The following is a 72089-nucleotide window of genomic DNA, read 5'->3' on the forward strand; positions in this document are numbered from 1 at the left end:
TGACTGTCGTATTCAATCCCGAGGCTATATCTGTGTTTCTTCAAAAGTGTGAAGGTCCACAGATTACAGAATGCCTCCAGATGTGCATCGAAAACTACTACTGGTTTTGCAGGGAACGTACAAAGCGTACACTGTTTGAAACATTACTCCCATGGAGGAAACTGTGCATAGTGACTGTTGTATTAAATCCCAATGCAATAACTGTGTCTCATCAACACTCTGATAGTCCACAGACTACAGAATGACACCAGATGTGCATCGGAAACTACTACTGGTCGTACAGGGAACGATCAAAGCGTAGACTGTTTGAGACATTAGTCCCATGGAGGAAAGTGCGCATGATGACTGTTGTATTCAATCCCGATGCAATTTATGTGTTTCATCAACACTCTGATAGTCCACAGATTACAGAATCCCCCCAGATATGCATCGGAAACTACTACTGGTCTTCCAGGGAACGATCAAAGTGTATACTCTTTGAGACATTACTCCCATGGAGGAAAGTGCGCATGGTGACTGTTGTATTCAATCCCGATGCAATTTCTGTGTTTGAACAACACTCTGATGGTTTACAGATTACAGAATGCCTCCAGATGTGCATCGGAAACTACTACTGGTCTTCCAATAAACGACCAAAGCGTAGACTGTTTGAGACACTACTAACATGGAGGAAAGTGCGCATGGTGACTGTTGTATTTAATCCCGATGCAATTTCTGTGTTTCATCAACACTTTAAAGGTCCACAGACTATAGAGTGATTCCAGATGAGCATCTGAAACTACTACTGGTCTTTCAGGGAACGATCAAAGCGTAAAGTGTTTGAGACATTACTCCCATGGAGGAAAGTGCGCATGGTGACTGTTGTATTCAATCCCGATGCAAATTCTGTGTTTCATCAACACTCTGATAGTCCACACATTTCAGAATGTCCCCAGATATGCATCGGAAACTACTACTGGTCTTCCTGGGAATGATCAAAGCGTATACAGTTTGAGACATTACTCCCATGGAGGAAAGTGCGCATGGTGACTGTTGTATTCAATCCTGATGCAATTTCTGTGTTTGAACAATACTCTGATAGTTTACACATTACAGAATGCCTCCAGAAGTGCATCGGAATGTTCTACTGGTCTTCCAGGGAACGATCAAAGCGTAGACTGTTTGAAACATTACTCCCATGCAGGAAAATGCGCATCATGACTGTTGTATTCAATCCCGAGGCAATTTCTGCGTTTCATCTAAACTTAGAAGGTCCACAGATTACAGAATGCCTCCAGATGTGCATCGAAAACTACTACTGGCCTTGCAGGGAACGATCAGAGCGTAGACTGTTTGAGACATTAGTCCCATGGAGGAAAGTGAGCATGGTGACTGTTGTATTCAATCCCGATGCAATTTCTGTGTTTCATCAACACTCTGATAGTCCACACGTTACAGAATGACACCCGATGTGCATCGGAAACTACTACTGGTCATCCAGGACACGATCAAAGCGTAAACTGTTTGAGACATTACTCCCATGGAGGAAAGTGCGAATGGTGACTGTTGTATTCAATCCCGATGCAATTTCTGTGTTTCATAAACACTCTGATAGACCACACATTACAGAATGCCCCCAGATGTTCATCGGAAAAAACTACTGGTCTTCCAGGGGACGATCAAAGCGTAAACTGTTTGAGACATTATTCCCATGGAGGAAAGTGCACATGGTGACTGTTGTATTCAATCCCGATGCAATTTCTGTGTTTCATCAACACTCTGATAGTCCACACATTACAGAATGACACCAAATGTGCATCGGAAACTACTACTGGTCTTCCAGGAAACGATCAAACCGTAGACAGTTTGAGACAATCCTCTCATGGAGGAAATTGCGCATGGTGACTGTTGTATTCAATCCCGAGGCAATTTCTGTGTTTCATCAACACTTTGATGGTCCACAGATTACAGAATGCCTTCAGATGTGCATCGGAAACTACTACTGTTCTTGCAGGGAACGATCAAAGCGTAGACTGTATGAGACATTACTCCCATGGAGGAAAGTGCGCATGGTGTCTGTTGTATTCAATTACGATGCAATTTCTGTGTTTCAACAACACTCTGATATTTTACAGATTACAGAGTGCCTCCAGATGTGCATCGGAAACTACTACTGGTCTTGCAGGGAGCGATCAAAGCGTAGACTGTTTGAAACATTACTCCCATGGAGAAAAGTGCGCATGGTGACTGTTGTATTCAATCCCGATGCAATTTCTGTGTTTCATCCACACTTCGATAGTCTACAGATTACAGAATGCCTCCAGATGTGCATCGGAAACTACTACTGGTCTTCCAGGGAACGATCAAATCGTAGACGGGTTGAGACATTACCACCATTTAGGAAAATTGCACATCATGATTGTTGTATTCAATCCCGATGCAATTTCTGTGTTTCAACAACACTCAGATAGTCCACACATTACAGAATGAACCCAGATGTTCATCGGTAACAACTACTGGTCTTCCAGGGAACGATCAAAGCGTAAACTGTTTGAGACATTACTCCCATGGAGGAAAGTGCGCATGGTTACTTTTGTATTCAATCCCGATGCAATTTCTGTGTTTCATCAACACTCTGATAGTCCACACATTACAGAATGACACCAGATATGTATTGGAAACTACTACTGGTCTTCTAGGGAACGATCAGGGCGTAGACTGTTTGAGACATTACTCCCATGGAGGAAAGTGGGCATGGTTACTTTTGTATTCACTCGGGATGCAATTTTAGAGTTTCATCAACACCTTGAAGGTCCACAGATTACAGAATGCCTCCAGATGTGCATCGGAAACTACTACTGATCTTCCAGAAAACGATCAAAACGTAGAATGTTTGAGACACTATTCCATGGAGGAAAGTGTGCATGGTGACTGTTGTATTCAATCCCGATGCAATTTCTGTGTTTGAACAATACTCTGATAGTTTACACATTACAGAATGCCCCCAGATATGCATCGGAAACTACTACTGGTCTTCCAGTGATCCATCAAAGTGTAAACTGTTTGAGACATTACTCCCACGGAGGAAAGTGCGCATGGTGACTGTTGTATTCAATCCCGATGTAATTTCAGTGTTTGAACAACACTCTGATAGTTTACAGATTACAGATTGCCTCCAGATGTGCATCGGAAAGAACTACTGGTCTTCCAGGGAACGATCAAAGCGTAGACTGTTTGAGACATTACACCCATGCAGGAAAATGCGCATGATGACTGTCGTATTCAATCCCGAGGCTATATCTGTGTTTCTTCAAAAGTGTGAAGGTCCACAGATTACAGAATGCCTCCAGATGTGCATCGAAAACTACTACTGGTTTTGCAGGGAACGTACAAAGCGTACACTGTTTGAAACATTACTCCCATGGAGGAAACTGTGCATGGTGACTGTTGTATTCAATCCCAATGCAATAACTGTGTTTCATCAACACTCTGATAGTCCACAGACTACAGAATGACACCAGATGTGCATCGGAAACTACTACTGGTCGTACAGGGAACGATTAAAGCGTAGACTGTTTGAGACATTAGTCCCATGGAGGAAAGTGCGCATGATGACTGTTGTATTCAATCCCGATGCAATTTATGTGTTTCATCAACACTCTGATAGTCCACAGATTACAGAATGCCCCCAGATATGCATCGGATACTACTACTGGTCTTCCAGGGAACGATCAAAGTGTATACTCTTAGAGACATTACTCCCATGGAGGAAAGTGCGCATGGTGACTGTTGTATTCAATCCCGATGCAATTTCTGTGTTTGAACAACACTCTGATAGTTTACAGATTACAGAATGCCTCCAGATGTGCATCGGAAACTACTACTGGTCTTCCAGTAAACGACCAAAGCGTAGACTGTTTGAGACACTACTAACATGGAGGAAAGTGCGCATGGTGACTGTTGTATTCAATCCCGATGCAATATCTGTGTTTCATCAACACTTTAAAGGTCCACAGACTACAGAGTGCTTCCAGATGTGCATCTGAAACTACTACTGGTCTTTCAGGGAACGATCAAAGCGTAAAGTGTTTGAGACATTACTCCCATGGAGGAAAGTGCGCATGGTGACTGTTGTATTCAATCCCGATGCAAATTCTGTGTTTCATCAACACTCTGATAGTCCACACATTTCAGAATGTCCCCAGAAATGCATCGGAAACTACTACTGGTCTTCCTGGGAATGATCAAAGCGTATACAGTTTGAGACATTACTCCCATGGAGGAAAGTGCGCATGGTGACTGTGGTATTCAATCCCGATGCAATTTCTGTGTTTGAACAATACTCTGATAGTTTACACATTACAGAATGCCTCCAGATGTGCATCGGAATGTTCTACTGGTCTTCCAGGGAACGATCAAAGCGTAGACTGTTTGAAACATTACTCCCATGCAGGAAAATGCGCATCATGACTGTTGCATTCAATCCCGAGGCAATTTCTGCGTTTCATCTAAACTTAGAAGGTCCACAGATTACAGAATGCCTCCAGATGTGCATCGAAAACTACTGCTGGCCTTGCAGGGAACGATCAGAGCGTAGACTGTTTGAGACATTAGTCCCATGGAGGAAAGTGAGCATGGTGACTGTTGTATTCAATCCCGATGCAATTTCTGTGTTTCATCAACACTTTGAAGGTCCACAGATTACAGAGAGCCTCAAGATCTGCATCGGAAACTACTACTGGTCTTCCAGGAAACGATCAAGTCGTAGACAGTTTGAGACATTACTCCCATGGAGGAAAGTGGGCATGGTGACTATTTTATTGACTCCCGATGCAATATCTGTGTTTCATCAACACTTTGAAGGTCCACAGATTACACAATGCCTCCAGATGTGCATCGGAAACTAATACTGGTCTTCCAGGAAATGATCAAAACTTAGACTCTTTGAGACACTACTCCCATGGAGGAAAGTGCGCATAATGACTGTTGTATTCAATCCCGATGCAATTTCTGTGTTTAATCAACACTTTAAAGTGCGCATGGTGACTGTTGTATTCAATCCCGGTGGAATTTCTGTGTTTCAGCAACACTCTGATAGTCCACAGATTACAGAATGCCTCCAGATGTGCATCGGAAATTACTACTGGTCTTCCAGGGAACGATAAAAGCGTAGAATGTTTGAGACATTAGTCCCATGCAGGAAAGTGCGCATGGTGACTGTTGTATTCACTCCCGATGCAATTTCTGTGTTTCATCAACGCTTTGAAGGTCCACAGATTACAGAATGACACCAGGTGTGCATCAGAAACTACTACTTGTCTTCCAGGGAACGATGAAAGCGTAAAGTGTTTGAGACATTACTCCCATGGAGGAAAGTGCGCATGGTGACTGTTGTATTCAATCCCGATGCAATTTTTGTGTTTCATCAACACTCTGATAGTCCACTCATTACAGACCGCTCCCAGATGGGCATCGGAAACTACTACTGGTCTTCCAGGGTACGATCAAAGCGTAAACTGTTTGAGACATTACTCCCATGGAGGAAAGTGCGCATGGAGACTGTAGTATTCAATCCCGCGTTAATTTCTGTGTTTCATCAACACATTGAAGGTCCACAGATTACAGAATGCCCCCAGATGTGCATCGGAAACTACTACTGGTCTTCCAGGGAACGATCAAGCGTAAACTGTTTGAGACATTACTCCCATGGAGGAAAGTGCGCATGGTGACTGTTGTATTCAATCATGATTCAATTTCTGTGTTTCATCAACACTCTGATAGTCCACAGATTACAGAATGCCTCCAAATGTGCATCGGAAATTACTACTGGTCTTCCAGGGAACGATAAAAGCGTAGACTGTTTGAGACATTAGTCCCATGGAAGAAAGTGCGCATGGTGACTGATGTATTCACTCCCGATGCAATTTCTGTGATCCATCAACACTTTGAAGGTCCACAGATTACAGAGAGCCTCAAGATGTGCATCGGAAACTACTACTGGTCTTCCAGGAAAGGATCAAGTCGTAGACAGTTTGAGACATTACTCCCATGGAGGAAAGTGCGCATGGTGACTGTTGTATTCAATCCCGATGCAATTTCTGTGTTTCATCAACACTTTGAAGGTCCACAGATTACAGAGAGCCTCAAGATGTGCATCGGAAACTACTACTGGTCTTCCAGGAAAGGATCAAGTCGTAGACAGTTTGAGACATTACTCCCATGGAGGAAAGTGGGCATGGTGACTGTTTTATTGACTCCCGATGCAATTTCTGTATTTCATCAACACTTTGAAGGTCCACAGATTACACAATGCCTCCAGATGTGCATCGGAAACTAATACTGGTCTTCCAGGAAATGATCAAAGCTTAGACTCTTTGAGACACTACTCCCATGGAGGAAAGTGCGCATAATGACTGTTGTATTCAATCCCGATGCAATTTCTGTGTTTAATCAACACATTAAAGGTCCAAAGACTACAGAGTGCCTCCAGATGTGCATCGGAAACTAATACTGGTCTTCCAGGGAACGATCAAGTCATAGACACTTTGAGACATTACTCCCATGGAGGAAACTGCGCATGGTGACTGTTGTATTCAATCCCGGTGGAATTTCTGTGTTTCAACAACACTCTGATAGTCCACACATTACAGAATGCCTCCAGATGTGCATCGGAAATTACTACTGGTCTTCCAGGGAACGATAAAAGCCTAGAATGTTTGAGACATTAGTCCCATGCAGGAAAGTGCTAATGGTGACTGTTTTATTCACTCCCGATGCAATTTCTGTGTTTCATCAACGCTTTGAAGGTCCACAGATTACAGAATGACACCAGGTGTGCATCAGAAACTACTACTTGTCTTCCAGGGAACGATGAAAGCGTAAAGTGTTTGAGACATTACTCCCATGGAGGAAAGTGCGCATGGTGACTGTTGTATTCAATCCCGCGGCAATTTCTGTGTTTCATCAACACATTGAAGGTCCACAGATTACAGAATGCCCCCAGATGTGCATCGGAAACTACTACTGGTCTTCCATTGAACCATCAAAGCGTAGACTGTTTGAGACATTACTCCCATGGAGGTAAGTGCGCATGGTGACTGTTGAATTCAATACCGATGCAATTTCTGTGTTTCAACAACACTCTGATAGTCCACAGATTACAGAATGCCTCCAGATGTGCATCGGAAACTACTACTGGTCTTCCAGGAAACGATCAAGTCATAGACAGTTTGAGACATTACCCCCATGGAGGAAAGTGCGCATGGTGACTGATGTATTCAATCCCGATGCAATTTCTGTGTTTTAACAACACTCTGATAGTCCACAGATTACAGAATGCCTCCAGATGTGCATCGGAAACTACTACTGGTCTTCCAGGAAACGATCAAGTCATAGACACTTTGAGACATTACTCCCATGGAGGAAAGTGCGCATGGTGACTGTTGTATTCAATTCCGGTGCAATTTCTGTGTTTCAACAGCACTCTGATAGCCCACAGATTACAGAATGCCTCCAGATGTGCATCGGAAATTACTACTGGTCTTCCAGGGAACGATAAAAGCGTAGACTGTTTGAGACATTAGTCCCATGCAGGAAAGTGCCCATGGTGACTGTTGTATTCACTCCCGATGCAATTTCTGTGTTTCATCAACACTTTAAAGGTCCACAGATTACAGAATGCCTCAAGATGTGCATCGGAAACTACTACTGGTCTTCCAGGAAACGATCAAGTCATAGACAGTTTGAGACATTACTCCCATTGAGGAAGATGCTCATGGTGACTGTTGTATTCACTCCCGATGCAATTTATGTGTTTCATCAACACTTTGAAGGTCCACAGATTACACAATGCCTCCAGATGTGCATCGGAAACTACTACTGGTCTTCCAGGAAACGATCAAGTCATAGACAGTTTGAGACATTACTCCCATGGAGGAAAGTGCTCATGGTGACTGTTGTAATCACTCCCGATGCAATTTCTGTGTTTCATCACCACTTTGAAGGTCCACAGATTACACAATGCCTCCAGATGTGCATCGAAAACTACTACTGGTCTTGCAGGAAATGATCAAAGCTTAGACTGTTTGAGACACTACTCCCATGGAGGAAAGTGCGCATGGTGACTGTTGTATTCAATCCCGATGCAATTTCTGTGTTTAATCAACTCTTTAAAGTTCCACAGACTACAGAGTGCCTCCAGATGTGCATCGGAAACTACTACTGGTCTTCCAGGGACCGATGAAAGCGTAGACTGTCTGAGACATTACTCCCATGGAGGAAAGTGCGCATGGTGAATGTTGTATTCAATCGCGATGCAATTTCTGTGTTTCAACAACACTCTGATAGTCCACAGATTACAGAATGCCTTCAGATTTGCATCGGAAACTACTACTGGTCTTCCAGGAAACGATCAAGTCATAGTCAGTTTTTGACATTACCCCCATTGAGGAAAGTGCGCATGGTGACTGATGTATTCAATCCCGATGCAATTTCTGTGTTTTAACAACACTCTGATAGTCCACAGATTACAGAATGCCTCCAGATGTGCATCGGAAATTACTACTGGTCTTCCAGGAAACGATAAAATCGTAGACTGTTTGAGACATCAGTCCCATGGAGAAAAGTGCGCATGGTGACTGTTGTATTCAATCCCGATGCAATTTCTGTGTTTCATCAACACTTTGAAGGTCCACTGATTACAGAATGCCTCAAGATGTGCATCGGAAACTAATACTGGTCTTCCAGGAAACGATCAAGTCATAGCCAGTTTTGAGACATTACTCCCATGGAGGAAATCGCGCATGGTGACTGTTGTATTCAATCCCGGTGCAATTTCTGTGTTTTAACAACACACTGATAGTAGACAGATTACAGTATGCCTCAAGATGTGCATTGGAAACTACTACTGGTCTTCCAGGAAACGATCAAGTCATAGACGGTTTGAGACATTACTCCCATGGAGGAAAGTGCGCATGGTGACTGTTGTATTCAATCCCGGTGCAATTTCTATGTTTCAACAACACTCTGATAGCCCACAGATTACAGAATGCCTCCAGATGTGCATCGGAAATTACTACTGGTCTTCCAGGGAACGATAAAAGCGTAGACTGTTTGAGACATTAGTCCCATGCAGGAAAGTGCGCATGGTGACGTGTGTATTCACTCCCGATGCAATTTCTGTGTTTCATCAACACTTTAAAGGTCCACAGATTACGGAATGCCTCAAGATGTGCATCGGAAACTACTACTGGTCTTCCAGGAAACGATCAAGTCATGGACAGTTTGAGACATTACTCCCATGGAGGAAAGTGCTCATGGTGACTGTTGTATTCACTCCCGATGCAATTTCTGTGTTTCATCAACACTTTGAAGGTCCACAGATTACACAATGCCTCTAGATGTGCATCGAAAACTACTACTGGTCTTGCAGGAAATGATCAAAGCATAGACTGTTTGAGACATTACTCCCATGGAGGAAAGTGCGCATGGTGACTGTTGTATTCAATCCCGGTGCAATTTCTATGTTTCAACAACACTCTGATAGCCCACAGATTACAGAATGCCTCCAGATGTGCATCGGAAATTACTACTGGTCTTCCAGGGAACGATAAAAGCGTAGACTGTTTGAGACATTAGTCCCATGCAGGAAAGTGCGCATGGTGACGTGTGTATTCACTCCCGATGCAATTTCTGTGTTTCATCAACACTTTAAAGGTCCACAGATTACAGAATGCCTCAAGATGTGCATCGGAAACTACTACTGGTCTTCCAGGAAACGATCAAGTCATGGACAGTTTGAGACATTACTCCCATGGAGGAAAGTGCTCATGGTGACTGTTGTATTCACTCCCGATGCAATTTCTGTGTTTCATCAACACTTTGAAGGTCCACAGATTACACAATGCCTCTAGATGTGCATCGAAAACTACTACTGGTCTTGCAGGAAATGATCAAAGCATAGACTGTTTGAGACACTACTCCCATGAAGGAAAGTGAGCATGGTGACTGTTGTATTCAATCCCGATGCAATTTCTGTGTCTAATTAACTCTTTAAAGTTCCACAGACTACAGAGTGCCTTCAGATGTGCATCGGAAACTACTACTGGTGTTACAGGGAACAATCACTGCGTAGACTGTTTGAGACATTACTCCCATGGAGAAAAGTGCGCATGGTGACTGTTGTATTCACTCCCGATGCAATTTCTGTGTTTTATCAACACTTTAAAGGTCCACAGATTACAGAATGCCTCAAATTGTGCATCGGAAACTACTACTGGTCTTCCAGGAAACGATCAAGTCATAGACAGTTTGAGACATTACTCCCATGGAGGAAAGTGCTCATGGTGACTGTTGTATTCACTCCCGAAGCAATTTCTGTGTTTCATCAACACCTTGAAGGTCCACAGATTACACAATGCCTCCAGATGTGCATCGAAATCTACTACTGGTCTTGCAGGAAATGATCAAAGCTTAGACTGTTTGAGACACTACTCCCATGGAGGAAAGTGCGCATGGTGACTGTTGTATTCAATCCCGATGCAATTTCTGTGTTTAATCAACTCTTTAAAGTTCCACAGACTACAGAGTGCCGCCAGATGTGCATCGGAAACTACTACTGGTGTTACAGGGAACAATCTCAACGTAGACTGTTTGAGACATTACTTCCATGGAGAAAAGTGCGCATGGTGACTGTTGTATTCAATCCCGATGCAATTTCTGTGTTTCATCAACACTCTCATAGTCCACACATGGCAGAATGCCACCAGGTGTGCATCGTAAACCACTACTGGTCTTCCAGGGAAGGATCAAAGCGTAAACTGTTTGAGACTTTACTCCTATGGAGGAAAGTGCGCATGGTGACTGTTGTATTCAATCCCGATGCAATTTTTGTGTTTCATCAACACATTGAAGGTCCACAGATTACAGAATGGCCCCAGATGTGCATCGGAAACTACTACTGGTCTTCCAGGGAACGGTGAAAGCGTAAACTGTTTAAAACATTACTCCCATGGAGGAAAGTGCGCATGGTGACTGTTGAATTCTATCATGATTGAATTTCTGTGTATCATCAACACTCTGACAGTCCACAGATTACAGAATGCTTCCAAATGTGCATAGGAAATTACTACTGGTCTTCCAGGGAACGATAAAAGCATAGACTGTTTGTGACATTAGTCCCATGGAGGAAAGTGCGCATGGTGACTGTTGTATTCAATCCCGATGCAATTTCTGTGTTTCATCAACACTTTGAAGGTACACAGATTACAGAATGCCTCAAGATGTGCATCGGAAACTACTACTGGTCTTCCAGGAAACGATAAAAGCGTAGACTGTTTGAGACATTAGTCCCATGGAGGAAAGTGCGCATGGTGACTGTTGAATTCAATCCCGATGCAATTTCTGTGTTTAATCAACACTTTAAAGGTTCACAGACTACAGAGTGCCTCCAGATGTGCATCGGAAACTACTACTGGTCTTACAGGGAACGATCAAAGCGTAGACTGTTTGAGACATTACTCCCATGGAGAAAAGTGCGCATGGTGACTTTTGTATTAAATTCCTATGCAATTTCTGTGTTTCATCAACACTCTCATAGTCCACACATTGCAGAATGCCACCAGGTGTGCATCGGAAACTACTACTGGTCTTCCAGGGAACGATCAAAGCGTAAACTGTTTGAGACATTACTCCCATGGAGGAAAGTGCGCATGGTGACTTTTGTATTCAATCCCGATGCAATTTTTGTGTTTCATCAACACTCTGATAGTCCACTCAATACAGACCGCTCCCAGATGGGCATCGGAAACTACTACTGGTATTCCAAGGTACGATCAAAGCGTAAACTGTTTGAGACATTACTCCCATGGAGGAAAGTGCTCATGGAGACTGTAGTATTCAATCCCGCGTCAATTTCTGTGTATCATCAACACATTGAAGTTCCACAGATTACAGAATTACCCTGATGTGCATCGGAAACTACTACTGGTCTTCCAGGGAACGATCAAGCGTAAACTGTTCGAGACATTACGCCCATGGAGGAAAGTGCGCATGGTGACTGTTGTATTCAATCATGATTCAATTTCTGTGTTTCATCAACACTCTGATAGTCCACAGATTACAGAATGCCTCCAAATGTGCATCGGAAATTACTACTGGTCTTCCAGGGAACGATAAAAGCATAGACTGTTTGTGACATTACTCCATGGAGGAAAGTGCGCATGGTGACTGTTGTATTCAATCCCGATGCAATTTCTGTGTTTCATCAACACTTTGAAGGTCCACAGATTACAGAGTGCCTCAAGATGTGCATCGGAAACTACTACTGGTCTTCCAGGAAACGATAAAAGCGTAGACTGTTTGGGACATTAGTCCCATGGAAGAAAGTGCGCATGGTGACTGTTGTATTCACTCCCGATGCAATTTCTGTGTTTCAACAACACTCTGATAGTCCACAGATTACAGAATACCTCCAGATGTGCATCGGAAAGTACTACTGGTCTTCCAGGAAACGATCAAGTCATAGACAGTTTGAGACATTACTCCCATGGAGGAAAGTGCGCATGGTGACTGTTGTATTCAATCCCGGTGCAATTTCTGTGTTTCAACAACACTCTGATAGCCCACAGATTACAGAATGCCTCCAGATGTGCATCGGAAATTACTACTGGTCTTCCAGGGAACGATAAAAGCGTAGACTGTTTGAGACATTAGTCCCATGCAGGAAAGTGCGCATGGTGACGTATTCACTCCCGATGCAATTTCTGTGTTTCATCAACACTTTAAAGGTCCACAGATTACAGAATGCCTCAGGATGTGCATTGGAAACTACTACTGGTCTTCCAGGAAACGATCAAGTCATAGACAGTTTGAGACATTACTCCCATTGAGGAAGGTGCTCATGGTGACTGTTGTATTCACTCCCGATGCAATTTCTGTGTTTCATCAACACTTTGAAGGTCCACAGATTACACAATGCCTCCAGATGTGCATCGGAAACTACTACTGGTCTTCCAGGAAACGATCAAATCATAGACAGTATGAGACATTACTCCCATGGAGGAAAGTGCTCATGGTGACTGTTGTATTCATTCCCGATGCAATTTCTGTGTTTCATCACCACTTGGAAAGTCCACAGATTACACAATGCCTCCAGATGTGCATCGAAAACTACTACTGGTCTTGCAGGAAATGATCAAAGCTTAGACTGTTTGAGACACTACTCCCATGGAGGAAAGTGCGCATGGTGACTGTTGTATTCAATCCCGATGCAATTTCTGTGTTTAATCAACTCTTTAAAGTTCCACAGACTACAGAGTGCCTCCAGATGTGCATCGGAAACTACTACTGGTCTTCCAGGGAACGATGAAAGCGTAGACTGTCTGAGACATTACTCCCATGGAGGAAAGTGCGCATGGTGAATGTTGTATTCAATCGCGATGCAATTTCTGTGTTTCAACAACACTCTGATAGTCCACAGATTACAGAATGCCTTCAGATGTGCATCGGAAACTACTACTGGTCTTCCAGTAATCGATCAAGTCATAGACAGTTTGAGACATTACCCTCATGGAGGAAAGTGCGCATGGTGACTGATGTATTCAATCCCGATGCAATTTCTGTGTTTTAACAACACCCTGATAGTCCACAGATTACAGAATGCCTCCAGATGTGCATCGGAAATTACTACTGGTCTTCCAGGGAACGATAAAATCGTAGACTGTTTGAGACATTAGTCCCATGGAGGAAAGTGCGCATGGTGCCTGTTGTATTCAATCCCGATGCAATTTCTGTGTTTCATCAACACTTTGAAGGTCCACTGATTACAGAATGCCTCAAGATGTGCATCGGAAACTAATACTGGTCTTCCAGGAAACGATCAAGTCATAGACAGTTTTGAGACATTACTCCCATGGAGGAAAGCGCGCATGGTGACTGTTGTATTCAATCCTGGTGCAATTTCTGTGTTTTAACAACACACTGATAGTATAAAGATTACAGTATGCCTCAAGATGTGCATTGGAAACTACTACTGGTCTTCCAGGAAACGATCAAGTCATAGACAGTTTGAGACATTACTCCCATGGAGGAAAGTGCGCATGGTGACTGTTGAATTCAATCCTGGTGCAATTTCTGTGTTTCAACAACACTCTGATAGCCCACAGATTACAGAATGCCTCCAGATGTGCATCGGAAATTACTACTGGTCTTCCAGGGAACGATAAAAGCGTAGACTGTTTGAGACATTAGTCCCATGCAGGAAAGTGCGCATGGTGACGTGTGTATTCACTCCCGATGCAATTTCTGTGTTTCATCAACACTTTAAAGGTCCACAGATTACAGAATGCCTCAAGATGTGCATCGGAAACTACTACTGGTCTTCCAGGAAACGATCAAGTCATAGACAGTTTGAGACAGTACTCCCATGGAGGAAAGTGCTCAAGGTGACTGTTGTATTCAATCCCGAAGCAATTTCTGTGTTTCATCAACACTCTCATAGTCCACACATGGCAGAATGCCACCAGGTGTGCATCTGAAACCACTACTGGTCTTCCAGGGAACGATCAAAGCGTAAACTGTTTGAGACTTTACTCAGATGGAGGAAAGTGCGCATGGTGACTGTTGTATTCAATCCCGATGCAATTTTTGTGTTTCTTCAACACATTGAAGGTCCACAGATTACAGAATGGCCCCAGATGTGCATCGGAAACTGCTACTGGTCTTCCAGGGAACGATCAAAGCGTAAACTGTTTGAGACTTTACTCCCATGGAGGAAAGTGCGCATGGTGGCTGTTGAATTCTATCATGATTGAATTTCTGTGTATCATCAACACTCTGACAGTCCACAGATTACAGAATGCTTCCAAATGTGCATCGGAAATTACTACTGGTCTTCCAGGGAACGATAAAAGCATAGACTGTTTGTGACATTAGTCCCATGGAGGAAAGTGCGCATGGAGACTGTTGTATTCAATCCCGATGCAATTTCTGTGTTTCATCAACACTTTGAAGGTACACAGATTACAGAATGCCTCAAGATGTGCATCGGAAACTACTACTGGTCTTCCAGGAAACGATAAAAGCGTAGACTGTTTGAGACATTAGTCCCATGGAGGAAAGTGCGCATGGTGACTGTTGAATTCAATCCCGATGCAATTTCTGTGTTTAATCAACACATTAAAGGTCCACAGACTACAGAGTGCCTCCAGATGTGCATCGGAAACTACTACTGGTCTTACAGGGAACGATCAAAGCGTAGACTGTTTGAGACATTACTCCCATGGAGAAAAGTGCGCATGGTGACTTTTGTATTAAATTCCTATGCAATTTCTGTGTTTCATCAACACTCCCATAGTCCACACATTGCAGAATGTCACCAGGTGTGCATCGGAAACTACTACTGGACTTCCAGGGAACGATCAAAGCGTAAACTGTTTGAGACATTACTCCCATGGAGGAAAGTGCGCATGGTGACTTGTATTCAATCCCGATGCAATTTTTGTGTTTCATCAACACTCTGATAGTCCACTCATTACAGACTTCTCCCAGATCGGCATCGGAAACTACTACTGGTATTCCAAGGTACGATCAAAGCGTAAACTGTTTGAGACATTACTCCCATGGAGGAAAGTGCGCATGGAGACTGTAGTATTCAATCCCGCGTCAATGTCTGTGTATCATCAACACATTGAAGTTCCACAGATTACAGAATTACCCAGATGTGCATCGGAAACTACTACTGGTCTTCCAGGGAACGATCAAGCGTAAACTGTTTGAGACATTACTCACATGGAGGAAAGTGCGCATGGTGACTGTTGTATTCAATCATGATTCAATTTCTGTGTTTCATCAACACTCGGATAGTCCACAGATTACAGAATGCCTCCAAATGTGCATCGGAAATTACTACTGGTCTTCCAGGGAACGATAAAAGCATAGACTGTTTGTGACATTACCCCATGGAGGAAAGTGCGCATGGTGACTGTTGTATTCAATCCCGATGCAATTTCTGTGTTTCATCAACACTTTGAAGGTCCACAGATTACAGAATGCCTCAAGATGTGCATCGGAAACTACTACTGGTCTTCCAGGAAACGATAAAACCGTAGACTGTTTGAGACATTAGTCCCATGGAAGAAAGTGCGCATGGTGACTGTTGTATTCACTCCCGATGCAATTTCTGTGTTTCATCAACACTTTGAAGGTCCACAGATTACAGAGAGCCTCAAGATGTGCATCGGAAACTACTACTGGTCTTCCAGGAAACGATCAAGTCATAGACAGTTTGAGACATTACTCCCATGGAGGAAAGTGGGCATGGTGACTGTTGTATTCACTCCCGATGCAATTTCTGTGTTTCATCAACACTTTGAAAGTCCACAGATTACACAATGCCTCCAGATGTGCATCGGAGACTACTACTGGTCTTCCAGGAAATGATAAAATCTTAGACTCTTTGAGACACTACTCCCATGGAGGAAAGTGCGCATAATGACTGTTGTATTCAATCCCGATGCAATATCTGTGTTTAATCAACACTTTAAAGGTCCACAGACTACAGAGTGCCTCCAGATGTGCATCGGAAACTAATACTGGTCTTACAGGGAACGATCAAAGCGTAGACTGTTTGAGACATTACTCCCATGGAGAAAAGTGCGCATGGTGACTGTTGAATTCAATCCCGATGCAATTTCTGTGTTTAATCAACACATTAAAGGTCCACAGACTACAGAGTGCCTCCAGATGTGCATCGGAAACTACTACTGGTCTTACAGGGAACGATCAAAGCGTAGACTCTTTGAGACACTACTCCCATGGAGGAAAGTGCGCATAATGACTGTTGTATTCAATCCCGATGCAATTTCTGTGTTTTGTCAACACTTTGAAGGTCCACAGATTACAGAATGCCTCAAGATGTGCATCGGAAACTGCTACTGGTCTTACAGGAAACGATCAAGTCGTAGACAGTTTGAGACATTACCCCCATGGAGGAAAGTGCGCATGGTGACTGTTGTATTCAATCCCGGTGCAATTTCTGTGTTTCAACAGCACTCTGATAGTCCACAGATTACAGAATGCCTCCAGATGAGCATCGGAAACTACTACTGGTGTTGCAGGGAACGATCAAAGGGTAGACTGTTTCAGACATTACTCCCATGTAGGAAAGTGCGCATGGTGACTGTTGTATTCAATCCTGATGCAATTTCTGTGTTTCATCAACACTCTGATAGTCTACAGATTACAGAATGCCTCCAGATGTGTATCGGAAAGTACTACTGGTCTTCCAGGGAACGATCAAAGCGTAGACTGTTTGAGACATTATTCCCTTGGAGGAAAGTGCGCACGGTGACTGTTGTATTCAATCCCGATGCAATTTCTGTGTTTCATCAACACTTTGCAGGTACACAGATTACAGAATGCCTCCAGATGAGCATCGGAAACTACTACTGGTCTTGCAGGGAACGATCAAAGGGTAGACTGTTCGAGACATTACTCCCATGTAGGAAAGTACGCATGGTGACTGTTGTATTCAATCGCGATGCAATTTCTGTGTTTCATCAACACTTTGAAGGTCCACAGGTTACTGAATGCCTCCAGATGAGCATCGGAAACTACTACTGGTCTTCCAGGAATCGATCAAAGCGTAGACTGTTTGAGACATTATTCCCATGGAGGAAAGTGCGCATGGTGACTGTTGTATTCAATCCCGATGCAATTTCTGTGTTTCATCAACACTTTGCAGGTCCACAGATTACAGAATGCCTCCAGATGAGCATCGGAAACTACTACTGGTGTTGCAGGGAACGATCAAAGGGTAGACTGTTTCAGACATTACTCCCATGTAGGAAAGTGCGCATGGTGACTGTTGTATTCAATCCTGATGCAATTTCTGTGTTTCATCAACACTCTGATAGTCCACAGATTACAGAATGACACCAGATGTGCATCAGAAACTACTACTTGTCTTCCAGGGAACGATCAAAGCGTAAACTGTTTGAGACATTACTCCCATGGAGGAAAGTGCGCATGGTGACTGTTGTATTCAATCCCGCTGCAATTTCTGTGTTTCATCAACACATTGAAGGTCCACAGATAACAGAATGCCCCAGATGTGCATCGGAAACTACTACTGGTCTTCCAGGGAACGATCAAAGCGTAAACTGTTTGAGACATTACTCCCATGGAGGAAAGTGCGCATGGTGACTGTTGTATTCAATCATGATTCAATTTCTGTGTTTCATCAACACTCTGATAGTCCACACATTACAGAATGCCCCCAGATGTGCATAGGAAACTACTACTGGTCTTCCAGGGAACGATCAAAGCGTAAACTGTTTGAGACATTACTCCCATGGAGGAAAGTGCGCATGGTGATTGTTGTTTTCAATCCGGATGCAATTTCTGTGTTTCAACAACACTCTGATAGTCCACAGATTACACAATGAATCCAGATGCGCATCGGAAACTACTACTGGTTTTCCAGGAAACGATCAAAGCTTAGACTGTTTGAGACACTACTCCCATGGAGGAAAGTGCGCATGGTGACTGTTGTATTCAATCCCGATGCAGTTTCCGTGTTTCATCAACACTTTAAAGGTCCACAGATTACAGAGTGCCTCCAGATGTGCATCGGAAACTATTACTGGTCTTACAGGGAACGATCAAAGCGTAGACTGTTTGAGACACTACTTCCATGAAGGAAAGTGCGCATGGTGACTGTTGTATCCAATCCTAATGCAATTTCTGTGTTTCATCAACACTCTGATAGTCCACACATTACAGAATGTCATCAGATGTGCATCGGAAACTACTACTGGTCTTCCAGGGAACGTCAAAACGTAAACCGTTTGAGACATTACTCGCATGGAGTAAAGTGCGCATGGTGACTGTTGTATTCAATCGCGATGCAATTTCTGTGTTTCATCAACACTCTGATAGTCCACAGATTACAGAATGCCTCCAGATAAGCATCGGAAACTACTACTGGTCTTCCAGGAAACGATCAAGTCATTGACAGTTTTAGACATTACCCCCATGGAGGAAAGTGCGCATGGTGACTGATGTATTCAATCCCGATGCAATTTCTGTGTTTCAACAACACTCTGATAGTCCACAGATTACAGAATGCCTCCAGATGTGCATCGGAAATTACTACTGGTCTTCCAGAGAACGATAAAATCGGAGACTGTTTGAGTCATTAGTCCCATTAAGGAAAGTGCGCATGGTGACTGTCATATTCAATCCCGATGCAATTTCTGTGTTTCATCAACACTTTGAAGGTCCACAGATTACAGAATGCCTCAAGATGTGCATCGGAAACTACTACTGGTCTTCCAGGAAACGATCAAGTCATAGACAGTTTTGAGACATTACTCCCATGGAGGAAAGTGCGCATGGTGACTCTTCTATTCAATCCTGGTGCAATTTCTTGTTTTAACAACACTCTGATAGTCCACAGATAACAGTATGGCTCAAGATGTGCATCGGAAACTACTACTGGTCTACCAGGAAACGATCAAGTCATAGACAGTTTGAGACATTACTCCCATGAAGGAAAGTGCGCATGGTGACTGTTGTATTCAATCCCTATGCAATTTCTGTGTTTCATCAACACTTTGAAGGTCCACAGATTACACAATTCTTCCAGATGTGCATCGGAAACTACTACTGGTCTTCCAGGAAAGAATCAAAGCTTAGACTGTTTGAGACACTACTACCATGGAGGAAAGTGCGCATTGTGACTGTTGTATTCAATCCCGATGCAATTTCTGTGTTTCATCAACACTTTGAAGGTCCACAGATTACACAATGCCTCAAGATGTGCATCGGAAACTACTACTGGTCTTCCAGGAAACGATCAAGTCATAGACAGTTTTGAGACATTACTCCCATGGAGGAAAGTGCGCATGGTGACTCTTCTATTCAATCCCGGTGCAATTTCTGTGTTTTAACAACACTCTGATAGTCCACAGATAACAATATGGCTCAAGATGTGCATCGGAAACTACTACTGGTCTTCCAGGAAACGATCAAGTCATAGACAGTTTGAGACATTACTCCCAAGGAGGAAAGTGCGCATGGTGACTGTTGTATTCAATCCCGGTGCAATTTCTGTGTTTCAACAACACTCTGATAGTCCACAGATTACAGAATGCCTCCAGATGTGCATCGGAAATTACTACTGGTCTTCCAGGGAACGATAAAATCGAAGACTGTTTGAGATATTGGTCCCATGGAGGAAAGTGCGCATGGTGACTGTTGTATTCACTCCCGATGCAATTTCTGTGTTTCATCAACACTTCGAAGGTCCACAGATTACAGAGTGCTTCCAGATGTGCAGCGGAAACTACTACTGGTCTTCCAGGAAACGAGCAAGTCATAGACTGTTTGAGACATTACTCCCATGGAGGGAAGTGCGCATAGTGCCTGTTGTATTCAATCCCGATGCAATTTCTGTGTTTAATCAAAACTTTAAAGGTCCACAGACTACAGAAGGCCTCCAGATGTGCATCGGAAACTACTACTGGTCTTACAGGGAACGATCAAAGCGTAGACTGTTTGAGACATTACTCCCATGGAGGAAAGTGCGCATGGTGACTGTTGTATTCAATCCCGATGCAATTTTTGTGTTTCATCAACACATTGAAGGTCCACAGATTACAGAATGGCCCCAGATGTGCATCGGAAACTACTACTGGTCTTCCAGGGAACGATCAAAGCGTAAACTGTTTGAGACATTACTCCCATGGAGGAAAGTGCGCATGGTGACTGTTGTATTCAATCATGATTCAATTTCTGTGTTTCATCAACACTCTGATACTCCACAGATTACAGAATGCCTCCAAATGTGCATCGGAAATTACTACTGGTCTTCCATGGAACGATAAAAGAATATACTGTTTGAGACATTAGTCCCATGGAGGAAAGTGCGCATTTTGACTGTTGTATTGAATCCCGATGCAATTTCTGTGTTTCATCAACACTCTGATAGTCCAGTCATTACAGAATGCCCCCAGATGTGCATCGGAAACTACTACTGGTCTTCCAGGAAACGATCAAGTCATAGACAGTTTGAGACATTACTCCCAAGGAGGAAAGTGCGTATGGTGATTGTTGTATTCAATCCCGTTGCAATTTCTGTGTTTCAACAACACTCTGATTGTCCACAGATTACAGAATGCCTCCAGATGTGAATCGGAAATTACTACTGGTCTTCCAGGGAACGATAAAATCGAAGACTGTTTGAGATATTGGTCCCATGGAGGAAAGTGCGCATGGTGACTGTTGTATTCACTCCCGATGCAATTTCTGTGTTTCATCAACACTTCGAAGGTCCACAGATTACACAATGCGTCAAGATGTGCATCGGAAACTACTACTGGTCTTCCAGGAAACGATCAAGTCATAGACAGTTTGAGACATTACCCCCATGGAGGAAAGTGCGCATGGTGACTGTTGTATTCAATCCCGCGGCAATGCCTGTGTTTCATCAACACTTTGAAGGTCCACAGATTACAGAGTGCTTCCAGATGTGCATCGGAAACTCCTATTGGTCTTCGAGTGAACAATCAAAGCGTAAACTGTTTGAGACATTACTCCCATGGAGGAAAGTGCGCATGGTGACTTTTGTATTCAATCCCGATGCAATTTCTGAGTTTCATCAACACTCTGATAGTCCACAGATTACAGAATGCGTCCAGATGTGCATCGGAAACTACTACTGGTCTTCCAGGAAACGATCAAGTCATAGACAGTTTTAGACATTACCCCCATGGAGGAAAGTGCGCATGGTGACTGATGTATTCAATCCCGATGCAATTTCTGTGTTTCAACAACACTCTGATAGTCCACAGATTACAGAATGCCTCCAGATGTGCATCGGAAATTACTACTGGTCTTCCAGAGAACGATAAAAGCGGAGACTGTTTGAGTCATTAGTCCCATTAAGGAAAGTGCGCATGGTGACTGTCGTATTCAATCCCGATGCAATTTCTGTGTTTCATCAACACTTTGAAGGTCCACAGATTACAGAATGCCTCAAGATGTGCATCGGAAACTACTACTGGTCTTCCAGGAAACGATCAAGTCATAGACAGTTTTGAGACATTACTCCCATGGTGGAAAGTGCGCATGGTGACTCTTCTTTTCAATCCCGGTGCAATTTCTTGTTTTAACAACACTCTGATAGTCCACATATAACAGTATGGCTCAAGATGTGCATCGGAAACTACTACTGGTCTTCCAGGAAACGATCAAGTCATGGACAGTTTGAGACATTTTTCCCAAGGGGGAAAGTGCGCATGGTGACTGTTGTATTCAATCCCGGTGCAATTTCTGTGTTTCAACAACACTCTGATAGTCCACAGATTACAGAAAACCTCCAGATGTGCATCGGAAATTACTACTGGTCTTCCAGGGAACGATAAAATCGAAGACTGTTTGAGATATTAGTCCCATGGAGGAAAGTGCGCATGGTGACTGTTGTATTCACTCCCGATGCAATTTCTGTGTTTCATCAACACTTCGAAGGTCCACAGATTACACAATGCGTCAAGATGTGCATCGGAAACTACTACTGGTCTTCCAGGAAACGATCAAGTCATAGACAGTTTGAGACATTACCCCCATGGAGGAAAGTGCGCATGGTGACTGTTGTATTCAATCCCGCGGCAATTCCTGTGTTTCATCAACACTTTGAAGGTTCACAGATTACAGAGTGCTTCCAGATGTGCATCGGAACCTCCTATTGGTCTTGCAGGGAACGATCAAAGCGTAGACTGTTTGAGACATTATTCCCATTGAGGAAAGTGCGCATGGTGACTGTTGTATTCAATCCCGATTCAATTTCTGTGTTTCAACAACACTCTGATAGTCCACAGATTACAGAATGCCTCCAGATGTGCATCGGAAATTACTACTGGTCTTCCAGGGAACGATAAAATCGAAGACTGTTTGAGATATTGGTCCCATGGAGGAAAGTGCGCATAGTGACTGTTGTATTCACTCCCGATGCAATTTCTGTGTTTCATCAACACTCTGATAGCCCACAGATTACAGAATGCCTCCAGATGTGAATCGGAAACTACTACTGGGCTTCCAGGGAGCGATCAAAGCGTAGACTGTTTGAGACATTACTCGCATGGAGGAAAGTGAGCACTGTGACTGTTGTATTCAATCCCGATGCAATTTCTGTGTTTCATCAACACTCTGATAGTCCACAGATTACAGAATGCCTCCAAATGTGCATCGGATATTACTACTGGTCTTCCAGGGAACGATGAAAGCATAGACTGTTTGAGACATTAGTCCCATGGAGAATTTGCGCATGGTGACTGTTGTATTCAATCCCGATGCAATTTCTGTGTTTCATCAACACTTTGAAGGTCCACAGATTACAGAATGCCTCAAGATTTGCATCGGAAACTACTACTGGTCTTCCAGGAAACGATCAAGTCATAGACAGTTTTGAGACATTACTCCCATGGAGGAAAGTGCGCATGGTGACTCTTCTATTCAATCCCGGTGCAATTTCTGTGTTTTAACAACACTCTGATAGTCCACAGATAACAATATGGCTCAAGATGTGCATCGGAAACTACTACTGGTCTTCCAGGAAACGATCAAGTCATAGACAGTTTGAGACATTACTCCCAAGGAGGAAAGTTCGCATGGTGACTGTTGTATTCAATCCCGGTGCAATTTCTGTGTTTCAACAACACTCTGATAGTCCACAGATTACAGAATGCCTCCAGATGTGCATCGGAAATTACTACTGGTCTTCCAGGGAACGATAAAATCGAAGATTGTTTGAGATATTGGTCCCATGGAGGAAAGTGCGCATGGTGACTGTTGTATTCACTCCCGATGCAATTACTGTGTTTCATCAACACTTCGAAGGTCCACAGATTACAGAGTGCTTCCAGATGTGCAGCGGAAACTACTACTGGTCTTCCAGGAAACGAGCAAGTCATAGACAGTTTGAGACATTACTCCCATGGAGGAAAGTGCGCATGGTGACTGTTGTATTCAATCATGATTCAATTTCTGTGTTTCATCAACACTCTGATACTCCACAGATTACAGAATGCCTCCAAATGTGCATCGGAAATTACTACTGGTCTTCCATGGAACGATAAAAGAATATACTGTTTGAGACATTAGTCCCATGGAGGAAAGTGCGCATTTTGACTGTTGTATTGAATCCCGATGCAATTTCTATGTTTCATCAACACTCTGATAGTCCACAGATTGCAGAATGCCCCCAGATGTGCATCGGAATCTACTACTTGTCTTCCAGGGAACGATCAAAGCGTAAACTGATTGAGACATTACTCCCATGGAGGAAAGTGCGCATGGTGACTGTTGTATTCACTCCCGATGCAATTTCTGTGTTACATCAACACTTTGAAGGTCCACAGATTACAGAATGCCCCCAGATGAGCATCGGAAACTACTACTGGTCTTCCAGGGAACGATCAAAGCGTAAACTGTTTGAGACATTACTCCCATTGAGGAAAGTGCGCATGGTGACTGTTGTATTCAATCCCGATGCAATTTCTGTGTTTCATCAGCACTCTGATAGTCCAGTCATTACAGAATGCCCCCAGATGTGCATCGGAAACTACTACTGGTCTTCCAGGGTACGATCAAAGCGTAAACTGTTTGAGACATTACTCCCATGGAGGAAAGTGCGCATGGCGACTGTTGTATTCACTCCCGATGCAATTTCTGTGTTTCATCAACACTTCGAAGGTCCACAGATTACACAATGCATCCAGATGTGCATCGGAAACTACTACTGGTCTTCCAGGAAAGAATCAAAGCTTAGACTGTTTGAGACACAACTCCCATGGAGGAAAGTGCGCATGGTGACTCTTCTATTCAATCCCGGTGCAATGTCTGTGTTTTAACAACACTCTGATAGTCCACTGATAACAGTATGGCTCAAGATGTGCATCGGAAACTACTACTGGTCTTCCAGGAAACGATCAAGTCATAGACAGTTTGAGACATTACTCCCAAGGAGGAAAGTGCGTATGGTGATTGTTGTATTCAATCCCGGTGCAATTTCTGTGTTTCAACAACACTCTGATTGTCCACAGATTACAGAATGCCTCCAGATGTGCATCGGAAATTACTACTGGTCTTCCAGGGAACGATAAAATCGAAGACTGTTTGAGATATTGGTCCCATGGAGGAAAGTGCGCATGGTGACTGTTGTATTCACTCCCGATGCAATTTCTGTGTTTCATCAACACTTCGAAGGTCCACAGATTACACAATGCGTCAAGATGTGCATCGGAAACTACTACTGGTCTTCCAGGAAACGATCAAGTCATAGACAGTTTGAGACATTGCCCCCATGGAGGAATGTGCGCATGGTGACTGTTGTATTCAATCCCGCGGCAATTCCTGTGTTTCATCAACACTTTGAAGGTCCACAGATTACAGAGTGCTTCCAGATGTGCATCGGAAACTCCTATTGGTCTTGCAGGGAACGATCAAAGCGTAGACTGTTTGAGACATTATTCCCATTGAGGAAAGTGCGCATGGTGACTGTTGTATTCAATCCCAATGCAATTTCTGTGTTTCATCAACACTCTGATAGTCCACACATTACAGAATGCCCCCAGATGTGCATCAGAAACTACTGCTGGTCTTCGAGTGAACGATCAAAGCGTAAACTGTTTGAGACATTACTCCCATGGAGGAAAGTGCGCATGGTGACTTTTGTATTCAATCCCGATGCAATTTCTGAGTTTCATCAACACTCTGATAGTCCACAGATTACAGAATGCCTCCAGATGTGCATCGGAAACTGCTACTGGGCTTCCAGGGAGCGATCAAAGCGTATACTGTTTGAGACATTACTCGCATGGAGGAAAGTGAGCATTGTGACTGTTGTATTCAATCCCGATGCAATTTCTGTGTTTCATCAACACTCTGATAGTCCACACATTGCAGAAATCCAACAGATGTGCATCACACACTACTACTGGTCTTCCAGGGAACGATCAAATCGTAAACTGTTTGAGACATTACTCCCATGGAGGAAAGTGTGCATGGTGACTGTTGTATTCGATCCCGATGCAATTTCTGTGTTTCATCAACACTCTGATAGTCCACTCATAACAGAATGCCCCCAGATGTGCATCGGAAACTACTACTGGTCTTCCAGGGTACTATCAAAGCGTAAACTCTAATGGAGGAAAGTGCGCATAGAGACTGTAGTATTTAATCCCGCGGCAATTTCTGTGTTGCATCAACTCATTGAAGGTCCACAGAATACAGAATGCCCCCAAATGTGCATTGGAAACTACTACTCGTCTTCCAGGGAACGATCAAAGCGTAAACTGTTTGAGACATTACTCCCATGGAGGAAAGTGCGCTTGGTGACTGTTGTATTCAATCCCGATGCAATTTCTGTGTTTCATCAACACTTTGAAGGTCCACAGATTACAGAATGCCTCAAGATGTGCATCGGAAACTACTACTGGTCTTCCAGGGAACGATCAATGCGTAGACTGTTAGAGACATTACTCCCATGGAGGAAAGTGCGCATGGTTACTCTTCTATTCAATCCCGGTGCTATTTCTGTGTTTTAACAACACTCTGATAGTCCACAGATAACAGTATGGATCAAGATGTGCATCGGAAACTACTACTGGTCTTCCAGGAAACGATCAAGTCATAGACAGTTTGAGACATTACTCCCAAGGAGGAAATTGCGCATGGTGACTGTTGTATTCAATCCCGGTGCAATTTCTGTGTTTCAACAACACTCTGATAGTCCACAGATTACAGAATGCCTCCAGATGTGCATCGGAAATTACTACTGGTCTTCCAGGGAGCGATAAAATCGTAGACTGTTTGAGACATTAGTCCCATGGAGGAAAGTGCGCATAGTGACTGTTGTATTCACTCCCGATGCAATTTCTGTGTTTCATCAACACTCTGATAGTCGACAGATTACAGAATGCCTCCAGATGTGCATCAGAAACTACTACTGGGCTTCCAGGGAGCGATCAAAGCGTAGACTGTATGAGACATTACTTGCATGGAGGAAAGTGAGCATTGGAACTGTTGTATTCAATCCCGATGCAATTTCTGTGTTTCATCAACACTCTGATTGTCCACACATTGCAGAATGCCCCCAGATGTGGATCACAAACTACTACTGGTCTTCCAGGGAACGATCAAATCGTAAACAGTTTGAGCCATTACTCCCATGGAGGAAAGTGCGCATGGAGACTGTAGTATTCAATCCCGCGGCAATTTCTGAGTTTCATCAACACTCTGATAGTCCACACATTGCAGAATGCCCCCAGGTTTGAGACACTACTCCCATGGAGGAAAGAGCGCATGGTGACTGTTGTATTCAATCATGATTCAATTTCTGTGTTTTATCAACACTCTGATAGTCCACAAATTACAGAATGGATCCAAATGTGCATCGGAAATTACTACTGGTCTTCCAGGGAACGATGAAAGCATAGACTGTTTGAGACATTAGTCCCATGGAGGAAAGTGCGCATGCTGACTGTTGTATTCACTCCCGATGCAAATTCTGTGTTTCATCAACACTTTGAAGGTCCACAGATTACACAATGCATCCAGATGTGCATCTCAAACTACTACTGGTCTTCCATTAAATGATCAAAGCTTAGGCTGTTTGAGACACTACTCCCATGGAGGGAAGTGCGCATAGTGCCTGTTGTATTCAATCCCGATGCAATTTTTGTGTTTAATCAAAACTTTAAAGGTCCACAGACTACAGAAGGCCTCCAGATGTGCATCGGAAACTACTACTGGTCTTACAGGGAACGATCAAAGCGTAGACTGTTTGAGACATTACTCCCATGAAGGAAATTGCGCATGGTGACTGTTGTATTCAATCCCGATGCAATTTCTGTGTTTCATCAACACTCTGATAGTCCACACATTGCAGACTGCCCCCAGGTGTGCATCGGAAACTACTACTGGTTTTCCAGGGAACGATCAAAGCGTAAACTGTTTGAGACATTAATCCCATGGAGGAAAGTGCGCATGGTGACTGTTGTATTCAATCCCGAAGCAATTTCTGTGTTTCATCAACACTCTGATAGTCCACTCATTACAGAATGCCCACAGATGTGCATCGGAAACTACTACTGGTCTTCCAGGGAACGATCAAGGCGTAAACTGTTTGAGACATTACTCCCATGGAGGAAAGTGCGCATGGTGACTGTTATATTCAATCCCGATGCTATTTCTGTGTTTCATCAACACTCTGATAGTCCACATATTACAGAATGCCCCCAGATGTGCATCGGAAACTACTACTGGTCTTCCAGGGTACGATCAAAGCGTAAACTGTTTGAGACATTACTCCCATGGAGGAAAGTGCGCATGGCGACTGTTGTATTCACTCCAGATGCAATTTCTGTGTTTCATCAACACTTTGAAGGTCCACAGATTACACAATGCCTCCAGATGTGCATCGGAAACTACTACTGGTCTTCCAGGAAACGATCAAATCTTAGACTGTTTGAGACACTACTCCCATGGAGGAAAATGCGCATGGTGACTGTTGTATTCAATCCCGATGCAATTTCTGTGTTTAATCAACACTTCAAAGGTCCACAGATTACAGAGTGCCTCCAAATGTGCATCGGAAACTACTACTGGTCTTCCAGGAAACGATCAAAGCGTAGACTGTTTGAGACATTATTCCCATGGAGGAAAGTTCGCATGGTGACTGTTGTATTCAATCCCGAGGCAATATCTGTGTTTCATCAACACTTTGAAGGTCCAAAGATTACAGATTGCCTCCAGATGTGCTTCGGAAACTACTACTGGTCTTGCAGGGAACGATAAAAGCATAGACTGTTTGAGACATTAGTCCCATGGAGGAAAGTGCGCATGGTGACTGTTGTATTCAATCCCGATGCAATATCTGTGTTTTATCAACACTTTGAAGGTCCACAGATTACAGAATGCCTCCAGATGTGCATCGGAAATTGCTACTGGTCTTCCAGGGAACGATCAAAGCTTAGACTGTTGGAGACATTACTCCCATGGAGGAAAGTGCGCATGATGACTGTTGTATTCAATCCCGAGGCAATTTCTGTGTTTCATCAACACTTTGAAGGTCCACAGATTACAGAATGCCTCCTGATGTGCATCGGAAACTACTACTGGTCTTGCAGGGAAGGATCGAAGCGTAGACTGTTTGAGAAATTACTCCTATGGAGGAAAATGCGCATGATGACTGTTGTATTCAATCCCGCGGAAATTTCTGTGTTTCATCAACAGTTTGAGGGTCCACAGATTACACAATGCCTCCAGATGTGCATCGGAAACTACTACTGGTCTTCCAGGAAACGATCAAAGCTTAGACTGTTTGAGACACTACTACCATGGAGGAAAGTGCGCATGGTGACTGTTGTATTCTATCCCGTTGCAATTTCTGTGTTTCATCAACACTCTGATAGTCCACACATTGCAGAATGTTGTATTCAATCCCGGTGCAATTTCTGTGTTTCAACAACACTCTGATAAGTCCACACATTGCAGAATGCCCCCAGATGTGCATCGGAAACTACTACTGGTCTTCCAGGGAACGATGAAAGCATAGACTGTTTGAGACATTAGTCCCATGGAGGAAAGTGCGCATGCTGACTGTTGTATTCACTCCCGATGCAAATTCTGTGTTTCATCAACACTTTGAAGGTCCACAGATTACACAATGCATCCAGATGTGCATCGCAAACTACTACTGGTCTTCCAGGAAATGATCAAAGCTTAGACTGTTTGAGACACTACTCCCATGGAGGGAAGTGCGCATAGTGCCTGTTGTATTCAATCCCGATGCAATTTCTGTGTTTAATCAAAACTTTAAAGGTCCACAGACTACAGAGGGCCTCCAGATGTGCATCGGAAACTACTACTGGTCTTACAGGGAACGATCAAATCGTAGACTGTTTGAGACATTACTCCCATGGAGGAAAGTGCGCATGGTGACTGTTGTATTCAATCCCGATGCAATTTCTGTGTTTCATCAACACTCTAATAGTCCACACATTGCAGAATGCCCCCAGGTGTGCATCGGAAACTACTACTGGTCTTCCAGGGAACGATCAAAGCGTAAACTGTTTGAGACATTACTCCCATGGAGGAAAGTGCACATGGTGACTGTTGTATTCAATCCCGATGCAATTTCTGTGTTTCATCAACACTCTGATAGTCCACACATTGCAGAATGCCCCCAGGTGTGCATCGGAAACTACTACTGGTCTTCCAGGGAACGATCAAAGCGTAAACTGTTTGAGACATTACTCCCACGGAGGAAAGTGCGCATGGTGACTGTTGTATTCAATCCCGAAGCAATTTCTGTGTTTCATCAACACTCTGATAGTCCACTCATTACAGAATGCCCACAGATGTGCATCGGAAACTACTACTGGTCTTCCAGGGAACGATCAAAGCGTAAAGTGTTTGAGACATTACTCCCATGGAGGAAATTGCGCATGGTGACTGTTGTATTCAATCCCGATGCAATTTCTGTGTTTCATCAACACTCTGATAGTCCACTCATTGCAGAATGTTGTATTCAATCCCGGTGCAATTTCTGTGTTTCAACAACACTCTGATAAGTCCACACATTGCAGAATGCCCCCAGATGTGCATCGGAAACTACTACTGGTCTTCCAGGGAACGATGAAAGCATAGACTGTTTGAGACATTAGTCCCATGGAGGAAAGTGCGCATGCTGACTGTTGTATTCACTCCCGATGCAAATTCTGTGTTTCATCTACACTTTGAAGGTCCACAGATTACACAATGCATCCAGATGTGCATCGCAAACTACTACTGGTCTTCCAGGAAATGATCAAAGCTTAGACTGTTTGAGACACTACTCCCATGGAGGGAAATGCGCATAGTGCCTGTTATATTCAATCCCGATGCAATTTCTGTGTTTAATCAACACTTCAAAGGTCCACAGATTACAGAGTGCCTCCAGATGTGCATCGGAAACTACTACTGGTCTTCCAGGAAACGATCAAAGCTTAGACTGTTTGAGACACTACTCCCATGGAGGGAAGTGCGCATAGTGCCTGTTATATTCAATCCCGATACAATTTCTGTGTTTAATCAAAACTTTAAAGGTCCACAGACTACAGAGGGCCTCCAGATGTGCATCGGAAACTACTACTGGTCTTACAGGGAACGATCAAATCGTAGACTGTTTGAGACATTACTCCCATGGAGGAAAGTGCGCATGGTGACTGTTGTATTCAATCCCGATGCAATTTCTGTGTTTCATCAACACTCTGATAGTCCACACATTGCAGAATGCCCCCAGGTGTGCATCGGAAACTACTACTGGTCTTCCAGGGAACGATCAAAGCGTAAACTGTTTGAGACATTACTCCCATGGAGGAAAGTGCGCATGGTGACTGTTGTATTCAATCCCGATGCAATTTCTGTGTTTCATCAACACTCTGATAGTCCACACATTGCAGAATGCCCCCAGGTGTGCATCGGAAACTACTACTGGTCTTCCAGGGAACGATCAAAGCGTAAACTGTTTGAGACATTACTCCCATGGAGGAAAGTGCGCATGGTGACTGTTGTATTCAATCCCGAAGCAATTTCTGTGTTTCATCAACACTCTGATAGTCCACTCATTACAGAATGCCCACAGATGTGCATCGGAAACTACTACTGGCCTTCCAGGGTACGATCAAAGCGTAAACTGTTTGAGACATTACTCCCATAGAGGAAAGTGCGCATGGCGACTGTTGTATTCACTCCCGAGGCAATTTCTGTGTTTCATCAACACTTTGAAGGTCCACAGATTACACAATGCCTCCAGATGTGCATCGGAAGCTACTACTGGTCTTCCAGGAAACGATCAAAACTTAGACTGTTTGAGACACTACTCCCATGGAGGAAAATGCGCATGGTGACTGTTGTATTCAATCCCGATGCAATTTCTGTGTTTAATCAACACTTCAAAGGTCCACAGATTACAGAGTGCCTCCAGATGTGCATCGGAAACTACTACTGGTCTTCCAGGAAACGATCAAAGCGTAGACTGTTTGAGACATTATTCCCATTGGAGGAAAGTTCGCATGGTGACTGTTGTATTCAATCCCGAGGCAATATCTGTGTTTCATGAACACTTTGAAGGTCCAAAGATTACAGATTGCCTCCAGATGTGCTTCGGAAACTACTACTGGTCTTGCAGGGAACGATAAAAGCATAGACTGTTTGAGACATTAGTCCCATGGAAGAAAGTGCGCATGGTGACTGTTGTATTCAATCCCGATGCAATATCTGTGTTTCATCAACACTTTGAAGGTCCACAGATTACAGAATGCCTCAAGATGTGCATCGGAAACTACTACTGGTCTTCCATTAAACGATCAAGTCATAGTCAGTTTGAGACATTACCCCCATGGAGGAAAGTGCGCATGATGACTGTTGTATTCAATCCCGGTGCAATTTCTGTGTTTCAACAACACTCTGATAAGTCCACAGATTACAGAATGCCCCCAGATGTGCATCGGAAATTGCTACTGGTCTTCCAGGGAACGATCAAAGGTTAGACTGTTTGAGACATTACTCCCATGGAGGAAAGTGCGCATGGTGACTGTTGTATTCAATCCCGATGCAATTTCTGTGTTTCATCAACACTCTGATAGTCCACACATTACAGAATGCCCCCAGATGTGCATCGGAAACTACTACTGGTCTTCCAGGGTACGATCAAAGCGTAAACTGTTTGAGACATTACTCCCATAGAGGAAAGTGCGCATGGCGACTGTTGTATTCACTCCCGAGGCAATTTCTGTGTTTCATCAACACTTTGAAGGTCCACAGATTACACAATGCCTCCAGATGTGCATCGGAAACTACTACTGGTCTTCCAGGGAACGATGAAAGCATAGACTGTTTGAGACATTAGTCCCATGGAGGAAAGTGCGCATGCTGACTGTTGTATTCACTTCCGATGCAAATTCTGTGTTTCATCAACACTTTGAAGGTCCACAGATTACACAAGCATCCAGATGTGCATCGCAAACTACTACTGGTCTTCCAGGAAATGATCAAAGCTTACACTGTTTGAGACACTACTCCCATGGAAGGAAGTGCGCATAGTGCCTGTTGTATTCAATCCCGATGCAATTTCTGTGTTTAATCAAAACTTTAAAGGTCCACAGACTACAGAGTGCCTCCAGATGTGCATAGGAAACTACTACTGGTCTTACAGGGAACGATCAAAGCGTAGACTGTGTGAGACATTACTCCCATGGAGGAAAGTGCGCATGGTGACTGTTGTATTCAATCCTGCGGCAATTCCTGTGTTTCATCAACACATTGAAGGTCCACAGATTACAGAGTGTCTCCAGATGTGCATCGGAAACTCGTATTGGTCTTGCAGGGAACGATCAAAACGTAGACTGTTAGAGACATTACACCCATGGAGGAAAGTGCGCATGATGACTGTTGTATTCAATCCCGAGGCAATTTCTGTGTTTCATCAACACTTTGAAGGTCCACAGATTACAGAATGCCTCCTGATGTGCATCGGAAACTACTACTGGTCTTGCAGGGAAGGATCGAAGCGTAGACTGTTTGAGAAATTACTCCTATGGAGGAATATGCGCATGATGACTGTTGTATTCAATCCCGCGGAAATTTCTGTGTTTCATCAACACTTTGAAGGTCCACAGATTACACAATGCCTCCAGATGTGCATCGGAAACTATTACTGGTCTTCCAGGAAACGATCAAAGCTTAGACTGTTTGAGACACTACTACCATGGAGGAAAGTGCGCATGATGACTGTTGTATTAAATCCCGATGCAATTTCTGTGTTTCATCAACACTCTGACAGTCCACACATTGCAGAATGCCCCCAGATGTGCATCGGAAACTACTACTGTTCTTCCAGGGAACGATCAAAGCGTCAACTGTTTGAGACATTACTCCCATGGAGGAACGTGCGCATGGTGACTATTGTATTCAATCCCGATGCAATTTTTGTGTTTCATCAACACTCTGATTGTCCACTCATTACAGAATGCCTCCAGATGTGCTTCGGAATCTACTACTGGTCTTGCAGGGAACGATCAAAGCGTAGACTGTTTGAGCGATTACTCCCGTGGAGGAAAGTGGGCATGGTGACTGTTGTATTCAATCCCGCGGCAATTCCTGTGTTTCATCAACACTTTGAAGGTCCACAGGTTACAGAGTGCCTCCAGATGTGCATCGGAAACTCCTATTGGTCTAGCATTGAACGATCAAAGCGTAGACTGTTAGAGACATAACTCCCATGGAGGAAGGTGCGCATGATGACTGTTGTATTCAATCCCGATTCAATTTCTGCGTTTCATCAACACTTTGAAGGTCCACAGATTACAGAATGCCTCCTGATTTGCATCGGAAACTACAACTGGTCTAGCAGGGAAGGATCAAAGCGTAGTCTGTTTGAGAAATTACACCCATGGTGGAAAGTGCGCATGGTGACTGTTGTATTCAATCCCGAAACAATTTCTGTGTTTCATCGACGCTCTGATAGTCCACAGATTACAGAATGCCCACAGATGTGCATCGGAAGCTACTACTGGTCTTCCAGGGAACGATCAAAGCGTAAACTGTTTGAGACATTACTCACATTGAGGAAAGTGCGCATGGTGACTGTTGTATTCAATTCCGATGCAATTTCTGTGTTTCATCAACACTCTGATAGTCCACACATTGCAGAATGCCCCCAGATGTGCATCGGAAACTACTACTGGTCTTCCAGGGAACGATGAAAGCATAGACTGTTTGAGACATTAGTCCCATGGAGGAAAGTGCGCATGCTGACTGTTGTATTCACTCCCGATGCAATTTCTGTGTTTAATCAAAACTTTAAAGGTCCACAGACTACAGAGGGCCTCCAGATGTGCATCGGAAACTACTACTGGTCTTACAGGGAACGATCAAAGCGTAGACTGTTTGAGACATTACTCCCATGGAGGAAAGTGCGCATGGTGACTGTTGTATTCAATCCCGACGCAATTTCTGTGTTTCATCAACACTCTGATTGTCCACACATTGCAGAATGCCCCTAGGTGTGCATCGGAAACTACTACTGGTCTTCCAGGGAACGATCAAAGCGTAAACTGATTGAGACATTACTCCCATGGAGGAAAGTGCGCATGGTGACTGTTGTATTCAATCCCGATGTAATTTCTGTGTTTCATCAACACTCTGATAGTCCACACATTGCAGAATGCCCCCAGGTGTGCATCGGAAACTACTACTGGTCTTCCAGGGAATGATCAAAGCGTAAACTGTTTGAGACATTACTCCCATGGAGGAAAGTGCGCATGGTGACTGTTGTATTCAATCCCGAAGCAATTTCCGTGTTTCATCAACACTCTGTAGTCCACTCATTACAGAATGCCCACAGATGTGCATCGGAAACTACTACTGGTCTTCCAGGGAACGATCAAAGCGTAAACTGTTTGAGACATTACTCCCATAGAGGAAAGTGCGCATGGTGACTGTTGTATTCAATCCCGATGCAATTTCTGTGTTTCATCAACACTCTGATAGTCCACACATTACAGAATGCCCCCAGATGTGCATCGGAAACTACTACTGGTCTTCCAGGGTACGATCAAAGCGTAAACTGTTTGAGACATTACTCCCATGGAGGAAAGTGCGCATGGCGACTGTTGTATTCACTCCCGATGCAATTTCTGTGTTTCATCAACACTTTGAAGGTCCACAGATTACACAATGCCTCCAGATGTGCATCGGAAACTACTACTGGTCTTCCAGGAAACGATCAAAACTTAGACTGTTTCAGACACTACTCCCATGGAGGAAAATGAGCATGGTGACTTTTGTATTCAATCCCGATGCAGTTTCTGTGTTTAATCAACACTTCAAAGGTCCACTGATTACAGAGTGCCTCCAGATGTGCATCGGAAACTACTACTGGTCTTCCATTAAACGATCAAGTCATAGACAGTTTGAGACATTACCCCCATGGAGGAAAGTGCGCATGGTGACTGTTGTATTCAATCCCGGTGCAATTTCTGTGTTTCAACAACACTCTGATAAGTCCACAGATTACAGAATGCCTCCAGATGTGCATCGGAAATTGCTACTGGTCTTCCAGGGAACGATCACAGCTTAGACTGTTTGAGACATTACTCCCATGGAGGAAAGTGCGCATGGTGACTGTTGTATTCAATCCCGCGGCAATTCCTGTGTTTCATCAACACTTTAACGGTCCACAGATTACAGAGTGTCTCCAGATGTGCATCGGAAACTCCTATTGGTCTTGCAGGGAACGATCAAAGCGTAGACTGTTAGAGACATTACTCCCATGGAGGAAAGTGCGCATGATGACTGTTGTATTCAATCCCGAGGCAATTTCTGTGTTTCAACAACACTTTGAAGGTCCACAGATTACAGAATGCCTCCTGATGTGCATCGGAAACTACTACTGGTCTTGCAGGGAAGGATCGAAGCGTAGACTGTTTGAGAAATTACTCCTATGGGGGAAAATGCGCATGATGACTGTTGTATTCAATCCCGCGGAAATTTCTGTGTTTCATCAACACTTTGAAGGTCCACAGATTACACAATGCCTCCAGATGTGCATCGGAAACTATTACTGGTCTTCCAGGAAACGATCAAAGCTTAGAACGTTTGAGACACTACTACCATGGAGGAAAGTGCGCATGGTGACTGTTGTATTCTATCCCGATGCAATTTCTGTGTTTCATCAACACTCTGATAGTCCACACATTGCAGAATGCCCCCAGATGTGCATCGGAAACTACTACTGGTCTTCCAGGGAACGATCAAAGCGTAAACTGTTTGAGACATTACTCCCATGGAGGAAAGTGCGCATGGTGACTATTGTATTCAATCCCGATGCAATTTCTGTGTTTCATCAACACTCTGATAGTCCACTCTTTACAGAATGCCTCCAGATGTGCTTCGGAAACTACCACTTGCCTTGCAGGGAACGATCAAAGCGTAGACTGTTTGAGCGATTACTCCCGTGGAGGAAAGTGGGCATGGTGACTGCTGTATTCAATCCCGCGGCAATTCCTGTGTTTCATCAACACTTTGAAGGTCCACAGATTTCAGAGTGCCTCCAGATGTGCATCGGAAACTCCTATTGGTCTAGCATTGAACGATCAAAGCGTAGACTGTTAGAGACATAACTCCCATGGAGGAAGGTGCGCATGATGACTGTTGTATTCAATCCCGATTCAATTTCTGCGTTTCATCAACACTTTGAAGGTCCACAGATTACAGAATGCCTCCTGATGTGCATCGGAAACTACTACTGGTCTAGCAGGGAAGGATCAAAGCGTAGTCTGTTTGAGAAATTACTCCCATGGGGGAAAGTGCGCATGGTGACTGTTGTATTCAATCCCGAAACAATTTCTGTGTTTCATCGACGCTCTGATAGTCCACAGATTACAGAATGCCCACAGATGTGCATCGGAAGCTACTACTGGTCTTCCAGGGAACGATCAAAGCGTAAACTGTATGAGACATTACTCCCATGGAGGAAAGTGCGCATGGTGACTGTTGTATTCAATTCCGATGCAATTTCTGTGTTTCATCAACACTTTGAAGGTGCACAGATTACACAATGCATCCAGATGTGCATCGCAAACTACTACTGGTCTTCCAGGAAATGATCAAAGCTTAGACTGTTTGTTACACTACTCCCATGGAGGGAAGTGCGCATAGTGCCTGTTGTATTCAATCCCGATGCAATTTCTGTGTTTGATCAAAACTTTAAAGGTCCACAGACTACAGAGTGCCTCCAGATGTGCATCGGAAACTACTACTGGTCTTACAGGGAACGATCAAAGCGTAGACTGTGTGAGACGTTACTCCCACGGAGGAAAGTGCGCATGGTGACTGTTGTATTCAATCCCGCGGCAATTCCTGTGTTTCATCAACACTTTGAAGGTCCACAGATCACAGAGTGTCTCCAGATGTGCATCGGAAACTCCTATTCGTCCTGCATTGAACGATCAAAGCGTAGACTGTTAGAGACATTACTCCCATGGAGGAAAGTGCGCATGATGACTGTTGTATTCAATCCCGAGGCAATTTCTGTGTTTCATCAACACTTTGAAGGTCCACAGATTACAGAATGCCTCCTGATGTGCATCGGATACTACTACTGGTCTTGCAGGGAAGGATCGAAGCGTAGACTGTTTGAGAAATTACTCCTATGGAGGAAAATGCGCATGATGACTGTTGTATTCAATCCCGCGGAAATTTCTGTGTTTCATCAACACTTTGAAGGTAGAAAGATTACAGAATGCCTCCAGATGTGCATCGGGAACTCATATTGGTCTTGCAGGGAACGATCAAAGCGTAGACTGTTAGAGACATTACTCCCATGGACGAAAGTGCGCATGGTGACTGTTGTATTCAATCCCGATGCAATTTCTGTGTTTCATCAACACTCTGATAGTCCACACATTACAGAATGACACCATATCTGCATCGGAAACTACTACTGGTCTTCCAGGGAACGATCAAAGCGAAAACTTCTTTGGGACATTATTCCCATGGAGGAAAGTGCGCATGGTGACTGTTGTATTCAATCCTGATACAATTTCTGTGTTTCAACAACACTCTGATAGTCCACAGATTACAGAATGCCTTCAGATGTGCATCGTTAACTACTACTGGTCTTCCATGGAACGATCAAATCGTAGACTGTTTGAGACATTACTCCAATGGAGGAAAGTGCGTATGGTGTCTGTTGTATTCAATCCGGATGCAATTTCTGTGCTTCATCAACACTAAGATAGTCCACACATTACAGAATGCACCCAGATGTGCATCGGAAACTACTACTGGACTTGCAGGGAACTATCAAAGCGTAGACTGTTTGAGACATTACTTCCATGGAGGAAAGTGCGCATGGTGACTCTTGTATTCAATCCCAACGCAATTTCTGTGTTTCATCAACACTCTGATAGTCCACACATTACAGATTGCCCCCAGATGTGCATCGGAAACTACTACTGGCCTTCTAGGGAACGGTCAAAGCGTAGATTGTTTGAGACACTACTCCTATGGAGGAAAGTGCGCATGGTGACTGTTGTATTCACTCCCGATGCAGTTGCTGTGTTTCATCAACACTCTGATAGTCCACACATTACAGAATGCCCCCAGATGTGCATCGGAAACTACTACTGGTCTTCCAGGGTACGATCAAAGCGTAAACTGTTTGAGACATTACTCCCATGGAGGAAAGTTCGCATGGCGACTGTTGTATTCACTCCCGATGCAATTTCTGTGTTTCATCAACACTTTGAAGGTCCACAGATTACACAATTCCTCCAGATGTGCATCGGAAACTATTACTGGTCTTGCAGGGAACGATCAAAGCGTAGACTGTTTGAGACATTACTCCCATTGAGGAAAATGCGCATGATTACGGTTGTATTCAAGCCCGAGGCATTTCCTGTGTTTCATCAACACTTTGAAGGTCCACAGATTACAGAATGCCTCCAAATGTGCATCGGAAACTACTACTGGTCTTGCAGGGAACGATCAAATAGTAGACTGTTTGAGACATTACTCATATGGTGGAAAGTGCGCATGGTGACTGTTGTATTCAATCGCGAAACAATTTCTGTGTTTCATCGACACTCTGATAGTCCACAGATTACAGAATGCCCACAGATGTGCATCGGAAGCTACTATTGGTCATCCAGGGAACGATCAAAGCGTAATCTGTTTGAGACATTACTCTCATGGAGGAAAGTGCGCATGGTGACTGTTGTATTCAATTCCGATGCAATTTCTGTGTTTCATCAACACTCTCATAGTCCACGGATTACAGAATGACGCCAGATGTGCATCGGAAACTACTACTGGTCTTCCAGGGAACGATCAAAGTGTAGACTGTTTGAGACATTACTCCCATGGAGGAATGTGCGCATGGTGACTGTTGTATTCAATCCCGATGCATTTTCTGTGTTTCATCAACACTTCGAAGGTCCACAGAGTACAGAATGCCTACAGATGTGCATCGGAAACTACTACTAGTCTTCCAGGAATCGATCAAAGCGTAGACAGTTTGAGACATTACTCCCATGGAGGAGAATGAGAATGATGACGGTTGTACTCAATCCCGAGGCAATTTCTGTGTTTCATCAACACTTTGAAGGTCCAAAGATTACAGAATGCCTCCAGATGTGCTTCGGAAACTACTACTGGTCTTGCAGGGAACGATCAAAGCATAGACTGTCTGAGACATTACTCCCATGGAGGAAAGTACGCATGGTGACTGCTGTATTCAATACCGATGTAATTTCTGTGTTTCATCAACACTCTGATAGTCCACACATTACAGAAGGCCCCCAGATGTGCATCGGAAACCACTACTGGTCTTCCAGGGTGACGATCAAAGCGTAAACTGTTTGAGCCATTACTCCCGTGGAGGAAAGTGCGAGTGGTGACTGTTGTATTCAATCCCGCGGCAATTCCTGTGTTTCATCAACACTTTGAAGGTCCACAGATTACAGAGTGCCTCCAGATGTGCGTCGGAAACTCATATTGGTCTTGCAGGTAACGATCAAAGCGTAGACTGTTAGAGACATTACTCCCATGGACGAAAGTGCGCATGGTGACTGTTGTATTCAATCCCGATGCAATTTCTGTGTTTCATCAACACTCTGATAGTCCACACATTACAGAATGACACCATATCTGCATCGGAAACTAATACTGGTCTTCCAGGGAACGATCAAAGCGTAAACTTCTTTGAGACATTACTCCCATGGAGGAAAGTGCGTATGGTGACTGTTGTATTCAATCCTGATACAATTTCTGTGTTTCAACAACACTCTGATAGTCCACAGATTACAGAATGCCTCCAGATGTGCATCGTTAACTACTACTGGTCTTCCAGGGAACGATAAAATCGTAGACTGTATGAGACACTACTCCAATGGGGGAAAGTGCGCATGGTGTCTGTTGTATTCAATCCGGATGCAATTTCTGTGCTTCATCAACACTAAGATAGTCCACACATTACAGAATGCACCCAGATGTGCATAGGAAACTACTACTGGTCTTGCAGGGAACGATCAAAGCGTAGACTGTTTGAGACATTACTTCCATGGAGGAAAGTGCGCATGGTGACTCTTGTATTCAATCCCAACGCAATTTCTGTGTTTCATCAACACTCTGATAGCCCACACATTACAGAATGCCCCCAGATGTGCATCGGAAACTACTACTGGTCTTCGAGGGAAGGATCAAAGCGTAGACTGTTTGAGACATTACTTCCATGGAGGAAAGTGCGCATGGTGACTGTTGTATTCAATCCCAATGCAATTTCTGTGTTTCATCAACATTCTGATAGTCCACAGATTACAGAATGCCTCCAGATGAGCATCGGAAACTACTAGTGGGCTTCCAGGGAACGATCAAAGCGTAGACTGATTGAGACATTACTCCCATGGTGGAAGGTGCGCATTGTGACTGTTGTATTCAATCCCGATGCAATTTCTGTGTTTCATAAGCACTTTGAAGGACCACAGATTACAGAATGCCTCCAGATGTGCATTGGAAATTACTACTGGTCTTGCAGGGAACGATCAAAGCGTAGACTGTTCGAGACATTATTCCCATGGAGGAAAGTGCGCATGGTGACTGTTGTATTCAATCCCGATGCAATTTCTGTGTTTCATCAACACTGTGATAGACCACACATTACAGAATGCCCACAGATGTGCATCGGAAACTACTACTGGTCTTCCAGGGGATGTTCAAAGCGAAAACTGTTTGAGACATTACTCCCATGGAGGAAAGTGCGCATGGTGACTGTTGTATTCAATCCTGACGCAATTTCTGTGTTTCATCAACACTATGATAGTCCACACATTACAGATTGCCCCCAGATGTGCATCGGAAACTACTACTGGCCTTCTAGGGAACGGTCAAATCGTAGATTGTGTGAAACATTACTCCCATGGAGGAAAGTGCGCATGGTGACTGTTGTATTCACTCCCGATGCAATTTCTGGATTTCATAAGCACTTTGAAAGACCACAGATTACAGAATGCCTCCTGATGTGCATCGGAAACTATTACTGGTCTTGCAGGGAACGATCAAAGCGTAGACTGTTTGAGACATTACTCCCATTGAGGAAAATGCGCATGATGACGGTTGTATTCAATCCCGAGGCATTTCCTGTGTTTCATCAACACTTTGAAGGTCCACAGATTACAGAATGCCTCCAAATGTGCATCGGAAACTACTACTGGTCTTGCTGGGAACGATCAAATAGTAGACTGTTTGAGACATTACTCATATGGTGGAAATTTGCGCATGGTGACTGTTGTATTCAATCCCAAAAGAATTTCTGTGTTTCATCGACACTCTGATAGTCCACAGATTACAAAATGCCCACAGATGTGCATCGGAAGCTACTACTGGTCATCCTGGGAACGATCAAATCGTAATCTGTTTGAGACATTACTCCCCTGGAGGAAAGTGCGCATGGTGACTGTTGTATACAATTCCGATGCAATTTCTGTGTTTCATCAACACTCTGATACTCCACACATTACAGAATGCCACCAGATGTGCATCGAAAGCTACTACTGGTCTTCTAGGGTATGGTCAAAGCGTAAACTGTTTGAGACATTACTCCCATGGAGAAAAGCTCGCATGGTGACTGTTGTATTCAATCCCGATGCAATTTCTGTGTTTCATCAACACTCTCATAGTCCACAGATTACAGAATGACACCAGATGTGCATCGGAAACTACTACTGGTCTTCCAGGGAACGATCAAAGTGTAGACTGTTTGAGACATTACTCTCATGGAGGAATGTGCGCATTTTGACTGTTGTATTCAATCCCGATGCATTTTCTGTGTTTCATCAACACTGTGATAGACCACACATTACAGAATGCCCACAGATGTGCATCGGAAACTACTACTGGTCTTCCAGGGGATGTTCAAAGCGAAAACTGTTTGAGACATTACTCCCATGGAGGAAAGTGCGCATGGTGACTGTTGTATTCAATCCTGACGCAATTTCTGTGTTTCATCAACACTATGATAGTCCACACATTACAGATTGCCCCCAGATGTGCATCGGAAACTACTACTGGCCTTCTAGGGAACGGTCAAATCGTAGATTGTGTGAAACATTACTCCCATGGAGGAAAGTGCGCATGGTGACTGTTGTATTCACTCCCGATGCAATTTCTGGATTTCATAAGCACTTTGAAAGACCACAGAGTACAGAATGCCTCCAGATGTGCATCGGAAACTACTACTGGTCTTCCAGGAATCGATCAAAGCGTAGACAGTTTGAGACATTACTAGCATGGAGGAGAATGCGAATGATGATGGTTGTATTCAATCCCGAGGCAATTTCTGTGTTTCATCAACACTTTGAAGGTCCAAAGATTACAGAATGCCTCCAGATGTGCTTCGGAAACTACTACTGGTCTTGCAGGGAACGATCAAAGCATAGACTGTTTGAGACATTACTCCCATGGAGGAAAGTGCGCATGGTGACTGCTGTATTCAATCCCGATGTAATTTCTGTGTTTCATCAACACTCTGATAGTCCACACATTACAGAAGGCCCCCAGTTGTGCATCGGAAACTACTACTGGTCTTCCAGGGTGACGATCAAAGCGTCAACTGTTTGAGCCATTACTCCCGTGGAGGAAAGTGCGCGTGGTGACTGTTGTATGCAATCCCGCGGCAATTCCTGTGTTTCATCAACACTTTGAAGGTCCACAGATTACAGAGTGCCTCCAGATGTGCATCGGAAACTCCTATTGGTGTTGCAGGGAACGATCAGTGCGTAGACTGTTAGAGACATTACTCCAATGGAGGAAAGTGCGCATGGTGTCTGTTGTATTCAATCCGGATGCAATTTCTGTGCTTCATAAACACTAAGATAGTCCACACATTACAGAATGCACCCAGATGTGCATCGGAAACTACTACTGGTCTTCCAGGGAACGATCAAAGCGTAAACTGATTGAGACATTACTCCCATGGAGGGGAATGAGAATGATGACGGTTGTATTCAATCCCGAGGCAATTTCTGTGTTTCACCAACACTTTGAAGGTCCAAAGATTACAGAATGCCTCCAGATGTGCATCGGAAACTACTACTAGTCTTGCAGGGAACGATCAAAGCGTAGACTGTTTGAGACATTCCTTACATGGAGGAAAGTGCGTATGGTGACTCTTGTATTCAATCCCAACGCAATTTCTATGTTTCATCAACACTCTGATAGCCCACACATTACAGAATGCCCCCAGATGTGCATCGGAGACTACTACTGGTCTTCGAGGGAACGATCAGAGCGCACACTGTTTGAGACATTACTTCCATGGAGGAAAGTGCGGATGGTGACTGTTGTATTCAATCCCAATGCAATTTCTGTGTTTCATCAACATTCTGATAGTCCACAGATTACAGAATGCCTCCAGATGTGCATCGGAAACTACTACTGGGCTTCCAGGGAACGATCAAAGCGTAGACTGTTTGAGACATTACTCCCATGGAGGAAAGTGCGCATTGTGACTGTTGTATTCAATCCCGATGCAATTTCTGTGTTTCATAAGCACTTTGAAGGACCACAGATTACAGAATGCCTCCAGATGTGCATCGGAAATTACTACTGGTCTTGCAGGGAACGATCAAAGCGTAGACGGTTCGAGACATTATTCCCATGGAGGAAAGTGCGCATGGTGACTGTTGTATTCAATCCCGATGAAATTTCTGTGTCTCATCAACACTCAGATAGTCCACACATTACAGATTGCCCCCAGATGTGCATCGGAAACTACTACTGGTCTTCCAGGGTATGATCAAAGCGTAAACTGTTTGAGACATTACTCCCATGGAGGAAAGTGCTCATGGAGACTGTTGAATTGTATCCCGAGGCAATATCTGTGTTTCACAACACACTTTGAAGGTCCACTGATTACAGAATACCTGGAAATGTGCGTCGGAAACTACTACTGGTCTTCCAGGGAACAATCAAAGCGTAGACTGTTTGAGACAATACTCCCATGGAGGAAAGTGCGCATGGTGACTGTTGTATTCAATCCCGATGCAATTTCTGTGTTTCATCAACACTCGGATGTCCACAGACTACAGAATGCCTCCAGATGTGCATCGGAAACTACTACTGGCCTTCCAGGGAACGATCAAAGCGTAGACTGTTTGAGACATTACTCCCATGGAGGTAAGGGCACATGGTGACTATTGTATTCAATCCCGAGGCAATTTCTGTGTTTCATCAACACTTTGAAGGTCCGCAGATTACAGAATACCACCAGATGGGCATCGGAAACTACTACTCGTCTTCCAGGGAACGATCAAAACGTAGACTGTTTGAGACACTACTCCCATGGAGGAAAGTGCGCATGGTGACTGTTGTATTCAATCCCGATGCAATTCCTGTGTTTCATCAACACTTTGAAGGTCCACAGATTACAGAGTGCCTCCAGATGTGCATCGGAAACTCCTATTGGTCTTGCAGGGAACGATCAATGCGTAGACTGTTAGAGACATTACTCCCATGGACGAAAGTGCGCATGGTGACTGTTGTATTCAATCCCGATGCAATTTCTGTGTTTCATCAACACTCTGATAGTCCACACATTACAGAATGACACAATATCTGCATCGGAAACTACTACTGGTCTTCCAGGGAACGATCAAAGCGTAAACTTCTTTGAGACATTACTCCCATGGAGGAAAGTGCGCATGGTGACTGTTGTATTCAATCCTGATACAATTTCTGTGTTTCAACAACACTCTGATAGTCCATAGATTACAGAATGCCTCCAGATGTGCATCGTTAACTACTACTGGTCTTCCAGGGAACGATCAAATCGTAGACTGTTTGAGACATTACTCCAATTGAGGAAAGTGCTCATGGTGTCTGTTGTATTCAATCCGGATGCAATTTCTGTGCTTCATCAACACTAAGATAGTCCACACATTACAGAATGCACCCAGATGTGCATCGGAAACTACTACAGGTCTTCCAGGGAACGATCAAAGCGTAATCTGATTGAGACGTTACTCCCATGGAGGAGAATGCGAATGATGACGGTTGTATTCAATCCCGAGGCAATTTCTGTGTTTCACCAACACTTTGAAGGTCCAAAGATTACAGAATGCCTCCAGATGTGCATCGGAAACTACTACTAGTCTTGCAGGGAACGATCAAAGCGTAGACTGTTTGAGACATTCCTTCCATGGAGGAAAGTGCGCAAGGTGACTCTTGTATTCAATCCCAACGCACTTTCTGTGTTTCATAAACACTCTGATAGCCCACACATTACAGATTGCCCCCAGATGTGCATCGAAAACTACTACTGGTCTTCGAGGGAACGATAAAAGCGCAGACTGTTTGAGACATTACTTCCATGGAGGAAAGTGCGCATTGTGACTGTTGTATTCAATCCCGATGCAATTTCTGTGTTTCATAAAAACTTTGAAGGACCACAGATTACAGAATGCCTCCAGATGTGCATCGGAAATTAGTACTGGTCTTGCAGGGAACGATCAAAGCGTAGACTGTTCGAGACATTATTCCCATGGAGGAAAGTGCGCATGGTGACTGTTGTATTCAATCCCGATGAAATTTCTGTGTTTCATCAACACTCTGATAGACCACACATTACAGAATGCCAACAGATGTGCATCGGAAACTACTACTGGTCTTCCAGGGGTTGTTCAAAGCGAAATCTGTTTGAGACATTACTCTCATGGAGGAAAGTGCGCATGGTGACTGTTGTATTCAATCCTGACGCAATTTCTGTGTTTCATTAACACTGATAGTCCACACATTACAGATTGGCCCCAGATGTGCATCGGAAACTACTACTGCCTTCTAGGGAACGGTCAACGCGTAGATTGTTTGAGACATTACTCCCATGGAGGAAAGTGCGCATGGTGACTGTTGTATTCACTCCCGATGCAATTTCTGTGTTTCATAAGCACTTTGAAGGACCACAGATTACAGAATGCCTCCTGATGTGCATCGGAAACTATTACTGGTCTTGCAGGGAACGATCAAAGCGTAGACTGTTCGAGACATTATTCCCATGGAGGAAAGTGCGCATGGTGACTGTTGTATTCAATCCCGATGAAATTTCTGTGTCTCATCAACACTCAGATAGTCCACACATTACAGATTGCCCCCAGATGTGCATCGGAAACTACTACTGGTCTTCCAGGGTATGATCAAAGCGTAAACTGTTTGAGACATTACTCCCATGGAGGAAAGTGCTCATGGAGACTGTTGAATTGTATCCCGAGGCAATATCTGTGTTTCACAACACACTTTGAAGGTCCACTGATTACAGAATACCTGGAAATGTGCGTCGGAAACTACTACTGGTCTTCCAGGGAACAATCAAAGCGTAGACTGTTTGAGACAATACTCCCATGGAGGAAAGTGCGCATGGTGACTGTTGTATTCAATCCCGATGCAATTTCTGTGTTTCATCAACACTCGGATGTCCACAGACTACAGAATGCCTCCAGATGTGCATCGGAAACTACTACTGGCCTTCCAGGGAACGATCAAAGCGTAGACTGTTTGAGACATTACTCCCATGGAGGTAAGGGCACATGGTGACTATTGTATTCAATCCCGAGGCAATTTCTGTGTTTCATCAACACTTTGAAGGTCCGCAGATTACAGAATACCACCAGATGGGCATCGGAAACTACTACTCGTCTTCCAGGGAACGATCAAACCGTAGACTGTTTGAGACATTACTCCCATGGAGGAAAGTGCGCATGGTGACTGTTGTATTCAATCCCGATGCAATTCCTGTGTTTCATCAACACTTTGAAGGTCCACAGATTACAGAGTGCCTCCAGATGTGCATCGGAAACTCCTATTGGTCTTGCAGGGAACGATCAATGCGTAGACTGTTAGAGACATTACTCCCATGGACGAAAGTGCGCATGGTGACTGTTGTATTCAATCCCGTAGCAATTTCTGTGTTTCATCAACACTCTGATAGTCCACACATTACAGAATGACACCATATCTGCATCGGAAACTACTACTGGTCTTCCAGGGAACGATCAAAGCGTAAACTTCTTTGAGACATTACTCCCATGGAGGAAAGTGCGCATGGTGACTGTTGTATTCAATCCTGATACAATTTCTGTGTTTCAACAACACTCTGATAGTCCATAGATTACAGAATGCCTCCAGATGTGCATCGTTAACTACTACTGGTCTTCCAGGGAACGATCAAATCGTAGACTGTTTGAGACATTACTCCAATTGAGGAAAGTGCTCATGGTGTCTGTTGTATTCAATCCGGATGCAATTTCTGTGCTTCATCAACACTAAGATAGTCCACACATTACAGAATGCACCCAGATGTGCATCGGAAACTACTACAGGTCTTCCAGGGAACGATCAAAGCGTAATCTGATTGAGACGTTACTCCCATGGAGGAGAATGCGAATGATGACGGTTGTATTCAATCCCGAGGCAATTTCTGTGTTTCACCAACACTTTGAAGGTCCAAAGATTACAGAATGCCTCCAGATGTGCATCGGAAACTACTACTAGTCTTGCAGGGAACGATCAAAGCGTAGACTGTTTGAGACATTCCTTCCATGGAGGAAAGTGCGCATGGTGACTCTTGTATTCAATCCCAACGCACTTTCTGTGTTTCATAAACACTCTGATAGCCCACACATTACAGATTGCCCCCAGATGTGCATCGAAAACTACTACTGGTCTTCGAGGGAACGATAAAAGCGCAGACTGTTTGAGACATTACTTCCATGGAGGAAAGTGCGCATTGTGACTGTTGTATTCAATCCCGATGCAATTTCTGTGTTTCATAAAAACTTTGAAGGACCACAGATTACAGAATGCCTCCAGATGTGCATCGGAAATTAGTACTGGTCTTGCAGGGAACGATCAAAGCGTAGACTGTTCGAGACATTATTCCCATGGAGGAAAGTGCGCATGGTGACTGTTGTATTCAATCCCGATGAAATTTCTGTGTTTCATCAACACTCTGATAGACCACACATTACAGAATGCCAACAGATGTGCATCGGAAACTACTACTGGTCTTCCAGGGGTTGTTCAAAGCGAAATCTGTTTGAGACATTACTCTCATGGAGGAAAGTGCGCATGGTGACTGTTGTATTCAATCCTGACGCAATTTCTGTGTTTCATTAACACTGATAGTCCACACATTACAGATTGGCCCCAGATGTGCATCGGAAACTACTACTGCCTTCTAGGGAACGGTCAACGCGTAGATTGTTTGAGACATTACTCCCATGGAGGAAAGTGCGCATGGTGACTGTTGTATTCACTCCCGATGCAATTTCTGTGTTTCATAAGCACTTTGAAGGACCACAGATTACAGAATGCCTCCTGATGTGCATCGGAAACTATTACTGGTCTTGCAGGGAACGATCAAAGCGTAGACTGTTCGAGACATTATTCCCATGGAGGAAAGTGCGCATGGTGACTGTTGTATTCAATCCCGATGAAATTTCTGTGTCTCATCAACACTCAGATAGTCCACACATTACAGATTGCCCCCAGATGTGCATCGGAAACTACTACTGGTCTTCCAGGGTATGATCAAAGCGTAAACTGTTTGAGACATTACTCCCATGGAGGAAAGTGCTCATGGAGACTGTTGAATTGTATCCCGAGGCAATATCTGTGTTTCACAACACACTTTGAAGGTCCACTGATTACAGAATACCTGGAAATGTGCGTCGGAAACTACTACTGGTCTTCCAGGGAACAATCAAAGCGTAGACTGTTTGAGACAATACTCCCATGGAGGAAAGTGCGCATGGTGACTGTTGTATTCAATCCCGATGCAATTTCTGTGTTTCATCAACACTCGGATGTCCACAGACTACAGAATGCCTCCAGATGTGCATCGGAAACTACTACTGGCCTTCCAGGGAACGATCAAAGCGTAGACTGTTTGAGACATTACTCCCATGGAGGTAAGGGCACATGGTGACTATTGTATTCAATCCCGAGGCAATTTCTGTGTTTCATCAACACTTTGAAGGTCCGCAGATTACAGAATACCACCAGATGGGCATCGGAAACTACTACTCGTCTTCCAGGGAACGATCAAACCGTAGACTGTTTGAGACATTACTCCCATGGAGGAAAGTGCGCATGGTGACTGTTGTATTCAATCCCGATGCAATTCCTGTGTTTCATCAACACTTTGAAGGTCCACAGATTACAGAGTGCCTCCAGATGTGCATCGGAAACTCCTATTGGTCTTGCAGGGAACGATCAATGCGTAGACTGTTAGAGACATTACTCCCATGGACGAAAGTGCGCATGGTGACTGTTGTATTCAATCCCGTAGCAATTTCTGTGTTTCATCAACACTCTGATAGTCCACACATTACAGAATGACACCATATCTGCATCGGAAACTACTACTGGTCTTCCAGGGAACGATCAAAGCGTAAACTTCTTTGAGACATTACTCCCATGGAGGAAAGTGCGCATGGTGACTGTTGTATTCAATCCTGATACAATTTCTGTGTTTCAACAACACTCTGATAGTCCATAGATTACAGAATGCCTCCAGATGTGCATCGTTAACTACTACTGGTCTTCCAGGGAACGATCAAATCGTAGACTGTTTGAGACATTACTCCAATTGAGGAAAGTGCTCATGGTGTCTGTTGTATTCAATCCGGATGCAATTTCTGTGCTTCATCAACACTAAGATAGTCCACACATTACAGAATGCACCCAGATGTGCATCGGAAACTACTACAGGTCTTCCAGGGAACGATCAAAGCGTAATCTGATTGAGACGTTACTCCCATGGAGGAGAATGCGAATGATGACGGTTGTATTCAATCCCGAGGCAATTTCTGTGTTTCACCAACACTTTGAAGGTCCAAAGATTACAGAATGCCTCCAGATGTGCATCGGAAACTACTACTAGTCTTGCAGGGAACGATCAAAGCGTAGACTGTTTGAGACATTCCTTCCATGGAGGAAAGTGCGCATGGTGACTCTTGTATTCAATCCCAACGCACTTTCTGTGTTTCATAAACACTCTGATAGCCCACACATTACAGATTGCCCCCAGATGTGCATCGAAAACTACTACTGGTCTTCGAGGGAACGATAAAAGCGCAGACTGTTTGAGACATTACTTCCATGGAGGAAAGTGCGCATTGTGACTGTTGTATTCAATCCCGATGCAATTTCTGTGTTTCATAAAAACTTTGAAGGACCACAGATTACAGAATGCCTCCAGATGTGCATCGGAAATTAGTACTGGTCTTGCAGGGAACGATCAAAGCGTAGACTGTTCGAGACATTATTCCCATGGAGGAAAGTGCGCATGGTGACTGTTGTATTCAATCCCGATGAAATTTCTGTGTTTCATCAACACTCTGATAGACCACACATTACAGAATGCCAACAGATGTGCATCGGAAACTACTACTGGTCTTCCAGGGGTTGTTCAAAGCGAAATCTGTTTGAGACATTACTCTCATGGAGGAAAGTGCGCATGGTGACTGTTGTATTCAATCCTGACGCAATTTCTGTGTTTCATTAACACTGATAGTCCACACATTACAGATTGGCCCCAGATGTGCATCGGAAACTACTACTGCCTTCTAGGGAACGGTCAACGCGTAGATTGTTTGAGACATTACTCCCATGGAGGAAAGTGCGCATGGTGACTGTTGTATTCACTCCCGATGCAATTTCTGTGTTTCATAAGCACTTTGAAGGACCACAGATTACAGAATGCCTCCTGATGTGCATCGGAAACTATTACTGGTCTTGCAGGGAACGATCAAAGCGTAGACTGTTCGAGACATTATTCCCATGGAGGAAAGTGCGCATGGTGACTGTTGTATTCATTCCCGATGCAATTTCTGTGTTTCATCAACACTCAGATAGTCCACACATTACAGATTGCCCCCAGATGTGCATCGGAAACTACTACTGGTCTTCCAGGGTATGATCAAAGCGTAAACTGTTTGAGACATTACTCCCATGGAGGAAAGGGCGCATGGTGACTGTGGTTATCAATCCCGATGCAATATCTATGATTCATCAACACTCTCATAGTCCACAGATTACAGACTGACTTCAGATGTGCATCGGAAACTACTACTGGCCTTCCAGGGAACGATCAAAGCGTAGACTGTTTGAGACATTACTCCCATGGAGGTAAGGGCACATTTTGACTATTGTATTCAATCCCGAGGCAATTTCTGTGTTTCATCAACACTTTGAAGGTCCGCAGACTACAGAATACTTCCAGATGGGCATCGGAAACTACTACTCGTCTTCCAGGGAACGATCAAAACGTAGACTGTTTGAGACACTACTCCCATGGAGGAAAGTGCGCATGGTGACTGTTGTATTCAATCCCGATGCAATTTCTGTGTTTCATCAACACTCGGATAGTCCACAGATTGCAGAATGCCTCCAGATGTGCATCGGAAACTAATACTGGTCTTGCAGGGAACGATCAAAGCGTAGACTGTTTGAGACATTACTCCCATGGAGGAAAGTGCGCATGGTGACTGTTGTATTCAATCCCAATGCAATTTCTGTGTTTCATCAACACTCTGATAGTCCACACATTACAGAATGACACCAGATGTGCATCGGAAACCACTACTGGTTGCAGGTAAGGATCAAAGCGTAGACTGTTTGAGACATTACTCCCATGGAGGAAAATGCGCATGATGACTGTTGTTCTCAATCCCGCGGCAATTTCTGTGTCTCATCAACACTTTGAAGGTCCACAGATTACAGAATGCCGCCAGATGTGCACCGGAAACTACTACTGGTCTTGCAGGGAACGATCAAAGCGTAGACTGCTTGAGACATTACGTCCATGGAGGAAAGTGCGCATGGTGACTGTTGTATTCAATCCCAATGCAGTTTCTGTGTTTCATCAACACTCTGATAGTCCACACATTACAGAATGCCCCCAGATGTGCATCGGAAACTACTACTGGTCTTCGAGGGAACGATCAAAGCGTAAACTGTTTGAGACATTACTCCCATGGAGGAAAGTGCGCATGGTAACTGTTGTATTCAATCCCGATGCAATTTGTGTGTTTCATCAACACTCTGATAGTACACAGATTACAGAATGCCTCCAGATGTGCATCGGAAACTACTACAGGGCTTCCAGGGGACGATCAAAGCGTAGACTGTTTGAGACATTACTCCCATGGTGGAAAGTGTGCATGGTGACTGTTGTATTCAATCCCGATTCAGTTTCTGTGTTTCATAAGCACTTTGAAGGACCACAGATTACAGAATGCCTCCAGATGTGGATCGGAAACTACTACTTGTCTTGCAGTGAACGATCAAAGCTTAGACTGTTCGTGACATTATTCCCATGGAGGAAAGTACGCATGGTGACTGTTGTATTCAATCCCGAAGCAATTTCTGTGTTTCATCAAAACTCTGATAGTCCACACATTACAGAATGTCCCCAGATGTGCATCAGAAACTACTACTGGTCTTCCAGGGAACGATTAAAGCTTAAACTGTTTGAGATATTACTCCCATGGTGGAAAGAGCGCATGGTGACTGTTGTATTCAATCCCGATGCAATTTCTGTGTTTCATCAACACTCTGATAGTCCACAGATTACAGAATGCCTCCAGATGTGCATCGGAAACTACTACTGGTCCTCCAGGGAACGATCAAAGCGTAAACTGTTTGAGACATTACTCCCATGGAGGAAAGTGCGCATGGTGACTGTTGTATTGAATCCCGATGCAATTTCTGTGTTTCATCAACACTCTGATAATCCACACATTACAGAATGACACCAGATCTGCATCGTAAACTGCTACTGGTCTACCAGGGAACGATCAAAGCATAACTGTTTGAGACATTACTCCCAAGGAGGGAAGTGCGCATGGTGACTGTTGTATTCAATCCCATTACAATATCTGTGTTTCAACAACACTCTGATAGTCCACAGAATACAGAATGCCTCCAGATGTGCATCGTTAACTACTACTGGTCTTCCAGGGAACGATCAAATCGTAGACTCTTTGAGACATTACTCCCATGGAGGAAAGTGCGCATGGTGACTGTTGTATTCAATCCCGATGCAATTTCTGTGTTTCATCAACACTCTGATAATCCACACATTACAGAATGACACCAGATCTGCATCGTAAACTACTACTGGTCTACCAGTGAACGATCAAAGCAAAAACTGTTTGAGACATTACTCCCATGGTGGAAAGTGCGCATGGTGATTGTTGTATTCAATCCCGATGTAATTTCTGTGTTTCATCAACACTCTGATAGTCCACACATTACAGAAGGCCCAAAGATGTGCATCAAAAACTACTACTGGTCTTCCAGGGATCGATCAAATCGTATACTGTTTGAGCCATTACTCCCGTGGAGGAAAGTGCGCATGGTGACTGTTGTATCCAATCCCGCGGCAATACCTGTGTTTCATCAACACTTTGAAGGTCCACAGATTACAGAGTGCCTCCAGATGTGCATAGGAAACTCCTGTTGGTCTTGCAGGGAACGATCAAAGCGTAGACTGTTAGAGACATTACTCCCATGGAGGAAAGTGCGCATGGTGACTGTTGTATTGAATCCCGATGCCATTTCTGTATCCATCAACACTTTGAAAGTCCAGAGATTACAGAATGCCTCGAGATGTGCAACGGAAACTACTACTGGTCTTCCAGGAAAGGATCAAACCGTAGACTCTTTGAGACATTACTCCCATGGAGGAAAGTGGGCATGATGACTGTTGTATTCAATCCCGAGGCAATTTCTGTATTTCATCAACACTTTGAAGGTCCACAGATTACAGAATGCCTCAAGATGTGCATCGGATACCACTACTGGTTGCAGGGAAGGATTAAAGCATAGACTGTTTGAGACATTACTCCCATGGAGGAAAATGCGCATGATGACTGTTGTATTCAATCCCGCGGCAATTTTTGTGTTTCATCAACACTTTGAAGGTCCACAGATTACAGAATGCCGCCAGATGTGCATCGGAAACTTCTACTGGTCTTGCAGGGAACGATCAAAGCGTAGACTGTTTGAGACATTACTTCCATGGAGGAAAGTGCGCATGGTGACTGTTGTATTCAATCCCAATGCAGTTTCTGTGTTTCATCAACACTCTGATAGTCCACACATTACAGAATGCCCCCAGATGTGCATCGGAAACTACTACTGGTCTTCGAGGGAACGATCAAAGCGTAAACTGTTTCAGACATTACTCCCATGGAGGAAAGTGCGCATGGTGACTGTTGTATTCAATCCCGATGCAATTTCTGTGTTTCATCAACACTCTGATAGTACACAGATAACAGAATGCCTCCAGATGTGCATCGGAAACTACTACTGGGCTTCCAGGGGACGATCAAAGCGTAGACTGTTTGAGACATTACTCCCATGGTGGAAAGTGTGCATGGTGACTTTTGTATTCAATCCCGATTCAATTTCTGTGTTTCATAAGCACTTTGAATGACCACAGATTACAGAATGCCTCCAGATGAGCATCGGAAACTACTACTTGGCTTGCAGGGAACGATCAAAGGGTAGACTGTTCGTGACATTATTCCCATGGTGGAAAGTACGCATGGTGACTGTTGTATTCAATCCCGAAGCAATTTCTGTGTTTCATCAAAACTCTGATAGTCCACACATTACAGAATGTCCCCAGATGTGCATCAGAAACTACTACTGGTCTTCCAGGGAACGATCAAAGCTTAAACTGTTTGAGACATTACTCCCATGGTGGAAAGTGCGCATGGTGACTGTTGTATTCAATCCCGATGCAATTTCTGTGTTTCATCAACACTGATAGTCCACAGATTACAGAATGCCTAAAGATGTGCATCGGAAACTACTACTGGTCCCCCAGGGAACGATCAAACCGTAGACTGTTTGATACATTACTCCCATGGGGGAAAGTGCGCATGGTTACTGTTGTAATCACTCCCGATGCAATTTCTGTGTTTCATCAACACTTTGAAGGTCCACAGATTACAGAATGCCTCCAGATGTGCATCGGAAACTACTACTGGTCTTCCTGGGATCGATCAAATCGTAAAGTGTTCGAGCCATTACTCCCGTGGAGGAAAGTGCGCATGGTGACTGTTGTATTCAATCCCGCGGCAATACCTGTGTTTCATCAACACTTTGAAGGTCCACAGAATACAGAGTGCCTCCAGGTGTGCATCGGAAACTCCCATTGGTCTTGCAGGGAACGATCAAAGCGTAGACTGTTAGAGACATTACTCCCATGGAGAAAAGTGCTCATGGTGACTGTTGTATTCATTCCCGATGCAATTTCTGTGTTTCATCAACACTTTGAACGTCCACAGATTACAGAATGCCTCGAGATGTGCATCGGAAACTACTACTGGTCTTCCAGGAAACGATCAAACCGTAGACTCTTTGAGACATTACTCCCATGGAGGAAAGTGCGCTTGATGACCGTTGTATTCAATCCCGAGGCAATTTCTGTATTTCATCAACACTTTGAAGGTCCACAGATTACAGAATGCCTCAAGATGTGCATCGGAAACCACTACTGGTTGCAGGGATGGATCAAAGCGTAGACTGTTTGAGACATTACTCCCATGGAGGAAAATGCGCATAATGACTGTTGTATTCAATCCCGCGGCAATTTCTGTGTTTCATCAACACTTTGAAGGCCCAAAGATTACAGAATGCCGCCGGATGTGCATCGGAAACTACTACTGGTCTTCGAGGGAACGATCAAAGCGTAAACTGTTTGAGACATTACTCCCATGGAGGAAAGTGCGCATGGTGACTGTTGTATCCAATCCCGATGCAATTTCTGTGTTTCATCAACACTCTGATAGTACACAGATTACAGAATGCCTCCAGATGTGCATCGGAAACTACTACTGGGCTTCCAGTTGACGATCAAAGCGTAGACTGTTTGAGACATTACTCCCATGGTGGAAAGTGTGCATGGTGACTGTTGTATTCAATCCCGATTCAATTTCTGTGTTTCATAAGCACTTAGAAGGACCACAGATTACAGAATGCCTCCAGATGTGCATCGGAAACTACTACTTGTCTTGCAGTGAACGATCAAAGCTTAGACTGTTCGTGACATTATTTCCATGGAGGAAAGTACGCATGGTGACTGTTGTATTCAATCCCGAAGCAATTTCTGTGTTTCATCAAAACTCTGATAGTCCACACATTACAGAATGTCCCCAGATGTGCATCAGAAACTACTACTAGTCTTCCAGGGAACGATCAAAACTTAAACTGTTTGAGACATTACTCCCGATGTGGAAAGTGCGCATGGTGACTGTTGTATTCAATCCCGATGCAATTTCTGTGTTTCATCAACACTCTGATAGTCCACAGTTTACAGAATGCCTCCAGATGTGCATAAGAAACTACTACTGGTCCTCCAGGGAACGATCAAAGCGTAAACTGTTTGAGACATTACTCCCATGGAGGAAAGTGCGCATGGTGACTGTTGTATTGAATCCCGATGCAATTTCTGTGTTTCATCAACACTCTGATAATCCACACATTACAGAATGACACCAGATCTGCATCGTAAACTGCTACTGGTCTGCCAGGGAACGATCAAAGCGTAAACTGTTTGAGACATTACTCCCATGGAGGAAAGTGCGCATGGTGACTGTTGTATTCAATCCCGTTACAATATCTGTGTTTCAACAACACTCTCATAGTAAACAGATTACAGAATGCCTCCAGATGTGCATCGTTAACTACTACTGGTCTTCCAGGGAACGATCAAATCGTAGACTGTTTGAGACATTACTCCCATGGAGGAAAGTGCGCATGTTGTCTGTTGTATTCAATCCGGATGCAATTTCTTTGTTTCATCAACACTAAGATAGTCCACACATTACAGAATGCCTCCAGATGTGCATCGGAAACTACTACTGGTCTTACAAGGACCGGTCGAAGCGTAAACTGTTTGAGACATTACTCCGATGGAGGAAAGAGCGCATGGTGACTGTTGTATTCAATACCGACGCAATTTCTGTGTTTGAACAACACTCTGATAGCTTACAGATTAAAGAATGCCTCCAGATGTGTATCGGAAACTACTACTGGTCTTCCAGGGAACGATCAATGCGTAGACTGTTTGAGACATTACTGCCATGGAGGAGAATGCGAATGATGACGGTTGTATTCAATCCCGAGGCAATCCCTGTGTTTCATCAACACGTTGAAGGTCCAAAGATTACAGAATGCCTCCAGATGTGCTTCGGGAACTACTACTGGTCTTGCAGGGAACGATCAAACCGTAGACAGTTTGAGACATTACTCCCATGGAGGAAAGTGCGCATGGTGACTGTTGTATTCAATCCCGATGAAATTTCTGTGTTTCATCAACACTCTGATAGTCCACACATTACAGAAGGCCCAAAGATGTGCATCGGAAACTACTACTGGTCTTCCAGGGATCGATCAAATCGTAAACTGTTTGAGCCATTACTCCCTTGGAGGAAAGTGCGCATGGTGACTGTTGTATTCAATCCCGCGGCAATACCTGTGTTTCATCAACACTTTGAAGGTCCACAGATTACAGAGTGCCTCCAGATGTGCATCGGAAACTCCTATTGGTCTTGCAGGGAACGATCAAAGCGTAGACTATTAGAGACATTACTCCCATGGAGGAAAGTGCGCATGGTGACTGTTGTATTGAATCCCGATGCAATTTCTGTGTCCATCAACACTTTGAAGGTCCAAAGATTACAGAATGCCTCCAGATGTGCATCGGAAACTCCTATTGGTCTTGCAGGGAACGATCAAAGCGTAGACTATTAGAGACATTATTCCCATGGAGGAAAGTACGCATGGTGACTGTTGTATTCAATACCGAAGCAATTTCAGTGTTTCAGCAAAACTCTGATAGTCCACACATTACAGAATGTCCCCAGATGTGCATCAGAAACTACTACTGGTCTTCCAGGGAACGATCAAAGCTTAAACTGATTGAGACATTACTCCCATGGTGGAAAGTGCGCATGGTGACTGTTTTATTCAATCCCGATGCAATTTCTGTGTTTCTTCCACACTCTGATAGTCCACAGATTACCGAATGCCTCCAGATGTGCATCGGAAACTACTACTGGTCATCCAGGGAACGATCAAAGCGTAAACTGTTTGAGACATTACTCCCATGGAGGAAAGTGCGCATGGTGACTGTTGTATTGAATCCCGATGCAATTTCTGTGTTTCATCAACACTCTGATAGTCCACACATTACAGAAAGCCCCCAGATGTGCATCGGAAACTACTACTGGCCGTCTAGGGAACGGTCAAAGCGTAGACTGTTTGAGACATTACTGCCATGGAGGAAAGTGCGCATGGTGACTGTTGTATTCAATCCCGATGAATTTTCTGTGTTTCATCAACACTTTTTAAGGTCCACAGATTACAGAGTGCCTCCAGATGTGCATCGGAAACTACTACTGGTCATATAGGGAACCATCAAAGCGTAGACTGTTTGAGACATTACTCCCATGAAGAAAGTGCGCATGGTGACTGTTGTAATCAATCCCGAAGCAATTTCTGTGTTTCATCAAAACTCTGATAGTCCACACATTACAGAATGTCCTCAGATGTGCATCAGAAACCACTACTGGTCTTCCAGGGAACGATCAAAGCTTAAACTGTTTGAGACATTACTCCCATGGTGGAAAGTGCGCATGGTGACTGTTGTATTCAATCCGGATGCAATTTCTGTGTTTCATCAACACTCTGATAGTCCACAGATTACCGAATGCCTCCAGATGTGCATCGGAAACTACTACTGGTCCTCCAGGGAACGGTCAAAGCGTAGACTGTTTGAGACATTACTACCATGGAGGAAAGTGCGCATGGTGACTGTTGTATTCAATCCCGATGAATTTTCTGTGTTTCATCAACACTTTAAAGGTCCACAGATTACAGAGTGCCTCCAGATGTGCATCGGAAACTCCTATTGGTCTTGCAGGGAACGATCAAAGCGTAGACTATTAGAGACATTACTCCCATGGAGGAAAGTGCGCATGGTGACTGTTGTATTGAATCCCGATGCAATTTCTGTGTCCATCAACACTTTGAAGGTCCAAAGATTACAGAATGCCTCCAGGAGTGCATCGGAAACTATTACTGGTCTTGCAGGGAACGATAGAAACGTAGACTGTTTGAGACATTACTCCCATGGAGGAGAGTGCGCATGGTGACTGTTGTACTCAATCCCGATGCAATTTCTGTGTTTCATCAACACTCCGATAGTCCAAACATTACAGAATGCCCCCAGAGGTGCATCGGAAACTACTACTGGTCTTCCAGGGAACGATCAAAGCGTAAACTGTTTGAGACATTTCTCCCATGGAGGAAAGTGCGCATGGTGACTGTTGTACTCAATCCCGATGCAATTTCTGTGTTTCATCAACACTCTGATAGTCCACAGATTACCGAATGCCTCCAGATGTGCATCGGAAACTACTACTGGTCCTCCAGGGAACGATCTAAGCGTAAACTGTTTGAGACATTACTCCCATGGAGGAAAGTGCTCATGGAGACTGTTGAATTGTATCCCGAGGCAATATCTGTGTTTCATAACACACTTTGAAGGTCCACAGATTACAGAATACCTCGAAATGTGCGTCGGAAACTACTACTGGTCTTCCAGGGAACGATCAAAGTGTAGACTGTTTGAGACATTACTCCCATGGAGGTAAGGGCGCATGGTGACTATTGTATTCAATCCCGAGGCAATTTCTGTGTTTCATCAACACTTTGAATGTCCGCAGATTACAGAATATATCCAGATGGGCATCGGAAACTACTACTCGTCTACCAGGGAACGATAAAAGCGTAGACTGTTTGAGACATTACTCCCATGGAGGAAAGTGCGCATGGTGACTGTTGTATTCAATCCCGATGCAATTTCTGTGTTTCTTCATCACTCTGATAGTCCACACATTACAGATTGCTCCCAGATGTGCATCGAAAGCAACTACTGGTCTTCCAGGGTATGATCAAAGCGTAAACTCTCTGAGACGTTACTCCCATGGAGAAAAGTGCGCATGGTGACTGTTGTATTCTATCCCGTTACAATATCTGTGTTTCAACAACACTCTGATAGTCCACAGATTACAGAATGCCTCCAGATATGCATCGTTAACTACTGCTGGTCTTCGAGGGAACGATCAAATCGTAGACTGTTTGAGACATTACTCCCATGGAGGAGAATGCGAATGATGACGGTTGTATTCAATCCCGAGGCAATTGCTGTGTTTCATCAACACTTTGAAGGTCCAAAGATTACAGAATGCCTCCAGATGTGCTTCGGGAACTACTACTGGTCTTGCAGGGAACGATCAAACCGTAGACTGTTTGAGACATTACTCCCATGGAGGAAAGTGCGCATGGTGACTGTTGTATTCAATCCCGCGGCAATACCTGTATTTCATCAACACTTTGAAGGTCCACAGATTACAGAGTGCCTCCAGATGTGCATCGGAAACTACTACTGGTCCTCCAGGGAACGATCAAAGCGTAAACTGTTTGAGACATTACTCCCATGGAGGAAAGTGCGCATGGTGACTGTTGTATTGAATCCCGATGCAATTTCTGTGTTTCATCAACACTCTGATAGTCCACACATTACAGAAGGCCCAAAGATGTGCATCGGAAACTACTACTGGTCTTCCAGGGATCGATCAAATCGTAAACTGTTTGAGCCATTACTCCCTTGGAGGAAAGTGCGCATGGTGACTGTTGTATTCAATCCCGCGGCAATACCTGTATTTCATCAACACTTTGAAGGTCCACAGATTACAGAGTGCCTCCAGATGTGCATCGGAAACTTCTATTGGTCTTGCAGGGAACGATCAAAGCGTAGACTATTAGAGACATTACTCCAATGGAGGAAAGTGCGCATGGTGACTGTTGTATTGAATCCCGATGCAATTTCTGTGTCCATCAACACTTTGAAGGTCCAAAGATTACAGAATGCCTCCAGATGTGCATCGGAAACTCCTATTGGTCTTGCAGGGAACGACCAAAGCGTATACTATTAGAGACATTATTCCCATGGAGGAAAGTACGCATGGTGACTGTTGTATTCAATCCCGAAGCAATTTCTGTGTTTCAGCAAAACTCTGATTGTCCACACATTACAGAATGTCCCCAGATGTGCATCAGAAACTACTACTGGTCTTCCAGGGAACGATCAAAGCTTAAACTGTTTGAGACATTACTCCCATGGTGGAAAGTGCGCATGGTGACTGTTGTATTCAATCCCGATGCAATTTCTGTGTTTCATCAACACTCTGATAGTCCACAGATTACCGAATACCTCCAGATGTGCATCGGAAACTACTACTGGTCCTCCAGGGAACGATCAAAGCGTAAACTGTTTGAGACATTACTCCCATGGAGGAAAGTGCGCATGGTGACTGTTGTATTGAATCCCGATGCAATTTCTGTGTTTCATCAACACTCTGATAGTCCACACATTACAGAATGCCCCCAGATGTACATCGGAAACTACTACTGGCCGTCTAGGGAACGGTCAAAGCGTAGACTGTTTGAGACATTACTGCCATGGAGGAAAGTGCGCATGGTGACTGTTGTATTCAATCCCGATGAATTTTCTGTGTTTCAAGAACACTCTGATAGTCCACACATTACAGAATGCCCACAGATGTGCATCGGAAACTACTACTGGTCTTCCAGGGAACGATCAAAGCGTAGACTGTTTGAGACATTACTCCCATGGAGGAGAATGCGAATGATGACGGTTGTATTCAATCCCGAGGCAATTTCTGTGTTTCATCAAGACTTTGAAGGTCCAAAGATTACAGAATGCCTCCAGATGTGCTTCGGGAACTACTACTGGTCTTGCAGGGAACGATCAAACCGTAGACTGTTTGAGACATTACTCCCATGGAGGAAAGTGCGCATGCTGACTGTTGTATTCAATCCCGATGTAATTTCTGTGTTTCATCAACACTCTGATAGTCCACACATTACAGAAGGCCCAAAGATGTGCATCGGAAACTACTACAGGTCTCCCAGGGATCGATCAAATCGTAAAGTGTTCGAGCCATTACTCCCGTGGAGGAAAGTGCGCATGGTGACTGTTGTATTCAATCCCGCGGCAATACCTGTGTTTCATCAACACTTTGAAGGTCCACAGATTACAGAGTGCCTCCAGATGTGCATCGGAAACTCCTATTGGTCTTGCAGGGAACGATCAAAGCGTAGACTGTTAGAGACATTACTCCCATGGAGAAAAGTGCTCATGGTGACTGTAGTATTCATTCCCGTTGCAATTTCTGTGTTTCATCAACACTTTGAACGTCCACAGATTACAGAATGCCTCGAGATGTGCATCGGAAACTACTACTGGTCTTCCAGGAAACGATCAAACCGTAGACTCTTTGAGACATTACTCCCATGGAGGAAAGTGCGCTTGATGACTGTTGTATTCAATCCCGAGGCAATTTCTGTATTTCATCAACACTTTGAAGGTCCACAGATTACAGAATGCCTCAAGATGTGCATCGGAAACCACTACTGGTTGCAGGGAAGGATCAAAGCGTAGACTGTTAGAGACATTACTCCCATGGAGGAAAATGCGCATAATGACTGTTGTATTCAATCCCGCGGCAATTTCTGTGTTTCATCAACACTTTAAAGGCCCACAGATTACAGAATGCCGCCAGATGTGCATCGGAAACTACTACTGGTCTTCGAGGGAGCGATCAAAGCGTAAACTGTTTGAGACATTACTCCCATGGAGGAAAGTGCGCATGGTGACTGTTGTATCCAATCCCGATGCAATTTCTGTGTTTCATCAACACTCTGATAGTACACAGATTACAGAATGCCTCCAGATGTGCATCGGAAACTACTACTGGGCTTCCAGTTGACGATCAAAGCGTAGACTGTTTGAGACATTACTCCCATGGTGGAAAGTGTGCATGATGACTGTTGTATTCAACCCCGATTCAATTTCTGTGTTTCATAAGCACTTTGAAGGACCACAGATTACAGAATGCCTCCAGATGTGCATCGGAAACTACTACTTGTCTTGCAGGGAACGATCAAAGCTTAGACTGTTCGTGACATTATTTCCATGGAGGAATGTACGCATGGTCACTGTTGTATTCAATCCCGAAGCAATTTCTGTGTTTCATCAAAACTCTGATAGTCCACACATTACAGAATGTCCCCAGATGTGCATCAGAAACCACTGCTAGTCTTCCAGGGAACGATCAAAACTTAAACTGTTTGAGACATTACTCCCAATGTGGAATGTGCGCATGGTGACTGTTGTACTCAATCTCGATGCAATTTCTGTGTTTCATCAACACTCTGATAGTCCACAGTTTACAGAATGCCTCCAGATGTGCATAAGAAACTACTACTGGTCCTCCAGGGAACGATCAAAGCGTAAACTGTTTGAGACATTACTCCCATGGAGGAAAGTGCGCATGGTGACTGTTGTATTGAATCCCGAAGCAATTTCTGTGTTTCATCAACACTCTGATAATCCACACATTACAGAATGACACCAGTTCTGCATCGTAAACTGCTACTGGTCTACCAGGGAACGATCAAAGCGTAAACTGTTTGAGACATTACTCCCATGGAGGAAAGTGTGCATGGTGCCTGTTGTATTCAATCCCGTTACAATATCTGTGTTTCAACAACACTCTCATAGTAAACAGATTACGGAATGCCTCCAGATGTGCATCGTTAACTACTACTGGTCTTCCAGGGAACGATCAAATCGTAGACTGTTGTAGACATTACTCCCATGGAGGAAAGTGCGCATGTTGTCTGTTGTATTCAATCCGGATGCAATTTCTGTGTTTCAACAACACTAAGATAGTCCACACATTACAGAATGCACCCAGATGTGCATCGGAAACTACTACTGGCCGTCTAGGGAACGGTCAAAGCGTAGACTGTTTGAGACATTACTGCCATGGAGGAAAGTGCGCATGGTGACTGTTGTATTCAATCCCGATGAATTTTCTGTGTTTCATCAACACTTTTTAAGGTCCACAGATTACAGAGTGCCTCCAGATGTGCATTGGAAACTACTACTGGTCATACAGGGAACGATCAAAGCGTAGACTGTTTGAGACATTACTCGTATGAAGAAAGTGCGCATGGTGACTGTTGTATTCAATTCCGAAGCAATTTCTGTGTTTCATCAAAATTCTGATAGTCCACACATTACAGAATGTCCCCAGATGTGCATCAGAAACTACTACTGGTCTTCCAGGGAACGATCAAAGCTTAAACTGTTTGAGACATTACTCCCATGGTGGAAAGTGCGCATGGTGACTGTTGTATTAAATCCCGATGCAATTTCTGTGTTTCATCAACACTCTGATAGTCCACAGATTACCGAATGCGTCCAGATGTGCATCGGAAACTACTACTGGTCCTCCAGGGAACGATCAAAGCATAAACTGTTTGAGACATTACTCCCATGGAGGAAAGTGCGCATGGTGACTGTTGTATTGAATCCCGATGCAATTTCTGTGTTTCATCAACACTCTGATAGTCCACACATAACAGAATGCCCCCAGATGTGCATCGGAAACTACTACTGGCCGTCTAGGGAACGGTCAAAGCGTAGACTGTTTGAGACATTACTGCCATGGAGGAAAGTGCGCATGGTGACTGTTGTATTCAATCCCGATGAATTTTCTGTGTTTCATCAACACTTTAAAGGTCCACAGATTACAGAGTGCCTCCTGATGTGCATCGGAAACTCCTATTGGTCTTGCAGGGAACGATCAAAGCGTAGACTATTAGAGACATTACTCCCATAGAGGAAAGTGCGCATGGTGACTGTTGTATTGAATCCCGATGCAATTTCTGTGTCCATCAACACTTTGAAGGTCCAAAGATTACAGAATGCCTCCAGGAGTGCATCGGAAACTACTACTGGTCTTGCAGGGAACGATAGAAACGTAGACTGTTTGAGACATTACTCCCATGGAGGAGAGTGCGAATGGTGATTGTTGTACTCAATCCCGATGCAATTTCTGTGTTTCATCAACACTCCGATAGTCCAAACATTACAGAATGCCCCCAGAGGTGCATCGGAAACTACTACTGGTCTTCCAGGGAACGATCAAAGCGTAAACTGTTTGAGACATTTCTCCCATGGAGGAAAGTGCGCATGGTGACTGTTGTATTCAATCCCGATGCAATTTCTGTGTTTCATCAACACCCTGATAGTCCACAGATTACCGAATGCCTCCAGATGTGCATCGGAAACTACTACTGGTCCTCCAGGGAACGATCTAAGCGTAAACTGTTTGAGACATTACTCCCATGGAGGAAAGTGCTCATGGAGACTGTTGAATTGTATCCCGAGGCAATATCTGTGTTTCATAACACACTTTGAAGGTCCACAGATTACAGAATACCTCGAAATGTGCTTCGGAAACTACTACTGGTCTTCCAGGGAACGATCAAAGTGTAGACTGTTTGAGACAATACTCCCATGGAGGAAAGTGCGCATGGTGACTGTTGTATTCCATCGCGATGCAATTTCTGTGTTTCATCAACACTCGGATTATCCACAGATTACAGAACGCCTCCAGATGTGCATCGGAAACTACTACTGGCCTTCCAAGAAACGATCAAAGCGTAGACTGTTTGAGACATTACTCCCATGGAGGTAAGGGCGCATGGTGACTATTGTATTCAATCCCGATGCAATTTCTGTGTTTCTTCATCACTCTGATAGTCCACACTTTACAGAATGCTCCCAGATGTGCATCGAAAGCAACTACTGGTCTTCCAGGGTATGATCAAAGCGTAAACTCTCTGAGACGTTACTCCCATGGAGAAAAGTGCGCATGGTGACTGTTGTATTCTACCCCGTTACAATATCTATGTTTCAACAACACTCAGATAGTCCACAGATTACAGAATGCCTCCAGATGTGCATCGTTAACTACTACTGGTCTTCGAGGGAAAGATCAAATCGTAGACTGTTTGAGACATTACTCCCATGGAGGAGAATGCGAATGATGACGGTTGTATTCAATCCCGAGGCAATTTCTGTGTTTCATCAACACTTTGAAGGTCCAAAGATTACAGAATGCCTCCAGATGTGCTTCGGGAACTACTACTGGTCTTGCAGGGAACGATCAAACCGTAGACTGTTTGAGACATTACTCCCATGGAGGAAAGTGCGCATGGGGACTGTTGTATTCAATCCCGATGTAATTTCTGTGTTTCATCAACACTCTGATAGTCCACACATTACAGAAGGCAGAAAGATGTGCATCGGAAACTACTACTGGTCTTCCAGGGATCGATCAAATCGTAAACTGTTTGAGCCATTACTCCCTTGGAGGAAAGTGCGCATGGTGACTATTGTATTCAATCCCGCGGCAATACCTGTGTTTCATCAACACTTTGAAGGTCCACAGATTACAGAGTGCCTCCAGATGTGCATCGGAAACTTCTATTGGTCTTGCAGGGAACGATCAAAGCGTAGACTATTAGAGACATTACTCCCATGGAGGAAAGTGCGCATGGTGACTGTTGTATTGAATCCCGATGCAATTTCTGTGTCCATCAACACTTTGAAGGTCCAAAGATTACAGAATGCCTCCAGATGTGCATCGGAAACTCCTATTGGTCTTGCAGGGAACGATCAAAGCGTAGACTATTAGAGACATTATTCCCATGGAGGAAAGTACGCATGGTGACTGTTGTATTCAATCCCGAAGCAATTTCTGTGTTTCAGCAAAACTCTGATTGTCCACACATTACAGAATGTCCCCAGATGTGCATCAGAAACTACTGCTGGTCTTCCAGGGAACGATCAAAGCTTAAACTGTTTGAGACATTACTCCCATGGTGGAAAGTGCGCATGGTGACTGTTGTATTCAATCCCGATGCAATTTCTGTGTTTCATCAACACTCTGATAGTCCACAGATTACCGAATACCTCCAGATGTGCATCGGAAACTACTACTGGTCCTCCAGGGAACGATCAAAGCGTAAACTGTTTGAGACATTACTCCCATGGACGAAAGTGCGCATGGTGACTGTTGTATTGAATCCCGATGCAATTTCTGTGTTTCATCAACACTCTGATAGTCCACACATTACAGAATGCCCCCAGATGTACATCGGAAACTACTACTGGCCGTCTAGGGAACGGTCAAAGCGTAGACTGTTTGAGACATTACTGCCATGGAGGAAAGTGCGCATGGTGACTGTTGTATTCAATCCCGATGAATTTTCTGTGTTTCATCAACACTTTAAAGGTCCACAGATTACAGAGTGCCTCCAGATGTGCATCGGAAACTACTACTGGTCAAACAGGGAACGATCAAAGCGTAGACTGTTTGAGACATTACTCCCATGAAGAAAGTGCGCATGGTGACTGTTGTATTCAATCCCGAAGCAATTTCTGTGTTTCATCAAAACTCTGATAGTCCACACATTACAGAATGTCCCCAGATGTGCATCAGAAACTACTACTGATCTTCCAGGGTATGATCAAAGCATAAACTGTTTGAGACATTACTCCCATGGAGGAAAGGGCGCATGGTGACTGTTATTTCAATCCCGATGCAATTTCTATGTTTCATCAACACTCTCATAGTCCACAGATTACAGAATGAAACCAGATGTTCATCGGAAACTACTACTGGTCTTCCAGGGAACGATCAAAGCGTAAACTGTTTGAGACATTACTCCCATGGAGGAAAGTGCGCATGGTGACTGTTGTATTCAATCCCCATACAATTTCTGTGTTTCAACAACATTCTGATAGTCCACAGATTACACAATGCCTCCAGATGTGCATCGTTAACTACTACTGGTCTTCCAAGGAACGATCAAAGCGTAAACTGTTTGAGACATTACTCCCATGGAGGAAAGAGCGCATGGTGACTGTTGTATTCAATCCCGAAACAATTTCTGTGTTTCATCAACACTTTGATAGTCCACAGATTACAGAATGCCCCCAGATGTGCATCGGAAACTACTACCGGTCTTCCAGGGAACGATCAAAGCGTAGACTGTTTGAGACATTACTCCCATGGAGGAAAGTGCGCATGGTGACTGTTGTATTCAATCCCGATGCAATTTCTGTGTTTCTTCATCACTCTTATAGTCCACACATTACAGAATGCTCCCAGATGTGCATCGAAAGCAACTACTGGTCTTCCAGGGTATGATCAAAGCGTAAACTCTCTGAGACGTTACTCCCATGGAGAAAAGTGCGCATGGTGACTGTTGTATTCAATCCCAATGCAAATTCTGCGTTTCATCAACACTCTCATAGTCCACAGATTACAGAATGACACCAGATGTGCATCGGAAACTACTACTGGTCTTCCAAGGAACGATCAAAGTGTAGACTGTTTGAGACATTACTCCCATGGAGGAAAGTGCGCATGGTGACTTTTGTATCCAATCCCGCGGCAATTTCTGTGTTTCATCAACACTTTCAAGGTCCACAGATTAAAGAATGCCTCCAGATGTGCATCGGAAACTACTACTGGTCTTCCAGGGAACGATCAAATCGTAGACTGTTTGAGACATTACTCCCATGGAGGAAAGTGCGCATGGTGTCTGTTTTATTCAATCCGGATGCAATTTCTGTGTTTCATCAACACTAAGATAGTCCACACATTACAGAATGCACCCAGATGTGCATCGGAAACTACTACTGGTCTTTCAAGGAACGATCAAAGCGTAAACTGTTTGAGACATTACTCCCATGGAGGAAAGAGCGCATGGTGACTGTTGTATTAAATCCCGAAACAATTTCTGTGTTTCATCAACACTCTGATAGTCCACAGATTACAGAATGCCCCCAGATGTGCATCGGAAACTACTACCGGTCTTCCAGGGAACGATCAAAGCGTAGAGTGATTGAGACAATACTCCCATAGAGGAAAGTGCGCATGGTGACTTTTGTATCCAATCCCGCGGCAATTTCTTTGTTTCATCAACACTTTGAAGGTCCACAGATTAAAGAATGCCTCCAGATGTGCATCGAAAACTACTACTGGTCTTCCAGGGAACGATCAAATCGTAGACTGTGTGAGACATTACTCCCATGGAGGAAAGTGCGCATGGTGTCTTTTGTATTGAATCCGGATGCAATTTCTGTGTTTCATCAACACTAAGATAGTCCACACATTACAGAATGCACCCAGATGTGCATCGGAAACTACTACTGGTCTTCCAAGGAACGATCAAAGCGTAAACTGTTTGAGACATTACTCCCACGGAGGAATGTGCGCATGGTGACTGTTGTATTCAATCCCGATGCATTTTCTGTGTTTCATCAACACTTTGAAGGTCCACAGATTAAAGAATGTCTCCAGATGTGCATCGAAAACTACTACTGGTCTTCCAGGGAACGATCAAATTGTAGACTGTTTGAGACATTACTCCCATGGAGGAAAGTGCGCATGGTGTCTGTTGTATTGAATCCGGATGCAATTTCTGTGTTTCATCAACACTAAGATATTCCACACATTACAGAATGCACCCAGATGTGCATCGGAAACTACTACTGGTCTTCCAAGGAACGATCAAAGCGTAAACTGTTTGAGACATTACTCCCATGGAGGAAAGAGCGCATGGTGACTGTTGTATTCAATCCCGAAACAATTTCTGTGTTTCATCAACACTCTGATAGTCCACAGATTACAGAATGCCCCCAGATGTGCATCGGAAACTACTACCGGTCTTCCAGGGAACGATCAAAGCGTAGACTGTTTGAGACATTACTCCCATGGAGGTAAGGGCGCATGGTGACTATTGTATTCAATCCCGAGGCAATTTCTGTGTTTCATCAACACTTTGAAGGTCCGCAGATTACAGAATATATCCAGTTGGGCATCGGAAACTACTACTCGTCTTCCAGGGAACGATCAAAGCGTAGACTGTTTGAGACATTACTCCCATGGAGGAAAGTGCGCATGGTGACTGTTGTATTCAATCCCGATGCAATATCTGTGTTTCTTCATCACTCTGATAGTCCACACATTACAGAATGCTCCCTGATGTGCATCGAAAGCTACTACTGGTCTTCCAGGGTATGATCAAAGCGTAAACTGTTTGAGACATTACTCCCACGGAGCAAAGTGCGCATTTTGACTGTTGTATTCAATCCCGATGCAATTTCTGTGTTTCATCAACACACTCATAGTCCGCAGATTACAGAATGACACCAGATATGCATCGGAAACTACTACTGGTCTTCCAAGGAACGATCAAAGTGTAGACTGTTTGAGACATTACTCCCATGGAGGAATGTGCGCATGGTGACTGTTGTATTCAATCCCGATGCATTTTCTGTGTTTCATCAACACTTTCAAGGTTCACAGAGTGCAGAATGCCTCCAGATGTGCATCGGAAACTACTACTGGTCTTCCAGGAATCGTTCAAAGCGTAGACTGTTTGAGACATTACTCCCATGGAGGAAAGAGCGCATGGGCTGTTGTATTCAAACTCGATGCAATTTCTGTGTTTCATCAACACTCTGATTGTCCACACATTACAGAATGCCTAAAGATGTGCATCGGAAACTACTACTGGTCTTCCAGGGAACGATCAAAGCGTAAACTCTTTGTGACATTACTCCCATGGAGGAAAGTGCGCATGGTGACTGTTTTATTCAATCCCGATGCTATTTCTGTGTTTCATCAACACTCTGATAGTCCACACATTACAGAATGACACCAGATCTGCATCGGAAACTACTACTGGTCTTCCAGGGAACGATCAAAACGTAGACTGTTTGAGACATTACTCCCATGGAGGAAAGTGCGGATGGTGACTGTTGTATTCAAACCCGATGCAATTTCTGTGTTTCATCAACACTCTGATAGTCCACACATTACAGAATGATTCCAGATGTGCATCGGAAACTACTACTGGTCGTGCAGGGATCGATCAAAACGTAGACTGTTTAAGACATTACGCCCATGGAGGAGAGTGCGCAT

Source organism: Schistocerca gregaria, chromosome 3 (assembly GCF_023897955.1).
Source record: "Schistocerca gregaria isolate iqSchGreg1 chromosome 3, iqSchGreg1.2, whole genome shotgun sequence".
NCBI lineage: Eukaryota > Metazoa > Arthropoda > Insecta > Orthoptera > Acrididae > Schistocerca > Schistocerca gregaria.